The following is a 72,089-nucleotide window of genomic DNA, read 5'->3' on the forward strand; positions in this document are numbered from 1 at the left end:
AAGCTCGGAGGGAGGATGGAGTGGGGCTCGGAGTTCTTGGTGAGGATCACGAGGAATGTCCCCCAAGACCGTGGACAACCTCTCCTTACGTCAGCAATGCCAACTCATTGTCTCCTTGCCACCTTTTCGTTGTCTTTTTCTCCCTTTTAATGCCAAAACCTGGAATCACAATGCATTAGCTACGTAGATAAAGTGCCTATCCTTTCTCCTACAAACAACATGAATAAACTAAGAAGTGTATGCATAAAAAATAAAAATGAATGGTTTGAGCAAGCAAAATAGGCCAAAAATGAGCCCAAATTGTACCAAAATTGGGGGCTCATCACTACACTACAAGGGTCATATGTAATTAGAGGCAATTGTCAACAATCAAGAAGCAAATAGGATGAGACTGTACGGGATTGTGAGTTTGATTAATGGAGCACGACATTCTTTGTGAAAGAATGTAAATGAACATATGTATTGGATTATAGCACTCTTTGAGTAAGATTCAATTACAGAGATAAATGGGCATATGGTTAACGACGGGTATAGTAATTTTTACCTATTGTATTTTCAAAAGTATTCAACCTCAAAATGTAGATGAGAAACCAAAAATGATTTGACTTTGTTATATCAGTCAAGAAGAAAAAGTATTCAGCCTCTAAATGTATATTAGAAAAGGAGAATGCTTTGACACTATTATATCAGTCGAGAATCCAAACCAAGTTTGTACCGTGGTAAAGTATTATTCTAAACCATTAATGCATCTCTATAAATGAATATATCTCTTTTCTATTCTAATTCTGCCATTTTATTCTTTTTCTTTTCTTTTTATAATTTGATTTCTTGTTTTTATGGTTTAAATTTCCCCGTTCACTTATTGTTATCATTTCAAGGATAGGGAAATTCATTTTACTGTTGTTCACCTTACAAATGGTAAAGTAGACTTCAAAAGTGACTCTATAGTTGCTTTGGGTGGCAAATAAGTCCAAGTCTGATTCTCATAATGCCATAACAAGTGGTCTTCATGAAACAATTGCATGTATATGCTTCTTTTAGTCAAGCCTAGCTATGGAGTTCGGTACATTTACAAGTAAATGTAAGTGTCATATTTTTAAGTTGATTTACAAGTAAATGTAAGTGTCATATTTTTAAGTTGATGGACTACAATCATGAAACGACTATGGAGGTCCCTTTTTCCTCTTTTCTTACTAATATTTATTTAGTCAACTAAATGGTTTACAGTTAATAAGGGATTCCCATCATGTGACCCTTTCATTCCACTAAGGAGTAACTAATTATGTAGGACTAATTCTATAAAAAAGGCAAGTATTGTAACCATATCTACATACTAGTTTTGAGTTTGACTATTTGCCATATGCTACTAATCTTCATTGCTTGATGTGTGGTTTGGACATTATTATGGGAAATTTTATTTTTTACATAAATCTTAGTTTTTTATTTATATCTTATATTTTAATGGTTTTGGTTCTTTTTCTTATAGAAATTAAGTTATATAAACATTGCGAATAATTTAATTATTCACAAGTTCTATAAAAAAAAATTTAATTTCATCATTTTAAACATTGAAATCAATTATATCTTTAGTTTTCTGTTACTATTATTATTACTTATTTGAGTGGCCCCATGGTGGATCCCATAATGCCTGTTAGCCCATACCATTACCTTTTTTAGTGGCCCAAGGGTAGATCTTAGAGTGGCGGTTAGTCCATACCATGTTGAGTTTTCCAGGGTGGATCCTAGAGTGGCGGTTAGTCCGTACCATTACCTTTTTGAGTGGCCCCAAGGTAGATCTTAGAGTAGTGGTTAGTCCATACCATGTTGAGTTTTCCATTACACAAAAACGCAACCAAGAGGGTTTAGTAAACTTCCAAACCATTATCATTATTTTTTTGAGAGGCCCCAAAGTAGATTCCAAAATGATGATTAGTCAATCAATTTCCAACAAAATAAGTGTGAAAATTCAACACTATAATCTCCATATTATATCATGATCTTGAAAAGATTCACTCAAATCAACCTAAAGCATGATGTGGAAAAGGTTCACTCAAATTAACCTAAAGCATATTCAAAAAAATATTAGTAAGTGATCGATTAACATTTCAAATTGATTACCGTCCAGTTTGAAAAATTAAAATATTTTTTGATTATCAAATACCCATTTATATATACGAAAACGATTTCATATACATGTTTTACTGCAAGTTTCAAATATCATATCGAGCTTAAGCACTTTCCATACCCCATAAAATTAACATGTTTGTTAAAAGAATGCGCACTCAGAGCAACAAAATATTTATGGTAACAAAACAATGATAAGCCAACTTGCTAGACGGCTTCTTCCTAGTGTGATCTAATAGAGGCTACAGGCTGAATCCTCGAGTTCATGTTTTTGCAAACTGCCACGCTAGTGTAAAGGCGCGCGTTTCTTGCACTGGATATGCTCTATTTATATGTGCCTTAGTCTTCCCGGAATTGAGGTAGCACAATTCTCCAATAATTTTTCTGAGAGAAGGATCCACGAAGTGCGAGACAAACAAGGACACTTCATATATTTTTCTGAGAGAAGGAACACTATATTTGCCCACCGAAGTAATGGCTCACCCTGCAATCAATAGGACACAGGCTCAAGGCTCTGATTCAATCGCGCCTCTCTAAACTAGTTCAATAAAAACTAAGCGCGAACAAACTAGTTCAATAAAAACTAAGCGCTTCGCGCATAAAATGTCAGTGTAAAGAGAGGAAAATTAACCTGCGTGGCAAGTAAGGATACATAACAAAACTCCCTACATCTCAACGCACAAGCCGGGAATCGAACCCGGGTCTGTACCGTGGCAGGGTACTATTCTACCACTAGACCACTGGTGCGAATATGTAAGGACGTTTCTCTCTTTTCTTCCTAGTTTACGAATAGCGTTTTTTGCGTTAATATCTGATCTGAGTCGTTTATATCTGCACTGCACCATGCTGGATTCCAGTCATGCCTGTCATATATGTAATGCCAGCACCGAGGAGTTGGTGTTTGGTGCAGAAGGTCTCCAGTCACAAATTTTGTGATGCCCTTTGCTGTCAACCGACTTCCGACGAGTTTCTAGATATAAATTTGAGCCCACATTTGTCCCGTGAACTTGTTCAGAGGTCCCTTCTCTCGAATTTCCCTGTCCGGTAATCTATAGGCTCGAAAATCTCATCAATTTAATGTGAAAATTTTCTATTAAGAGTCTTCTGCGAATCACCATGGCAAAGAATTTAACGACATTAACACAACATGTCAAAATTTCATAGAACTTAAAAGTGGATTTGAACCAAACCACATCCTTTGAATTGCTTTGAACGATAATGCCGCTTTCCCCGAAAAACTTGCCGCTTTGCATTTCAAAGAGAATTACAGCGGACTTGCCGCTTTGCATTTGAAAGAGAATTACAGCGGACTTTACACGCATAATGCGCTACCGGCTCGTATTTTAAACAATGAAAGACCACAATTTAAAAGATTTCCTACGAAATTGGGTTTTTTTCTTATGTAGTCGGCCATACCTAGCTAGAGTTGGTTTTTTTTCTTATTTAGTCGGCCATACCTAGCTAGAGTTGGAGTTTGTACAGATTGTTTTGGGAGTTTGTAAAGATTCTAGATCTATTGGTATTCTCTTTCAATTTTCTTATATTCAGCATCATTTTCATAGAGTAGTTAGGTGAAGTGGGGTTTGTGGTTTCTCAAAGAAACCTCCTCTAGGTGAGTCTTGGCAACCTAGAAATCCAAGTTGTTTTTTGCCAAAAGAGATCCAAGGTCCAAAATATGAGATTAAATCCAACAAGATCAGAGAATATATTCAATATATGCAGGATCATGCTTTGATTTTCAAATTCATTAGATTATGTCCGTCTGAGAAATATCTGATTGGATGGATCCAAAATAAAGGGAACATCTAGTGTCAAATATAACTAAAGTTAGGGGAAAAAGCATTTTTCATAGTCATTTTCTCTAGCTTGGAAGACAGATCAAGGGTTTTTGAAGGAGGGTTGTTATTTTCAATAATGCAGGGCTCTTCGTCCACATGGGGTAGCTCAAGCGGCAAGGGTCGTGGAAATGAAGTCTCACCGAACCGGAAGTCTTGGGTTCAAATCTTGGGCTACCCCTCCCCCGTAGAGGGGTACATAATGGACATGTAAATCAAAGAGTCCCGCCCCAGCTTACAAAAAAAAAAAAATAATGCAGGGCTCTTCATGCAATTTTGGAAGGAGAAATATAGGCCCGAGAAAGAAGACCTCCTTGCTACCCCAGTGTGGATTCAATTTTTTTTTTCTTCCAAAGGAATATTGGGAGGAGGAACTTATTGAAGGCATAGGGAATGCCATTGGCAACGTTGTCAAGGTATCAGAGGCTACTAAAAGAGGGGAGGTATACATCGTATGCTCATATCTATGTCTATATAAATACTTCCAAGTCTTTTCTAGCCTCAATTAATATTTATTATTAGGATAGTCTTTGGAAGCAACCTCTAGATTATGAGCATGTCCCTTTTGGATGCAGACATTGACATGAATACAAACATCTTATTAAGGATTGTCACGTGAATTCAAAGGAATAGTCCAAAGAACACCCCTCTCAAAAAGAGCAAGATAATTTGGGAAAATTCTCCCAAAGAAGAAGAAATTTGAATCCTCATGGTGCCTCAAATCTTGACCAAATCCCTAGATTTAGAAACAGGTTCGAGTCTCTCACCTCTTCAAAGGAATCTCCAGAGAAAAATAATATGTAGGCACAATGCAACTTGTAGTTGTGCCTACATAGGAAGACTCACATGGCTATTGTGCTCCACCTAGCACCTCAGGCTCTATACTACCATGTGCCACCTATTTTGGTTAGATAAACATGCATAAATTGTGTATTACAACTATCATGTTTACATGTTTTGTAGTGGCATATCATCACTTTGCACACTATGCTTGCCATAATTGCTACTGCCAACTCAGATTAATTAAAAGCTACAAACATAAATTTTCATGTTATTTGGCACACATATTTTCCTGTTTTGCAGCAACGTTTTTGCCAAATGTAACATAAGCTCAATCAAACTCCCATGACGCAAATTAACACATTAAAAGATTCATTAAAGCTTAATCCTATGATTAACAAAAGCTCCCCTACAGTAAATATAAGTGTTATCGACATTTATTCAGTGAATTAACGTGCAATCAAGACATTCTTGGAGAGCTTAATAGCATTTACTATGAAGCATTGTGTAAACTAGTGTGGGTAAACAAATAAAGATGGTGCATAGGGCTAGAGAACCAATATTCATCACAACAAATTGAAGAAATTGGAAGTGTCGCCACATGCAAAAAAAAACCTTGAGGGAGAGACTATGCTACTATGCAACTATCCCACTTGTTTTATTAACTAATCTTAATTTTAAATAAATCCTTAAAATAAGTGCACTATAAAATTACAAATAATAGTAAACATGCAAACTTATAATAAATTTCTTTCCAAATGAAACTTTATTGCTATTATGAACAATTTTGAACATAAATTATAAATTAAATAATGATGATGATGATTAACGTCCACTGAGACCAATGTGGTCTATTAGACCTCAACAAAAGAGAGTCTAATTATCATTCTTCAAAATCTTGTTTCTGTGATAAAAAAGAAGGAAAAGAAGCATTCCAAAATCGCTATAATTAGATTTGCTTAATAAATCAAGAAAATTGGAGGTGTGATTGATGATAAAAAATTGAGAGCAAATTATTTCTTATATATAATCTAGTTATATATAATAATTTAAAAATACCTATTTAATTAATTTAAAATAAAATAATTTTTTTTTAATTAATAAAAGTTTTATTTTCAAAAAAATTAATGGCTTAAAAAATTGTTTGTATATCCTATCTACATAAATTGGGATATGATTTTTTTTAATAATAGTGAAAAGTCCAATTATATTCATCCACAACACTTCGTATAATTGCTTTTATCATCCATGAATAGTTAAATTATGATCATTTTAATTTTAATTTTAATTTTAACGGATTTTAATTATTTAAATATAATTTAAATAAATTTAATGATTAACGATTCCATAAAAAATAAGGAAATTTTATAAACCAAATTGATGTTTAACCTAATTATGATTTACAATTACATCTTTATTATTAATTAACATTATCGTATAAAGGTATTTGGAAAGAAAATGTAATGGGAAGCATGTGCATCATAAAAATCTTTGTATTTTAAATGAAGAGTAACATGAAGATATATAAAAGTTACTCTAATATTCGTAGAATTTGATCTCCGACTAGTTTTATTTTCATGGAGATTTTAATAATACGATATTGTTTTAGATTTGGTATAAGTTACGGTGTTTGATTTTTAAAAATTATTTCCTTTTCCCTTTAAAAAAAATTGAACATTTTCATGGAGATTTTAATAATACGATATTCGTTTTATATTTGGTATAAGTTACGGTGTTTGATTTTTAAAAATTATTTCCTTTTCCTTTAAAAAAATAAACATCGGTATTTTATATTAAATTAGTTTTTAGTATAATACGATATTGTTTTATATTTGGTATAAGTTAGGGTGTTTGATTTAAAAAAAAAAAAACATGAGTATTTTATATTTAATTGGTTTTTAATTTATATTTATAAATATTTTATGTTAAATTAGTTTTAATATTACTAAATATTTTATAAATTTATTAGTGTTATGTTTGGATGGTTAGCCAATTTGTTTACAAGTGTGGTGTAGTTGTACTGAACTAACAAATTTATTGAGCTAAGAGGCTTATTTTACATTCTTAAGAAGTATTGTTTACCAATGTAGTGTAGTTTTACACTCTTAATAAGTATTGTTTACCAATGTAGTGTAGTTTTACACTCTTAATAAGTATTGTTTACGAGTGCAGTGTAGTTATACTGAATTAACACCGATTTGTTTACGAGGGTAGTGTGATTGTACTGAACTAACAAATTTATTGAGCTAAGAGGCTCATTTTACACTCTTAATAAGCATTGTTTACGAGTGTGGTGTAGTTGTACTAAACTAACAAATTCATTCAGCTAAGAGGCTCATTTTACAGTTTAGTATGAGGGGATGTGTAATTTTTAAGGGTAGGTTCCATAAAAACAAGAACTTAGTCAAATGTTTTTATTGCCAAAAACTTGGTCACACAACATTGTATTGTAAGATTCGTGCCAAAGATCTCTTAAATGGGAAATTAAAAGAATCTGCTAACTTAGCTACTGTTGAAGACTTGCCAGAAGAAAACTTTGAGGACTTCTCAGATTATGGTAGTGAAGATGAGTTCAATGCAGAACCTCTCAAACTTTTTTAAGCTATCAGTGATGTATGTTGTATCTAAGTTATATTTGGTGTAGAACCAATTATTGTACAATGTTGCATAATTCAAATTAGTGGTTCTTGGCGCTCGGAAACCCTTGAACACATCACTAGTTAGATTATGTTTATACTGTTATGGTTTTTTTGTCTTGTTGCATAATTCAAATTAGTGGTTCTTAGCGCTCAGAAACCCTTGAACACATCACTAGTTAGACTATGTTTATACTGTTACGGTTTATTGTTCTGTTGACATGGCGAATTTTCGCTATACCAACAAGGGGAACTAACTCGATCACAAACCCCAATTAAGCATGTTTTCGTTTGGAATGGCTAGTTCCAACGGGTTTTAAGGGACCTCGTGAACTGTAATAGGTGTTGAAAGATTGCTTCTGGGAAGAAGACTTCAATTAAATCAACAGAATAAAACAGCTAACCACTATGTATTAAATCCTATCTACACTACTTCTAGCTACTCTAATCTAGTCCTAACTATCCTAATCTATCCTACGGGAGCAAAACAAAGGAGGTTAAATATCATGTATAAATCATGAATCCATATGAATCAATTACTGGTCCACATAAGAACAAGGTTGTATTAAATCCTAATCGCAATGCAATTACTTATATAGGAATATACATTCCTTTCCATACAAATAACACCTGCAACTGATGTTTAACAAAGTCTGGAATCAACAACCTTTCATGAATTATCAATGCTATTGAATTACATTCAAATAACCAAGAACAACCATGAACTGCTAGTTATCAATATGCATGAAACAAATCACATTTGTTTTTATACAAGCAACAACACACTGGTTCCAAACATATTAGAGAAAAGGAAAAATAAATCTGAAACATCGGCTCCTTCTTGAACCAAACAGTCCTCTTTATTCACAATAAATCAAAGTTGTTTTTCTCCAAACAAAAGGCCCTTGTCTCCTATCCGAAGGGAATATTTATGCAATTAGAAATGACTCTCGGTCTTCCTTTTCACCTCTTCACCTTCCCTTTGTCCTCTTTCATTATACAAATCAGACTATACAGATGAAGATAATCAATGTCACCGCTGACACATAGAGGGCGTTTCCTGTCATTGGAGTGCTTCATTTCTTAGGGAAATGAATGGTTATTGATTAGAGGGGATGACTGTGTGTCATCTCTTCATGATGAAATTTGTGGCAGTTTCGCTTTTGGAATACATAGGCAACACCTATAAATATGACCGCCAATGCCTAAAGCCCAATCTTCAAAATAAACATATATGCATGGATAAAATCTTCTGATCCGTTCCTGCATCTTTTATTTGGAGTCAAACTTGAAGCTTACGCATCCATTCTTCGGCCTCGCTTGCCTTGTCTCGATCCTCGCCTATAGAGATAGCCAACATTAGTCACACTTATACAGATATGATAAAAATGCTTAAAAAACACGAATCTTGCATTCATGAAGCATTTATAACATCAAGAGCAACAATCGTGAAAGAATCGGCCCCTAGTCTTTAATCTACACATTGATTTGGTCTCGTAGGCCAAAATCCGATTTACACTGAAAATCCTCGCAAAACACAGAGCTGAATCCAAAACCCAGACTTGAAAAACTATAGGCGGAAACCTATACCTTATCGGGTTCGCCATATCACATCACATCATGCCATGTACTTGGGCTTAAAGCTATGCCGATTGTGCCTTTCGGTTGGCCGGACCCGACATGCATATATGTTTTGGTTCATAATTCCTTCGGGTCTGCCACATAAGGCTTCCCTTTATAAAGCCTGAACTCCAACGTATTATCGTAAATACAAGGGAAAACACGGAAAAACCCATGGTCGGCCATAAGGTCAGACTTCAAATGTTATGTAATCGGTCATATAATTATTGTCGAGTCCGGGTGGTAGCGTTATGTATTATATAAAAACCCTGGACCCCACCGATTGTGATATGCAATGGGGAAGTGGACCCGAAACCCACATATGTATTATGCTTGATAAAGCCATCGGGTCCGATTATCGCATTGGCGTTATGTATGGGTTCCGGACCCGAAATGTATATGAAACATGGTTAATAACGCCATCAGGTTCGGAGTATAGTGGCGCGCCCTATATATAAAAGCCCGGGACCCCGCCGATAGCAATATGTGATGGGGCTCCAGACCCGAAATATATGCATTTGGGTTAATAAAACCGTCGGGTCCGGAAGCCATGTATGCGTTGTGTTTTAGTGTTGATTGCGGTTAAGCGGAAAAAGGGTAAGTTGGGCATTTTTTGAGTATTTCTTTTATAAAGAGTTACAATGGAGATGAGGTGCGATAGAGGGTTTTGGAGGGTTAGGAAGGGTTACGATGGAGGAAATGAATGGAGGGTTGGGAAGGGCTAGAAATGAATCATATGGCAGATTTTTAAAGAGGGGGGCTCAACCATTAGGAATTGAAGGTTTGACTCGGCAACGAGTTAAAGTCTTTAGGCTAAAACAGATCATTCAGAGAGGTGAAAATCAACTTTTAGGGGACCCATTCAAAATTGCTGCCAAGGCAAGTTTTGATAGGGTGGTGGTTGTGGCCACAACAAATGGCAAACCGCTGGTTGAACCAATTATCTCTATTTCCAAATAAACCTTGGATCAATAGAACATCAGGGTATTAGATAAACTTGAAATGCAAACTATATAGATGGACAAGCATGGGTTCCACTTCAACATTAATTGCTTCAGGTGGGATAAAGACAAATAGCTTCTACTTACTGATAGGATTTTGACATGCATTCTCCAATGGCAGTGTTATGGGGTTTATTGACCTTCCTTTACCTGTTTCCCACTTTTAAAAATCCTCTTGGGGCCATCACTGGTCTGTCCATACCTGTTTAGGTGTGTACCTCATCTCTTTATTGCTCATCAAACTTGATGTCGATATGTTTATTTGCACTTTATATAAGAATTGCAGTGTTATAGTTTCATATGATTGAATGGGGTGCAGTCATGGATTTTTCCATATTTTTAAACCGCTTAAGCAAGGTTGGACTTGCTGTATCAACCGGTACTCTGAGCCCAGCAATAGTCCCTACTCTAACCAACTTCCCAAACAACGTGTCCTTCCAGATTGGCACAAGGACTTGACACTTCATTGTCTTTTAAATAAGTCCTTCCAGTTTCAAGCACAAGGACTAGAGCACAATTAGATTTTCCATAGGGTATATGATAGTGAGCTTAGCCCATGAAAGGAGGTTTACTTGTAGATAACAAGTATTGGACAATTTAGTGTGCTAGATGGGGACCAATGGAGAATGACTGTAAACCTTACAAGCAAGTGTAGGCTAGGTCTGAGTGGGATTTACTTAAAATGCAGCGTTCTTCCATGCCAGTACAGTTGTAGTGTGGTCTGAAAAGGTAAGAACGAGACTAGAGGACCGAAGTCAGTTCGCTGAAAAGGACTGTAATTCAAGACAGAAGGAAAATGAACTTTGCAGAAAAACGAGAAAGGAAAAGGTGGAAATGTGATTAAACTAACAACAAAATAAAATAAATCCTAACCTACTTAGGAAGTAACCACCATGTGGTGGCTACTAGAAGTATCTTTTGAGATGTTGGCCATTAACAGGGAGTTTTCCAGTTTCTCCCTATAAAGTTTTCAATATGTAGATTCCTTGACCAATTTTTTCCACAACTTGGGATGGGCCTAGCCATAAATGTTGGAATTTCGCTTGCCTACCCTTTGGGGTGACCCTATCAGACTAGAGGACATTTGTTATAGTGTTGTGCCAATTACTTGGGTTATCAGTGACAGATGCAAGGATTACGCGGATGAAGTTTTGATTTGAGGATTCTGCGACTCCGCTTCCATGGGCGTAATAGCTTGATCCACATTTTATGCGAATTGATTTATCAATAGCGAATTCAGTCATCTTTAGTGATGAAAAATACGAAGCCTTATCAAACATGAGAGAATTAGGGATGCCAAACCAGTTGATAATAGGTTTCTCAATGAAAGATATTACCTCGCTTCTACTCTCATTCATAAGGCTATCATGCTCCCTTTTATCAACGAGTTCATTTTTAAATGTCTTCTCGCAATGCAAGAGCTCAAGGATCTGCTCGTCGCCTTTGAATGCCTGCCAAATTGAGATGTTATCAGGTACGGATGGCCTGAAAATCAATTCAACATAATATTTATTCTTGTTTAATCTAAGATTAGGCAAAGTTTTTGCAGCCATACCAGTCATCAGATCTGCATCTTGGTTTTTCCATCGAGGTATGCATATGATATTAAAAGAATCAAGACTGTTAATTAAGCTCTGTACCTCTTGTTGGTATCTCAACGGGTGTGGAAAATTGCAACATACCCTTTTCCTTACCCGGTCCATGATTATCTGTGAGTCACCAAAAACTTTAAGATTTTTTACCTTCATATCAATGGATTTCTTCAGGCCCTTCAGCAAGCCTTCATATTCTGTTGTATTGTTGGTGCATGCAAACTCCAACTGGCTAGCCATCGAATTTTGGTTCCCTTACAGGTCAATGAGAATGCTCCCAGCACCTGCACCTTCTAGGCAGTTAGAGCTATCATAATAGAGTGTAAAAAATATAGAGTCTAATGTTACATTAACTGAATTTCTCTCTACGGAATTAGTCCTATCATCTACTATATTACAGGGTGGTTCATCAGTTGGACTACAGGGGAGGGCTTCCAACTACGTGTTTATTGCGGTTTCTTCAATTGTTTCTGCATGGAATTCTTCAAAACAGGTTTTCGTGGTATAAACATTGAAACTATAATTCCCAAGGATAGAGTTGGTAAACATTACAAGTTCATTGGGGCCATTTAGTTTCGTCACCACATGTTTCATGTATCTCTCTCGATCAACTCTCAGCATATCACCTTTTCCCTTTTGAGGCAGCAAGAGGTGGGACCAATCAGTCGAGAAATATCCATTCAGTTTTGCTGACTAGTCCCTACTAAGCAGCATTCCATAAGCCTCAGGTATATCGACTACCACTATATCAATGACTTGTGTATATTGTGGTTTAGCAGCCATCTGAATTAACACATCTTTCAATTCTCTGATTACCTTCACATTGGTCCTGTCCAATTGCATAATTCGAGTCCCAGTTTTCTCAAGCATAACATGCAGTCTTTTAGCAACAACATAAGGCATCACAGTGGATGAGGCACCAGAATCTACCAAGCAATTGTGTACGTTCATGTTGAGGATTTAAAATGTGATAAGGAAAGGTGGGGTCATGGATTTTGATTTTCTCCCTATCATGGTTGCACTGACATCTTGGGGGTTTCGATTTATTTTGGACAGAGTGGCTTCCATAGTTGATGGCATTTGGGCTGTAATGGAAGTGTTGACAGGTCTAGACTGACTTCTTGGTTTGGCTGCTTGGGATGGTGGGACTTTTGGAATTCTGCTCATTCATAGCTTTTAGGAGCAAATCTCTTTGTTGCGTTAATTTTATCAAATCAAAGCATGTGATATTGGCCCTAGATTTCTTAAGATCATCCACAATATTGTAATCAATGTTATAAACAGGATAGGGTAGAGTAAACATACCAGTTTTGCTGTTCTTAGGTGGAAGTTTACCATTTGGAGTCACCTTCATTGCAGTGGGAGCTGTGTTCTCTTTCTCTAGATGGTTTGCCATTGGGGTATTCTTGGACTGACTACTTGGTCTACCCTTCTCAACAGGAACTTTGGGAGCGGGTGCCTTCAAAGGGTGAACATCTTTCTTTGTCTGGTCTATAGGCTTCATCACACCTGCAAGTGGCCCCTTACTTCGTGTGTGGATTTCATTAGTGTGGATTTCTGCCACACTATCTCCTTCATCATCATCATTTTCATTTGTATAGAAATCCCACAGTACATTGACTTGAGACTCCTCGTCCATGGGCTCTTCCACTTGGTATTCTTCCTCATTTTCTTGTTCAGGTTCCAGCTCCACTACAGGTTCTTCTCTGTTAAGGAGCGACCCGATAAGAGCCAGCTCTTCCATATTTAGGTTCCCTTCATTGGGTGGAGCAGGCAACGCAAGTTGACCATGACCACCTTCTGTCTTCTTGCGAAAGAAATGTTTGAAAGGTTTTATGTTGTTATACTCTCCTCCACTCCCGCTTGAACTCTCTTCGGAATTTCTTTTCATATTGATGACTGTATTTGTCAATTTCTTAATGATCCGATGCAAACCTTCTACATCTATGGTATCCTTTTCTTTGGTTTCAGCCCCTTTGTTATCACTCCCATTATTCTTCTTGGATGCTTGAGAGGCTTTCTTTTCTCCGGTTGTATGATGGCATGTTGTGAGACTAAGCATTTCATTCTTGACTTTTACTGCTTCATCGATAGCACCCTGTAAGGTTTGTGCGTTACTCCTTTTGACCCACATCACAGTAGGAACAGGGAGAGCAGTGATGTAGAATTCAATGAGCACCTCCTTAGTAGGTCTAGCGATGGTCGGGATTCTGTTGAACAAGGTGTTGAACCGGATGTTAAAATCCTTAACATTTTCTTTGATTTCCATTTTCAAATGGGATAGTTCTAAAACTAAGGCCGTAGGGGTTTTGGCATCACCATACTTGTCTAAAAAGGCCCGTTGAAAGGTAGCCCATGAGGTGATCGATCCTGTTCTCAAGCTAAAGTACCATGTGGAAGCTGCGCCAATCAGGGTAAAAGGGAATAAGTGACACACTATATCTTCATCAACCACCCCGAGCATGCGCACGACCAGGAAGAAGGAGTGAATATGGTTATTAGCGGTGTCTCCCTTCCCAGGGTCGAATTTAGGCAGTACTCTTTCTGCATTCTTGGGTAAGGGATGCTGCTGCCCAGGTATCGCTACGACATCCTGAGCGAGCCAGGGAGGAAGTGCTCCCGGAGGAGGTGGGAGTTGGTTTCCACTCGGTTGAGGAATATTAGCCATATCAAGGATAGGGATGTTCTGGTTGAGGGTTTCTTCATTAGGATTTTCCAAATCGGACTAGGGATTGCCTTTAGAAGGGGAATCCTCAGGAATTTCTTCCCAAGGAGAGTTGATACTCTACAAAGAATCAAGCACAATATCTTTAAGAGAAAGGGTTGCAAATGTCTCTTCGTTTATGTGATAGACCCTTGGATTTCTTTTTGTTGACAGAGGTAAAGACTGAAAGTTAGGGAGCTGTGATAGGGAACGAGTGTAAGCCCGAGTAAGTCTTCTAACTGGTTGTTCCTGAGTGACAAGATACTCCCACAATGTCTCTTCTTCGAAATGAGGCTTTTCCGAATGAGAGGAAGGGTCTTTTCAACCTTCACAATCCATGCATTAATCTTTTTGAATCCACGCGTGGCACTTATAGATGAAATCTTGAAAATCTGTGGACGGCAGTTCAACCCTCCTTCTATCGCCAATTTGTTGACATGGCGAATTTTTGCTATACCAACAAGGGGAACAAACCTGATCACAAACCCTAATTAGGCATTTTTTCGTTTCGAATGGCTAGTTCCAACGGGTTTTAAGGGACCCCTTGAACTGTAATAGGTGTTAAAAGATTGCTTCTGGGAAGAAAACTATAATTAAATCAATAGAATAAAAAAACTAACCACTATGTATTAAATCCCGTCTACACTACTTCTAGCTACTCTAATCTAGTCCTAACTATCCTAATCTATCTTGCGGGAGCAAAACAAAGGAGTTTAAACATCACGTATAAATCCCGAGTCCATATGAATCAATTATTGGTCCACATAAGAACAACGTTGTATTAATTCCTAATCGCAATGCAATTAATGATATAGGAATATACATTCCTTTCCATACAAATAACACCTGCAATTGATGTTTAACAAAGTCTGGAATCAGCAACCTTTCATGAATTATCAATGCTATTGAATTACATTCAAAGAACCAAGAACAACCATGAACTGCTAGTTATCAATATGCAAGAAACAAATCACATTTGTTTTTATACAAGCAACAACATACCGGTTCCTGTTATCACTCAGGTTGTCCTTAAGCTCTGGAAAAGGATACGGTCGAGGTAACCACAGACCAACTTTGGACTGCAGGTTCTAGCCAACCTGCAATCAGAGAGGGCTCTCTCTTTATGATTTAGCTTTGTTTGAAAAGGATATTAGGCTAGGTCTTGGGTTCAGAGGGTTTTGTTTTGTTTTTGGTGGGAAAATTGATGTTTTCAGACAGAGAGGCAAGGCATAGTCTGGAAGTTTCAAACCATTAGGCGTGGAGTCGAGGAGGAAAACTGCTGGTGCACTTCTTCGGTCACAAGAGAGGGAAAATGGAGCAAGATAGCTGAGCATGAAACAATATTTCAGGTTTAAATGATGGAAAGAATGCTAAGTAATGAGAGGCAATTAAGAATCTCTCAATCAGCTTAACAGAGAAGGCAACAGAGCGCTACCTAGGGGCAGTAAAGAATCCCTAGATAATTGGCAAACACAGGTGAATCGGGGTAAACATGAGCTAGGAGGAATTCATATTCATAACCAATTCAATCAGAGGAAAAACATAAAGAAATAGCAGAAATTGAGCATAGAGAGTATTTAAACTAATTCTAGGCTATTCTTTCTTTCTGCTATTTAGATAGTGGAAAACAATAAAACAGAGGTAAGATGCACTTATTGTTTCAGGCTGCAGCACAAGAATTCCATCTTCATATCTCCTAAAACATTCATTTACAACAATCAGTTTGCTCTCCAAGATTTCGGCAATTTTTGATTATAGAAAAAACTCAGGTATACAATGCGAGTCTCTAGTGAAAATTCTCAATCAACCAACCCTTGAAACAATGTAGAGGGCGGTATATATAGGGCAAAACTATCTACAGAGTTCCTTTATTACATCTTGACCTAATCAGGTCAGAAAGAAAGATGATTACTTAACCTAATTCTATCCAGAAATAAATGCAAAAAATATCTCGGGCTGCGCTCAGGGCCGCCGTATCAAAACTGAGTAAATGATGTTGTCCTTGGTGGCTTGCTGCAGTGTTTTCTGAAATAAATGTGTATGGGTTTCTGCATCTCTGCTGTCTGTCTGTATTTAAAGCTTTAACTGTGATTTGAGGGCAAGGATGGGCTTACGCCTCATGATTTGACTTTCTGGGGGGGCTCATCAATGTTGAGGTGCTTCGAGCCCCTAAAAAATCTTCGGCTGATACTCTTTGGCTTTTCTTATTCCTCTGATACTCTTTGGCAAAAAACCGATGCTGTTCTGACGTGCTATGGGTCTTAATCATCATTTAATGGCTGATGTTCGGCCTCTGCTTCCTTCAAAATTGTTTTCTGCTCCTCTCGATAAGCTTCGCGAAGAAAAATGGATCTTTTGGCGCCGTTCGGGCTTCCTGGGGGCTGTAAAATGAAAAGATTCCCTGAAGATTCCCCATTTTGGACCAAAAAATCTAGCGATGAGCGATTTGCACAAATTGCTCATAAAAAACTGCCTCAGAATCTGATTCTGGGGCTCCGAAGTGCGATTTTTGCCCTTCGCGCCAAAAAAGTGTTGATGACGTCAGCATGATGACATGGCGGGATGACGTCAGCATGACATCATCATGTACGAACGGTGACGTGGCATGACACGTGGTAAGGGGCCACGCAGGCAGATGACTCGACATGTGACTGGGCAGAGGGGGGTGACGTAAGCGGTGACATCACCGGGCAGGAGGCGGTAAGTGGTTTTGTGGCGCACCACCTTTGGGGGGGGAGCGATTTTGTCAGAGGGAGCTCCGCCACAGCCTAGGAGCTGACGCGTGGCGGGAGGTACGGCGGTAATACCGCCCATCTCCCGGACGCTAAAGCTCGGGCGTTTTGGAGATGGGACGGCCCGCCCACCGTCGATCTGCGGGGCGGATGATCGGACGGCTGGCGGGAAGGACGAGGCGACGGCTGGTTAGGGCGGGGAATATGCGCAGAATATTCCCTTTTAAATATAGCGCGCGGTGGGTTTAAAACTTAGGTTTATGTGGGTTATGGGGGTTATATGGGTTTAATACGCGCGGGTCAATGTATTTGTGCACAAAACTTTGGTTTAGGGGCGAAAAAGGGGGTTTTTGAGGGTTTAGGGCTAAGGGAGAGGTTATTAATCTGGCCAGGTGTCAGATTAATCCCTTTTAAGACACGGATGGGCTAAAAACAGCCCCGGATGGACTGTTCTTTCCCTGACTTAGAAATAATATGGCTATATTGCCAGGGAGGGGATATTTACATAGGGGAATTTTATATACAAAGTTTTAGTAGGGGAAGGGGGAAGACTGATAGGGAATTATATAATACTGTTAGTAGTTAATATGACGGTGATCAGCAAGTGCTAAGGTCAGGGACCTTAGGCTATTTTGGGGAAAAGACCTTGAAAAGAAATAAAAATCCTTGAGTGAAGCAGATCTTCACCAAGGCAACTGATATGGAGTATGATGAGACTAAGAGGCTCAAGCAGATCTTGACCTCTTTGGGAAATTAGTAAGTGACTTGGGGAATTTAGAAGAAGGGGGAGTTAGTGATGTTCACCTTTGAGCTCCTTTGCCTGAAAACTGCCTGCACTGTGATCTGTAAAGATAAAGCACTTTGTAACACAAAATTGATCATAAATTATCATTCTGCAACCACACAGCTACCTACCCGGCCTACTCACCTAACATTTTTTCTTCTTTTTGGTTTGGGCGCACTTAGACTTGCAGACCCAGATTTACAATTTTTCTTTTGAATTTTTCCTATCTAAATCTACACTTATTTCTGTCAGGGCCCAGATTAAACAGTTAGGTCCCTTTGATTCTCTACCTATCTATAGATCTGCCAAGATTAAACTGTTTGGACAGATATCATTCTCTACATTCTACGACAGGAAATTGAAACCTAGGGAGACCAAGATTAGACTGTTTGGACCTCCCTTAAATGAAAACTCTTCAAAACTGGAACAACTCATCAAAAATGGAATCAGCAGTGGCATTTGGACCAGCACACTTCATGGCACCTCGTGGAAATATGGAACACTACAGCCTGCAAAGTATGACATATTTGGCATGTAAAAATGTCAATCATGAAAGATGATACCCTATTGCAACAGGAGGCTAACAGTTCCAAACATATTAGAGAAAAGGAAAAATAAATCTGAAACACCGGCTCCTTCTTGAACCAAACAGTCCTCTTTATTCAGAATAAATCAAAGTTGTTTTTCTCCAAACAAAAGGCCCTTGTCTCCTACACGGAGGGAATATTTATGCAACTGGAAATGACTCTCGGTCTTCCTTTTCGCCTCTTCGCCTTCCCTCTGTCCTCTTTCATTATACAGATTGGAATATACATATGAAGATAATTGGTGTCACTTCTGACACGTAGAGGGCGTTTCCTGTCATTGGAGCGCTTCATTTCCTAGGGAAATGAATGGTTATTGATTAGAGGGGATGACTATGTATCATTTCTTCATGATGAAATCTGCAGCAGTTTCGCTTTCGGAATACATAGGCAACACCTGGAAATATGACTGCCAACGCCTAAAGCCCAATCTTCAAAATAAACATATCCGCATGGATAAACTCTTCGGATTTGCTCCTGCATCTTTTATTTGGAGTCAAACTCAAAGCTTACGCATCCATTCTTTGGCCTCGCTTGCCTTGTCTTGATCCTCGCCTGCAGAGATAGCCAACATCACTCACACTTATATAGATATGATAAAAATGCTTAAAAAACACAAATCTTACCTTCATGAAGCATTTATAACATCAAGAGCAACAATCGTGAAAGAATCAGTCCCTGGTATTTAATCTACGCATTGATTCGGTCTCGTAGGTGAAAATCCAATTTACACTGAAAATCCTCGCAAAACACAGCGGTGAATCCAAAACCCGGACTTGAAAAACTATAGGCGGGAACCTATACCCTATCAGGTCCGCCATATTGCATCGCATCATGCCATGTGCTTGGGCTTAAAGCTATGCCGATTGTGCCTTTCGGTTCGCTGGACCCAACATGCATATATGTCGTGGTTCATAATTTCTTCGGGTACGCCGCATAAGGCTTCCCTTTGTAAAGCCCGACTCTAGCGTATTATCGCAAATACAAGGGAAAACATGGAAAAACTCGTGGCTGACCATAAGTCCAGACTTCAAATGTTATGTAATTGGCCATATAATTATCATCGGGTCCAGGTGGTAGCGGTATGTATTATATAAAAACCCTAGACCTCGCCGATTGCGATATGTGATGGGGAAGCGGACCCGAAACCCACATATGTATTATGCTTGATAAAGTCGTTGGGTTTGATTATCGCATTGGCCTTATGTATGGGTTCCAGACCTGAAATGTATATGAAACATGGTTAATAACGCCATCGGGTCCGGAGTATAGTGGTGCGCCCTATATATAAAAGCCTGGGACCCCGCCGATAGCGATATGCGATGGGGCTCCAGACCCAAAATATATGCATTTGGGTTAATAAAACCGTCGGGTCCGGAAGCCATGTATGCATTGTGTTTTAGTGTTGATTGCGGTTAAGCGGAAAAAGGGTAGGTTGGGAATTTTTGAGTATTTATTTTATAAAGAGTTACAATGGAGATGAGGTGCGATAAAGGGTTTTGGGGGGTTAGGAAGGGCTACGATGGAGGAAATGAATGGAGGGTTGGGAAGGGCTAGAAATGAATCATATGGCAGATTTTTAAAGAGAGGGGCTCCACCATTAGGAATTGAAGGTTTGACTCGGCGATGAGTTAAATTCTTTAGGCTAAAACATATCATTCAGAGAGGTGAAAATCAACTTTTAGGGGACCCATTCAAAACTCGCTACCAAGGAAAGTTTTGATAGGGCGGTGGTTGTGGCCACAACAACAACTACAGGTCACAATATGTTGACACCTAATCATAGGGATTGGGTGAACAACTGTAAATAGTGTAAATAAATAATAGAGAAAATGGAGAGTCATCGGGAGATGAAACTCAACAGTCACTCCCTCTTGTATATAATAATGAACAACCTAAATGAATAATACAATCTCATTTTTTAGGAGTTACCTCCTGGCCTGACATGGTATCAGAGCCAGCTCTATTTTTAGCATTCCTTCCCTTGTAACTCCCTTTCTGCCTATGTTCTACCCATATTGCAGAACTGACATCACTGACATGGTACTGTGGTGCGATGAGTGCATATTTGGTGATATCGCATAAGTTAATGTTGCTCCAATTATTTCGAAAATCGCCCTCTCCAATTATTTCGAAAAGCGTTCAAGACTGGACTGTCTTGCTATTCTCCGAGCGTTCAAAACTAGACTGTTGCGTTCCTTTACATAGCATTTCTCACATGGTAGCAGCACGCTCCCAAATACACTTGTTTGCAGCACGCTCCATACGTTGCTCTCTCCCTTCCCCATAACGTTGGCCTCTGGCATAATGTATGGCCTACGTTGAACGTTGAATAACTGCCACACTGTGTGAACGTTGTCATACAACGCTCCCTCTCACCTCTGTTCTCATACGCTACCATAGGCACTGTTTGAACATTGCCATACATCATACAACACTCCCTCTCACCATCGATGCTACAGTCGACTTCCCTCCATATGTTGCTCCCTCCCTCCAATACGTAGCTCTCCCTCCATACGCTGCTCCCTTGCCTTTCGTCGGCTGACTACACACACCGGTCGATGGCAAATGCCATTGTTGGAAAAACGATTCCCTTGAAGAGAACACATTGTTGGGTGAAAATATTATCGTTTAACTATGTTGTTGTACTTACCCAACTATTTAATTTGTCAATCCGAGGTTCGTAGACTTACGAGACACATACACTATATATGCAGGACTGAAGTGGAACTAATCTAATCTAATCTAAATTACTGAAATCAAATTAATCTAAGAAGGCATTGAAACATTAACTATGAAAGCAAGAAATTGCATAAAGGAAAAGCAATACAACATGTGAAGAATTGAATGACAAACAACATATGTGAGCTCACAACAATAAAACTATGTCAAATTATATTACAAGAACCAAATTACAAATCATGAAAGCATAACAATAAAAGATGAAAAACTAAGAATTCCTTTCCATTATTCATTATCCTTATTAAAATGAAGAGAGAGCACTCTCTTATATACATGAGGAAGATAACCTTCTCATAATTACATATCCAATATTCTCTCAAGCACTCTCAACTAATTTCCCATTATTACAAGATATGATCCCACAAATCTCTCAAGCATTTTTAACTACTTTCCCATTATTACAAAATATGATCCCTTTGAATCCTCCATAAATCTCTCACATATCTTGGATAAGATATGCCAACCAAATCCTCCATGATCTTCTCCTTAGGAATTGGATAAGATATGCCAACCAAATCCTCCATGATTTTCTCCTTAGGAATAGGCTTGCATAATTATCTCCTTAATATGGTGGAGGAGATATGGATAAGTCTCTTGGAATTAATTCTTCACATATTTCCTACACATCACAAAACTCACATATTCTTGAGATATATATATAAAAATATGTATATTTTCTAATATTTAATCATAAATTCATTTGTAATACAAAAATGAATAAAATGGAAAATAAGAAGGTGAAACCCAAATGTATGTATGAAAGTGATATGATAAAAGGTTAATGGGATGATGAAATTTAAGGAATAGTGAAGAAAAAGGTGGATGAAAATATGACATTTTTGAGTCCCAACATCCTCCCCAACTGAACTTGTTGCATGTCCTCATGCAACCATGCATGGGTCTCTTTAAGAACATTTGGCATTTTGAACTTTGGCTTTACATGATGATGTCTTTTAATAATGAATGTTTCCAGGATATGTGAAAGACATGAGTAACAATTTACATTTTCTTATAGTTGGTTCTTGTGTGACAACCATGAATACAAAGAATGTTGGTTCTTGTGTTAACAACATTCATTTCATTTTCTGTTCTCTTTTCTTCAATAATAATGTAAACACTCACTGGAAATCATAATGTGCATAAGAAAGCCCTTTTGTAATATTAATGAAGCATGCCAATATTGCGTATGAAGCAAAGTGCAACAAAGTATTATTGGAAAATAAATGTTGGTGAATGGTAAATGGAGTGATAGTGGTGAAGAAATGGAATCATGGAAGTGAATATGTAGTGAATATAGTTCTCCCCCCCTCAACTGAATTGGTTGCATGTCCTCATGCAACTTGACATGGCTCATGAAAAGAAATGTAGCATGGTGAAGGAATTTTCCAAAATATTCAAGTTAGCATATAAGGAATTGCATGATTAAAGATTAGAAAACAACATACCTCTTCTTACCCAAGAATGATGAATTATGCAATAGGAATGTAACTGCTGCTGCTGCTGGATCAGGAAAATGTGACTGATGTTGTTGTAACTAGATCCTGGGAAATGAAGGAATCTGAACTGCTGATGCTGAATCATGGAAAAGATAAATGCTGAAAGTGGAACTGTGGTACTCTCATAGATCATAATTCATGCTGCTGTAACTGCTGAGGGAGTCGTGAAAAAGTGTAGAGTCTTCACCTGCTACAAACCCGATGGTACAATTCTAAACATGCGAATGAATGTGTCGATGTCGAGCATGAATAGAAATAATTGGATTACCAGCCATTGATGTATGCCATTAACCAATGCGAGACAACTCACCATTGATGTCAATGAGTGCCAAGGTACCGGAGTACATCTTGCAAAGTGCGAATGGATGTGTCGAGGTTAAGCCACTTGCAAGATCTGAAGATCAAGGGACATTGATGTATTCCCATGATCATTAGCGAGAGAACTTGCCATTAAGGCATGCAAGCCTCTAGGTACTCAAAAGGAACTCTAGTCTATTTCCCAGATAAGGTGCTGATGTCGATGGGGCAAGACTTGTTGAAAGGTGGGCCTTAAGGAATCCCACATCAGTCAACACGAGGTTGTACAAAAAGATGTAGTAGGACTATAGATGGAAAGAACTCACGGACAAGCAGTGTGGATCAGCATGGCTAGGAAATCAAGGCAATGTAATCATGGAAAGGGAACGAGTTTTATTCAGAAGGCAAACTAGAAGGCAAAAATAAACTGAAAAGGATAAAGGGATGTATGTGATTCAGAAAAATAGGCGTGCATGAAGTCGTGAAAGATAAGGAAATGGAAGATGGGCTGCAACACAAGGATGGTCTAGGCGTTTGGAAGGAAAAAGGGGAGTAATCATGACGCAAAAAGATTTTTGTGTAGTGGAAAATGTCATGATATGTTCAGTGAAGAATTAGTTCCTTCAAGCATCCAATGATGCATGTTTCATTGTGATTTCGAAAAATCACTTTTGCATTAGATTGTCTTCAACGCTTAGCACCATTCCTGCATAAAAATTGTCACCTTTGTGTGCCATCTCCATCGATCATTCCTGTATGAAGTGACTCAAAAACAAATTAGCTCATTTTCAATAATTTATGAAATGTCCATTTTTTTTAGTTATTTTTCGAAGTTACACTAATCATGGATGAAAAGGGTGTCGTATTGTAATGTTGAGCTTTCTGCATAAGCTTCTCGTTGACCTACACATAACACCAATCTCATTTCACTTGTTAGTATATGCATCCTAACTTTTGCCCACAAATTCACAAAAAAACTCCAACGTACTTTTATTTCCCCCCAACTAGAAATATTGCATGTCCCCGTGCAATGTACACATTGATTGTGCAAGAATTTTTCAAAATGTATTTATTGGTTTGCAGGAAAATTCATTTAAAACAGTTGAAAAGGCTTTTGTATTTCTTAGGGAACAAGTAGTGAGTTTATGAATGAATGAGGGCAATTTTACTGTATTTTGTTATATTTTATTGTTTATTGTTTATTTTTTTTATTTTTATTTTTATTTTTTATTTTTTATTTTTATTTTTATTTTTAAATCTCAATCCCTTTTTTCAATGGAAAATTTTATAACTTCTTATTTTTTTGTACAGATGAGCTATTATACAAAAAAAAGGTTACTAGACACAATACACGAGTTAAAATCAACAATGCATAAGTTGCAGATAATCTTGTGATAACTTGATTACCACTTTAGGTGGTCCAAACTTACCTGAATAGTACAGGATACACAAAAACCCGATTATTTGACAAGAAAACCATAAGCCACAGAACACTAGATTTTTCAAATTCAAGACAACTTATTGTTGCAGCATATCATGCTAGTAGTTTAACCTCAAGGATCAAAATAGGCTCATGACCAACTAGTACCTCGTAGCAAAGCCCACTTTTCGCCAGCTTCATTGCATTCATTAGTGGTTTGGTTGGTCTATAATCTACTTTCTTGATTGCAAGCCAAACGTTGGTTTTTAGTATTTACAACAAGAACATAAGTGAAATTCTTTTTTTTTTGTCTGCATTATAATGAGCTGGAATTGCTAGGTTTTACAATTTTACTGTATGCGATGTTGCATTCGAACGACTTGAAGCCACCGCAAAAGAGACCTCCGAACATGCATGGGCATTGGTGCCACATGTACCAGACGTGAAACCAATCCAGACATTATATATGCGAAATCCTCCATCAGACGTACAAACAATGCTACCAAAATCATGATTATACAGAGGTATCAACACTAGTGATCAAGTTGAAGCAGATGTCTAAATGTGTCTGCAAGACAGACTGTCAAACAGTGCAGCAAATTCTCGAAATTGTTGAAAAGTGGACTTCAAAGACTATAACAGTTGACAATTCATTGTTCTGGTATTCTAAGTATAAACAAGATGCCGCTCAACCTAGATCTAGTGATGTCGGGGATGAAACTCAAGGTGAAGAAGTAGTTCCATTACAAAATTAGAAAAATGCAACAAACAAGAGTGAATTATCAGAGTGCAAACCCAATTACTCCCACCGCCTCATAGTGGATGCCAACATCTTCAGAACGCAACCCCTTAAAAATGTCAGTTTTGAAAAGCCATTTGTGATCAAACCAAGACAAATCTAGACAAACGAAGACATGGGTTTTTTCCACAACAGAATAAATTACATAACCCAAAAATCGTTTGCCTAAATTCCTAATGGTCTAAGAGGGAATCATGGTTCTTCGAGACCCTGTTTAGATGACTGCGTGAAGAAAAAAACGATTTTGACAATTAATGTGCAGAGAATTACAGGTTTTGCTGGCCGTGAAGCAGATTTTGAGTGATTTTGTGTTCATTGACCATGGTCACTTGCCACGTATCAAGTGAACTGCACCTGTACATGTGGAAATTGGTGTGCAGATAAATAAAAGCGAGTCACCTGCTGGTATATCGAATTGCAACGAAGGGATTGGTGTGAAGACAAATAAAAGCAAGTCAAAAGGTGGGAAGGGGTGTTACAGAAGAGAAAGGACTCCATCAATGGCGGATTTGAGTGGGGTGGGTTAAATCACCACCAGGGTTAAGTGCGCTGTCCTCTTCGGGGATGCATTACAAAAACAATTTTTTTTTTTTTTAGAAAGAAACGAAACTTTCTCTTAATGTTTTTTTTTTGTTTTTTTGTTTTTTGTTTTTTGTTTTTTTTTTTAACAATTGGACATAATGAGATGCATATTGAAAGATGTTTGTGATGAAGCATATTGCAAAACATGAATTTATTCTTGAAATTAGTCTAAATCATCCCTATTTTCTGATCCTCGGGATCGCACTAAGCACGAAGGAGAGCATTCTTATTCTAAGCAAAACTGAAAATGAAAGCAAAAACTACAAATGAAAGCCTACCTACTCTATGCTAATTAGAAAAAAAATTAGTTACGTGTAATTAAACTTCCAATGAAGCCATTCACGTAGAAGTAACAACAATATATCCAGTAGCAATTTTTTACATGATAGATGAAAATATTCGAAAGTGAATGAGTCTAGTTGCTGTAATTGCAAATCAACTAAAAAAAATAAAGAGACGAATCTAATCTAATACTTACCTGGGACCATTGTTCGATAAAGCTTTGATAAGCATAATTTCTCTCACTTAGATCATGTTGTAACTCCTATTCTTTTACTCCAATCTGTTGTTCTTCTTTCTCGATCTCCTGTTCGAATGGTTGTTCGCCATCAGATATGCAAGATTCTTCATATGTTGAATCTTCGTTTATTTCTTGGGGAGTAGTTGAACTGTCAATTCTTGTCAAAATCTCTTTTTCCAGGGAAGAAGAGATTCCGACTTTTGCAAGGATCTGAGTGAGTAGTTCCAAGCTGACACTCATTATAAAACCATGTGGAAAGAGATTCTAAAAACAAAAAAATCAGCACACTAAAAGAAAAATGAATTAAAAACAAAAGGACCACATAAATAATCTTGAATTCAATACTCAATTAAACCCTCTTACAAGGATTGCTCATTAATTGAGTAATCGAATACTTCAATTACAACCATGAACCATGAATTCATCAAACACTCTTCACAGTTGCGAAAATCAAACACACCTGCAGAAATTGAAATTCACACTTGCATAAATGTAAAGACACCCTACATGCCCTGATCCATAAGAGGTCGAGCCCATTACGGTATCTCGAATTCGATGCGTAGGTTGTTCCCCACGTCTTACCGCCTTAACACCTCAGAGTTAGGAACATGTCTAAACACACTTGCATGAAAAATCAAACTAAACTTCAATCCATCGTGCCTCCCCAACAACGGTGCCAAAATGTTGGGTGAAAATATTATCGTTTAATTCTGTTGTAGTACTTACCCAACTATTTAACTTGTCAATCTGAGGTTCGTAGACTTACGAGACACATGCACTATATATGTAGGACTGAAGTGGAACTAATCTAATCTAATCTAAATTACTGAAATCAAATTAATCTAAGAAGGCATTGAAACATTAACTATGAAAGCAGGAAATTGCATAAAGGAAAAGCAATACAACATGTGAATAATTGAATGACAAACAACATATGTGAGCTCACAACAATAAAACTATGTCAAATTATATTACAAGAACCAAATTACAAATCATGAAAGCATAACAATAAAAGATGAAAAACTAAGAATTCCTTTCCATTATTCATTATCCTTATTAAAATGAAGAGAGAGCACTCTCTCATATATATGAGAAAGATAACCTTCTCATAATTACATATCCAATATTCTCTCAAGCACTCTCAACTAATTTCCCATTATTACAAGATATGATCCCACAAATCTCTTAAGCATTTTTAACTACTTTCCCATTATTACAAAATATGATCCCTTTGAATCCTCCATAAATCTCTCACATATCTTGGATAAGATATGCCAACCAAATCCTCCATGATCTTCTCCTTAGGAATTGGATAAGATATGTTATGCTAGTGGAAAAACCTGTGAACCATTTATGAAACCAACGTTTCGGACTAGCTAGGTGAGTCCATCATCAGGGCAATGAGATCTGTCAACCAAATCCTCCATGATTTTCTCCTTAGGAATAGGCTTGCATAATTATCTCCTTATTATGGTGGAGGAGATATGGATAAGTCTCTTGGAATTAATTCTTCACATATTTCCTACACATCACAAAACTCACATATTCTTGAGATATATATAAAAATATGTATATTTTCTAATATTTAATCATAAATTCACTTGTAATACAAAAATGAATAAAATGGAAAATAAGAAGGTGAAACCCAAATGTATGTATGAAAATGATATGATAAAAGTTTAATGGGATGATGAAATGTAAGGAATAGTGAAGAAAAAGGTGGATGAAAATATGACATTTTTGAGTCCCAACACACATCAAATTTTTCTTCAGGATTATTGTGAATCTGAAGCTTGGCCTTCTTCAATTGGAGTAATTAGGAAATTGTATTCCTGGAATAGTAGGAGGGATAAGGACCAAAAACCACATTGTCAAATGGGGTCGCCTAGCTCTTCTTCTGCCAAAAAGCCATTAGGCGAGCTCCAATATGCTGCGCTGCCAATATTCTTCTCTCCAGTATCGCAGTAGACTGCGTTGGATGCCCAGTATTGGTCCTGCGAGAGGTTCGAGGAGGAAAACGCACTCAGGCATCTCCATTATGGTTTTATGGGGTTTTGAACAGAACCTCTAAGCTACTTCTTCTTTGTTTTTGAATAGAGCAGATGGAGTCCTTTAAAGCCACAGAAGATGGAGTCCTTTAAAGCCATGCTGGAAGATAGTTTTTTTTTACCAGAACTGCATTTTTATCAGTAATGCATTTTTTACCAGAACTGCATTCTTGATCAGAATTGCATTTTTCTTAAGAATATTGCTATTACAATGTAGTTTTTCTTTAACACCAGAAGTGAAAATATTTTATATATTGGCAGCAAAAGTATATTTTTTTACAGTTCACAGTTTTTTTAAAATGCACTCATTAATATCTATTGTGGGAGTGGTCCTCAATGGGAAGGAAAATTATCCTGAGTGGTCTGGAAAATCAAACATACTCTCATTTTTAATGAGCCGTGGAAAGGAGTGTGTGTTGGAGATGAAGACAAAGAGCCAGAACAACCTACCTCAGACAAGGAATTTGCTATTTGGGAAAATAAGATCAGCAAGGCTTATGCATTGATTGCAGAATCAGTAAATAAAGAGGCGAGTTGCCATATTTTTCCATTTTCAAATGCTTTCGAAGCCTTACAAAAACTGAAGGAACTCTTTAACTCACACTTTGCACTTGAAGTTGTTCAAATCATGATTAAATTGTTCAAACTTGAATTACAAAATGATGATCCTCTTGCTCTTGCATCAGAAGTAAAATCTATTATGCATGATATCAAAGTCACTAATGTTGAATTGGACATTCCTCTAATAGCTTTTCTCGAGGCACTTTATCCCACTTACTCAAATTATCTTGAGTCATTGCAAGCAAATGGAAACCTCAAAGATATTACCTTTAACTCCCTTGTGAAAAAAATTGTTGAAAGAGAGAAAGCTTTTGGGAAGAAGACAACTCCTTAGTGTTCTAAAGAGGCTATGTGTCTTGCACATAGAGAGAAGAATCTTGCTCAAGATTCTTCCAGAGGAAGAGGTGGTCGAAGAGGAAGAGGAAGAAATTTCAGAGGGAGGGGGGGCAGACACTCTCAAGGAGAAAAGTCAGATTTGCATTGCATATATTGCAAAAGAGATGGATCACATGATGCATCCACATGCAAGTTTCCTTGGGACAAAATTGAGCAGGAAAGAAACCAACCCAAAGGTAAAACTAATGACAAAGAGAAAGGTAAAGTACCTGAATCCGCTCACTATGTTGTGGCACACTGTAATATTGGAGTAAATGAAGACTTATTTAATGCTTTACTTGCTTCTTGGAAAAATGATTGGTTGCTTGATTCAGGAGAAACTTGCCACATGAATTTTAGAAGATATTTTTTTGAAGAATTCACTGACAATGTTGATGGAGCAGTATACTTTGCAGACAAATCAAAACTCAAGCCATCAGGGCTTGGCACAATCATGCTTAAATTTCCTGGTCTTCCAGACTTTTGTCTGCCTCATATTTAATATCTCCCATAGCTGAGGAGAAACTTGTTGTCCTTGGTCCACATCAGCCAGCAAGGACACTCCATTCACATGTTTGATGGCAAGGTTGAGGTGAGAAAAGCGTCAGACCAATCACTTGTCATGACGGGGATAGAAGAAGAAAGGTTTTTCAAGTTGCAAGGTACATCTGCTTGTGCACAAAATTTCCCATACAATTATCATTATGATGAAGGTACATTTCCATCAAATTTATTATGGCATGCTAGATTTGGACACTTGAACTATGACAACCTCCGCTTGTTGAAAAAAATGGTGTTACTAGTTTGCCTACAATTCCTAGGAAACTTAAGCAATGTGATGCTTGCATTCTAGGAAAGCATAGCAAACAGTATTTTCATGATTCACATTCCAGAGCACAAAAAAAACTTGAACTCATTCATTCAGATTTATATGGTCCAATTCTTGTTCCTTCTACAAATGGAAATAAATATATGATGACATTTATTGATGACTACACCAGAATGTGTTGGGTTTATTTATTGAAGAACAAATCTGATGTTTTTCAAACATTCAAGAACTTTCATACATGGATTGAAAATGATGCACAATCTCATATTGAATCTATTCGCATTGATAATGGAAAAGAATACACTTCAAATGAATTTGAAAACTATCTTCGCCAACATGGGATCAAACATCAAACAATTGTGCCTTATAGTCCCCAATAGAACGGAGTAGCTGAAAGAATGAATAGGACAATCTTAAATATGGTGTACTCCATGATGTTTTTCAAAAATGTAAAATTGATGTTTTGGGTTGATGCAGTTCTATGTGTTGTATACGTAAAGAATAGATGTCCATCTAATGCTATTAGAAACAAGACTCCTTATGAAATGTGGTATGGACACATTCCTTCAATAAAGCATCTAAAGGTCTTTGGTTCCACATGTTATGCCTTGATACCAAAGGTACATAGAAACAAACTTGGTGCAAGGAGTCGTAAGTGTATCTTCTTGGGGTATTCAAACACCTCCAAAGTATACCGTCTCTATGATAAAGTCAATAAAAAGTTTATTGTATCTAGAGATGCAATCTTTCTTGAATCATCCAAAACTGACAATGTTGTTGAGCGGCAACTTGATCGCTTGGATAGATTCGCAAATGCAAAATCATTTCAAGAATTTGATAATCAGACTCCACATCTTGAAGGGGGAATTCCTATACTAGATCAACCTGTGGAATCTTCTTCTGAATCACTCTCTCCCTCGCATGAAACTCCAACAACGGATGATACTTTGAGTGATGTGATTGACAGAATTGGGAGACTCAATCTTGATTCAGTCCCAACTCAATCAATGTTGCAGCCTGGACCATCTTAGAAAGGTCCCCCAAAGTGGCTAACAAAGACACTTTAAAGTGTTCATCCTAATGAGGTTGGAAAGACAGGAACTAGAAATTCAACCCGACAAAATGGAGGTGATGTAGATGACTCTGATTCACCTGTAAATATGGATGTTTCTTATGATTGTGAATTGAATTTGTCTACAGATTTTGAACCAACTTCCTTCAAAGAAGTTGCTTCTCATGCTGAATGGAAAGAAGCGATGCAAAAGGAGTATGATGCCTTGATAAAGAATGGCACTTGGAAGCTGGTTGTTCCTCCATTTATAACCAAACCAATTGGTTGCAAGTGGGTCTACAAGAACAAGTATAAAGTTGATGGCTCACTTGACAAGCACAAAGCCATGCTTGTGGCAAAAGGTTTTGCACAGAAGGAAGGGGTCGATTATGAGGATACTTTTTCCCCCACAACAAAATGGGCTACCATCCAGACACTCTTTGCTCTAGCAGCTCAGAACGGTTGGAAAATCCATCAAATGGATGTAAAAACTACTTTCTTGAATGGAGATCTAAAAGAGAATGTTTTTATGTCCTAGCTTAAAGGATTTGCTGTGAAAGGACATGAACATAAAGTATGCAAATTTGTGAAATCCTTGTATGGCCTCAAACAAGCACCGCGAGCCTAGTATGAAAAACTAATTGAGCATATTTTGAAACTCAATTTCAAACATTATGATCTTGATGATGCAACTTTGTTTGTCAAGAAAGTTGGCAAAACAGTTGTATATCGTGTGGTATATGTAGATGATCTTTTGATGACAGGGAACAATGAGAGCTACATTGCATCCATAAAGAAGGAATCGAGGACAGGTTTTGAAATGACTGATTTGGGCTATGTTCATTACTATCTTGGTATTGAAGTAACTCAACATCCAAAGTTCATATTCCTTTCTCAAAAGAATTACATTGGAGATCTGTTGAATAGGTTTGGCATGGCTGAATGCAATCCTCTGACTACTCCAATGGAATAAAACTTAACGCCCACATCCATTGAACGAAAAGAATTTGAGGATGCAACAAAGTATAGACAGCGTGTAGGAAGTCTCAACTACCTAACTACTACCAAACCAGACATTTCGTTTGTTGTTGGAATCCTCTCCAAGTTTATGCAAAAGCCTTGTGAGGGACATTGGTTTGCTGCAAAAAGAGTTCTAAAGTACTTGAAGGGAACTCAAGTATACACAGGTGGGCAACTTCAGCTTGATTGGATACTTTGATTCAGACTTTGATGGAGATAAAGAAACTGGGGTATCTACTTTGGATTATGCTATGAGTATTGGATCAGGAGCTATCTCCTGGAGATCACGCAAACAATCAGTTCCAGCAGATTCCACAACATAGGCAGAATATGTGGCAACAGTTGAGGCAACAAAAGAAATTGTGTGACTCAAGAAAATTCAGGAAGATTTGTAGGTAAAACAAGTACATTCGACTCCACTCATGATTAACAATACCTCGGCAATAAAGTCGGCCAAGAACCCAAAGTTCCATGATCGAATGAAGCAAATCAATACAAAATATCATTTGATTTAACATCATGTTGAGGCAAAACAATCCATCTTCGCCATTGTTCCACTAATGAGCAGATTGCAGACATCTTCACCAAAGCGCTTGGAAGAGAAAAGCTTGAAAGATTCAAAACGATTCTTGGACTCACCAACATCCCTTCAGATTAAGGGGGGAATGTTGATACCTAATCATAGGGATTGGGTGAACAACTGTAAATAATTTAAATAAATAATAAAGAAAATGGAGAGTCATCGGGAGATGAAACTCAAGAGTCACTCCCTCTTGTATATAATAATGAACAACCTAAATGAATAATACAATCTCATTTCTGAGGAGTTACCTCCTGGCCTGGCACAGTATGAGATCCATGTGTGTGAAACAGGTCAAGTTGTTAGATCAGCTCTTGAACACATTCAATATTCAAACCATTTGCCTAGCCACTGATGGATAACCGAAAGTGAAATATCCAACAGATGGTGATTAGTTCATAGGATGGTTCATCACTTGACAACTCTTATCATGTAAGCCCGACGAGCCGAGTCGTCCATCATCGATGGTCAGAAGCAGGTGTACTTTAAATGAGTTGTAAGGTAAGCTCAAAGATGTGGAGAAAGGGGGTAGAGTCATTGAGACAAAGATTATTTTTATTGTTATAATATTTGTTGTAATTGTGCATGTAAGAATTAAGGGGGAGTGTTGAAAGATAATTCTTCCATTTATAATTTAAAATTAGTTGCAAATTTGTAGGTGGATGTTGAAAGAATATCTCAACCTCCCTATTTATATTTGGAATTGGTTTGATCTCACAAACACCATAAATATGTGTTGTATCTGTATGTTTTAAGTAATATAATAAAAATGTTTTTTTGTGTGTATACCTTTGTTTTTAAATTGTTAATCTATATGCACCCATCTAAAATTAAAAATTAAAAATTATATTCTAAATAAATAAAAATAGGTCCTATAATTAAAAAAAAATGAATTGCGCGTTTCACTGTGTAGTGAGTTGCTCCTATAATTTAGCAACCCACTCTCAACCATTTGATTTCTTTTATGACCCAACAGACTGAAGTTCTATTCCTCAAATTATTAAACTCCGCCTTTAGAATTTTGTTTGGGTTACGGTTTCCAGGGAAAATTTTCTAATGTTTTCAGTTACTCCTGTACTCATGTGCTAGGGCATTTAGTTCGATTCTTGGAATGCCCCTCATATAGACAATCTCTCATTTCTCTGGCTTATAAAAACCGAAAGGATCTCCTTACCGAAAGCTTATATACGCTGTCATACTCTTAAGGTTGACTCAGCTTGCTCATGTTTTAAGTTACGGCTTACATGAAAATTTTCTATTAACTTGAAAGCTATGTTGCACGGGAACCGTTCCTGAGAGCTGGGAAACCCGTTCCGGTGGTTCCCACGTTCCTTGGAACTTTGGAGCTGCAGAGGAACGTTCCGTTTTCTGTGGGAACGGTAAAAGAAACTTTGGACGGTTTCCGGAACTGCTCAGACTTAAATTTGTAAAGCTCCAGCGTTCCCATGTGGACCCATGTGGAAATTCGAATTGGCAGCGGTCTTTTAGCTATGACAGCGAGTTTCAAACCAAACATTCCAGTATGATTTCGATGAAAACTGCCAGCCTGATATGAAAATTGGCTACTTTGAATTCACTAATTTAATAATTTTCACTTTGAATTCACCCACGAAATTGCAGAATTTAGTAATTAAATTCACCCATAAAATTTTATAGTGGATTACCAACAATATGGTAAGTCAAAAATACAGTAAATCCCAAAGAAAAGGACCTGGGTAGAGAAAGACGCACTTGCTGTTACACACTGTATGATCAGAGAGGGAAATACGCACTTGTTATTAATAGACATGCACTATTCTTCTTTCCACGAGTTTCTGTGGATATGAATGGGTGGGAATGTTTTTGGCGCCAAAAAAAACCCTTCAGTGTTTCCATAAATGCTGGTTGCTATACTTCTTTTCACTGAGAGCTTTAGTTGTTGTTTGGCGTTGAGAGCAGAGAGGTAAGTGTGTTGAGAGCGGAGCGCTGAGTGTGTTGAGAGAGGTAAGTGTGTTGATAAGTTCACGAAAAAAACAAATCAAGCATATTTTATTTTTATTTTTGTTTCTGTATATATTCAAGTTGTTTAGGAATGCAGCGTTTAAAAATTTAGGCGGAGAGCTCATGGCTTAAACATTTACATGTACGATCCAACATTTTACTCAAACATGTTCATGGATACAACTATCTAACGCAATGATTAATTCAAAAGAAAATAATAAGATATGGCTTCAAACTTAAAATTGGTATCTACACTATATTAGTAAAAAAGTGTCTTTAAATTTGTTACGGATCACTAAATTTTTTAAAGAAATATCTGCAAATTCTTTTTCTTACCTCTGTAACTTATATTAATATAATTTTAGTAAAGGTTCACTCTATTGGTAAATATTATATTTTTTTGGTAAAATAGGAGACATATGTCGTAACATATGTCAACATATATATCTTTTTGCTATGGCAGTTGTTTTTTTGATTATATATATTATTTTTTTATTATATAATATTGCCGCTCCCAATTAGCCGTTTCCTGGAAAATTTGGGGAAACCTCTAGCCGTTCCAGACACCCGTACCCAAGTTCCCAACGTTCCCAAGTTCCAGAAACTCGTGCAACATAGCTTGAAAGTATTTTCAGTGGTTTTGCATTGTGCCACGGCATGTGGTCTAGTGGTATGATTTTCGCTCAAGGGGCGAGGGGTCACGAGTTCAATTCTGAGGTAAAGAGACCTTAGGAAGATGCATATAAAAAGCTCGTTTGAGGTGCGAGAAGCCCAGGTTCAATCCTGTGAATACACTGTATTTATCGTAGGCACACATAAAAAGCTGGTTTGCAAGAAGTGGTCCCCAGTTCGATCCTGTCAGTGCCCCGAGGTGCGAGAAGTCCCAGGTTCAATCCTGTGAATACACTGTATTTATCGTAGGCACACATAAAAAGCTGGTTTGCAAGAAGTGGTCCCCAGTTCGATCCTGTCAGTGCCCCGTATTTCTTAAAACCTCTATAGACTGTTATATTTCCTAAAAAACTTTTATAGGCAATCTCCAGAAAGGAAAAACATAAAAAAATCACGTCCTAGAAAACATCTCTCGGCAATCTCCGGCAAGGAAAAACAGATTGGCAATCTCCTGGAAGGAAAACAAATTAACAAATTGAACCTGACGTGAATCGAACACGCAACCTTCTGATCTGGAGTCAGACGCGCTACCATTGCGCCACAGATCCCTGTCTGCTGAATCCTTTTGTTCATTTATAGTTCTAATATATTGACAATCACGCTACCATTGCGACAAGGATCCCTGTCTGTTAAAGTGGTGTGTTAAAGCTTTTGGTTCATTTATACTGCTAATATATTGACAATCTTTGGATCCCTGTCTGTTAAAGTGGTGTGTTAAAGCTTTTGGTTCATTTATACTGCTAATATATTGACAATCTTTGAGAGCGTAAGTATTCACCAAAAATGTCCAGCGGCTGTTAAGACTTTTATGATTCACCGATACAGCTAATGTATTTTGGTAGGCACATAAAAAGCTGATGCGAAAAGTCCCAAGTTCAATCCTGTGAATACACCGTATTTATCACATAAACTAGGCACAATCCTGTGAATGCCCCGTATTTCGAAAAGCTTATGTAGGCTGTTATATTTCCTAGAAAACTTCTATAGGCGGCCTCCCTATATACAGTCTCTCATGGAAAACATTCTTTTCGAAAAAGCTGCTATAGGCTGTGATACCTTTAGGGTTTACTGGTACTGTTACAATCTCTCATAGAAAACATTTTTTCCGAAAAGTGTCTACAGGCTGTAATACATTTAGGGTTTACTGGTACTGTCACAGTGCCTCATGGAAAACGTTTTTTTCGAAAAGCTTCTATAGGCTGTGATACCTTTAGGGTTTACTGGTACTGTTACAGCGTCTCATGGGCCGTGATACCTTTCAGGTTTACTGGTACTGTTACAGTGTATCGTGGAAAACACTTTTTCGAAAAGCTTCTATAAGATGTGATAACTTTTACGGTTTACTGGTACTCTATTTTGGTAGAGGGTTCACTGGTACTGATAATATATTTGTTAATTGTAGGGGGGGTTCACTGATACTGCTAATATATTTTGTTATTGGTAGGTTTGACTGTCACTACGTGATAACTTTTACGGTTTACTGGTACTCTATTTTTGTAGAGGGTTCACTGGTACTGATAATATATTTGTTAATTGTAGGGGGGGTTCACTGATACTGCTAATATATTTTGTTATTGGTAGGTTTGACTGGTACTACGAGGATACTCATATATATTTCCTGGAAAACGTAAAACCAGGGGCATTCCGAGAATCGAACTCGAGGATACTCATATACATTTCCTGGAAAACGTAAAACGAGGGGCATTCCGAGAATCGAACTCGGGACCTCTCGCACCCAAAGCGAGAATCATACCACTAGACCAAATGCCCTGTACAAAAAATAGAGCCGTTTATGTATACTAACAAAGATAAAAATGAGGTTTAAATCCGCGTGCTCTACAAGAATTTAAATATGCCCGTTCCACTCCACGCGCAGTTTAAATTTGCTGGCGCTGTCGAAGGATACGCTGTTTAGAGACAAATGGCTTTTGATACCTTTTATAAGAACACCAAACCTCTCTTTCACTCAGATTGCAAAGTTTTTGACACAGCCCTTTTCTACTTCAAACTATTCTCAAATGAAGAACTAGAGTGACAGAGATAGTAAATCCAAAGAGGATGGAGCTATGACACACTTTATATCCGCGCCTTTGAAAGCTAATTACATTATTGGTATTGCGGTTGAAGAAGGTTTTATTTGCGTTGCAATTTTTTCAGAAAACTCGATTTATCATAGTTACATCTTTTGTGAACATCACATACTAGTCTCACATAATTGATTAGTGCTTTACTCCTTATTCGTTTATTTTTATTGCAAATTTTAATAGATGTTTATCTTTATTTTTTATTAAGATTAGTTTAGGGTAGTTACTCACTAATGTGATAGCTACATTGTAAAAGTAAAAATAATAATAATGTTTGTAATATTATTTTATTATAAAAGAGAGATTTCATATGTATAAATATATAAAGAGATAAATTTAAATATGATGAATATAATAGAAATTTGTTATTTTTATTTTTATCGTGATATAAATTTATACTAAATGATTAAGTAATTTGTAATTTTTGAATTTGATAGATTCTGATTTAAGATAGATCTTTTATATAAATATATTGCAAATGTCTCTTTTCAAATCTACTAACACCAAAATCTCATAAGCATGGGAAATGAAATGTCAAAGTGAATCAAAGGTAAAAGGTAATAACATACTCAAGATTGAATGTTTTTTTTTTTTTAATCGATGATCCATGATAAACCAATAGAGAATCCATTCAACTCACTCCATGTGCTTCACATACATTTCTATGCATGTGATAGTCATGCGTCTATACTTACATTCTACATTGTAATATATTTATGTGCAATTTTTATACTTACATTCTACATTGTAATATATTTATGTGCAATTTTTATACTCAAGTGTGTGGTGGCAAATCTACTACAAGAATTGGAAATGTCAAGGTAAGGTTCTCAAGGTCATAAATCTCTCCTTGTCCCAATCCAAGAAAAAAATAAAGAGATGGTAAAAAGCAACAAGGACATCTTCTTTTCACTGCCTCTTTTTGTGACATTTGTTGTTGTCTTTTCATAATTTTTTTACATTTAACCTACTTTGCACCATACATATACCACATCTTATAACTAATGTTAACCCAAATCAAGATGTTAATGTACAATTGTCAAATGATGAGCTATCATGGATGTTAATACTTTAATTTTTACAAAATAAAAACCAATAATAATAGGAAACCACCAATATGGAATAAGTATGTAAATCGATCATAATCTGGTTAGAAGGTTATGTTGTATTTTAGACATATAATTAATTCCATGAAATCAAGTCAATACCCAACTTAGACAATTAATGCCAAGTTAGTGAAATAGTTTCAATATTCTCAACCATACAAATTAAATATAATTTTTTATTATGGGAAACTTGAGATATGAAATAATAAGGAAAATAATAATTAATATAATTAAATTAGAAATGAATTTTAAAGAGAAAAATAAAACTAATTTTTAAAATAACATTTTCAACTTATTTTTTTATAGGTTTACTCAAAGTATGCACTCATTCGATGAAAATAAAAAATTATACATATATACAATTTATTATGTAGTTTTAGTTAATTTCATTATGGTTTATCAAAAGTACGCAAAATCAATACACATTGAATACACAATTTACTTTTTCATTCAATGAGAAATTTGAGTTAACTTAGATGCGAAAATAAGTCAAATGAATGATTAAAAAAATATTTATCTTTATTTTGACATAATCATTTTGAATCCTATTGGTTCTTTTAGAACTAATTTTGATAGTACAAAATATCTCCATCAATTATAGCAGCACACTAAAGTTATGCATACCGCACAATCAAATCATTACCCAATATATCAAATAAAGGCAAAATTTCCATAACAAAAATGAATTCAAATGATTATTAATACTTCATTGCATAAATTATAGAAATATAGGCCGCACAAATGGTCGAGGGAGAAAATAAAATAAATATTTTCTTTATATAATATTGTAACTTTACATTCTTTATTCAATGAATAATCATATAAGTAATAGTAGACAGTTTAATTACTTAACATTAAACCACTCAATCCCTAACATCAGTCTTTAACATTATACTGTCATAAGTCAATAATATATTATATTCATAAATATAAAATGACAACCCTTTAATATAAAATAACAAATTTTTTTTTTATCCACTTAAATATAAACTTCTATAATTATATAACTCAAAAGTTAAAAAAAAATAGTAATTTATGAATACCACTCCACACATGACATATCTTTAAAAAAACAAACCCATAATAATGCTCCTTTAGGTTCCCATCATCTTCATTTTGATGTTCGAAATAGAAATCACCTGAACAATAATGCATATTGAGCAACCATTCAAAGAATACACCTTCCGCTTTGTACTGAAGAAAACATTTTATTTTCTGCCATCCAGAGTGAAATGGTTATATCAACTAATCAAAATATCTCAATGTCCACTAAACAGACCAACTGCCAAGTTATTTTAGAAGCTGTTTTTTGGGTATCAAAATGCATATTCGAAGGAAAATTGTTCAACAAATTTGACATGCCAAAGCAGTTTTGCTAAAATTATTAAAGCCTCTATTTCTTAGAGAACTTTAAAATAAATACAAGTCTCGCCAAATGCTTCCTCTGACATCGTCAATATCTAGCATCTGACATCCATCCTCAAGGTAAGATGGCATTTTAGCACTCCACGAAAAACGCCAGGCCTAGCCTGACTTGATGGCCATGATAGACCTACTCGTCCATGTGATAAACTTTTTCGGTATAATATTGACTTAGATTATTATCACTATGGGAATTGGTTAGCTGGGCAAGTTGGGAATGGTGAATAAATAAGGAATGGTGTTGAATCTTAGATAGGGGTAAAATCTTGATTAGATTCTTAGGTGAAATGACAAAGATTATTCATGATCAATGGCATCTCTAAGAAAAGATCACCCAAATCTGGAGATCACTCACTCCTGTGACCTGCAATGGTATCAGAGATCACTCCGTTTAACCTACAATACACTAACAAATCTGGAGGGCTTCAAGCTGCCCTGAACCTTGCAATAGAACGCTGCAAACTAACTTTATCCTCCCAGGGGCCAAGACCACAATTTTCAACATTAATTCCAACACTGCTGATTATGTTCAGGAATGAGTAGATGATATGTATAAGAAATAACAGAATGCTACAGTACTGACACATAGAGGAGCAAAAACAGAGGAGGTAGCCAAAACGATTTTAACATATTCAATTCTCTCACACGCTGCTTTACATATATAAAAACTCAATTCATACACTGAGCAACTGAGGCATCTAAAACCTCCTAAGAAAAATATCAAAATACATACAATTTCAAAGAGAACTTTTGCTAGAGATTTCTGGGCATTTAATACCTGCGTGATAGGCAACATTATTCAACACTACATGGATAATATGTAATCAGAGGCAATTCTCTACAATCAAGAAGAAAATAAGATGAGATAAGATGAGACTGCAGGGGATTGTGAGTTTGATTAAGGGAGGGCAGCATTGTTTGCGAAAGCAAGTAAATTAACATATGTATTGGACTACAATACTCTTTGAGTAAGATTAAACTACAGATAGAAATGGGCATACCTTTAATGTTGGGTATATCAATCTTCACCTATTTTATTTTCAGAAATACCTTTAAGGATAAATTCATTTTACATTCACTCTACAAATGGTAAAGTGGACTCCAGAAGTGACTCTGTAGATGCTTTGGGTGGCAGAGAAGTCCAAGTCCGATCATCATAATGCCGTAACAAGTTGCGTTAATGAAATAATTACATGTAAATGCTTTTTTCAGCCAAGCTCCGCTATGGAGTTTGGTACATTTACAAGTAAATGTAAGTGTAATATTTTTAAGTTGATGGACTGCGAACACGAAAGACTATGGAGGTCTTTTTTTCACTTTTCTTACTAATATTTATTTAATTGAATGGACTGCGAACACGAAAGACTATGGAGGTCTTTTTTTCACTTATCTTACTAATATTTATTGGTTGAAATTTAATAAGGGATTCCAATCATGTGGCCTTTTCATTTCACTAAGGAGTACCTAATTCTGTGTGACTAAGTTTATAAAAGGGAAACCATATCTATACAGGGATTCTGAGTTTGACTACTTGCCAGATGCTACTAATCTTCATTGCTTGATGTGTGGTTTGGTCATTGTTTTCAGAGAATTTGCCAGATGCTACTAATCTTCATTGCTTGATGTGTGGTTTGGTCATTGTTTTCAGAGAATTTTTTTAAGAAATCTCAACTTTTTATGTGTTTTCAACTCTTTCCTTTATAGAAATAAAATATATATAAACATTGCAAATAGTTTAATTATTCACAAGTTCTATAAAGAAAATTCCCATTTTCATCGTCTCAAACATTAGAACCAACTATTTTCTCCACATTATATCAGGACATGATCTTGCAAAGGTTCACTCAAATCAACCTGAAACATATTTAAAAGCATACAGTAGCAAGCGATGATTAACATTTCGAATTGATTACAGTCCATTTTGAAAATTTAAATAAATTTTTGATTATCAACCAACCATTATACATACGAAAACGATTTCATTACTGCAATTTTCAAATATGATATCGACCTTAAACACTCTAAATACCAGAATCAAAAGTAATATTATTTCTGGAAGGAATGAGTACTCAGAGCAACAAAATCTCTCTCGTAACAAAACAATGATAAGCTAACTTGCTAGACTTTTCCCTTTGAAGTCTAATAGAGGCTACAGGGTGGATCCTCGAGTTCATGTTCTTGCAAACTGCCTGGCATCCTCATGTTCATGTTTAGTGCAGAGGCACCGGTTTATTGCACAGAATATGCTCTATTTAAATGTGCCTGAGTCTTCCTGGAAGTGATGTAACGTCAATTTTCTCCAATAGTTTTTTTGAGAGAAGGAACCACGAAGGGCGAGATAAACAAGGACACTTCATGGTTTTATAAATTAAGCCCATCTGGCCAGCGAAGGAATGGCCAACCCTGCAATCAATAGGACACAGGCTTCCTGCAATCAATAGGACACAGGCTTAAGGCTCTGATTCAATTGTTCCTTTCTACTGGTATCAACTAGTTCAATAAAAACTAAGCGTTTCTCACATAAAATGTTTGTGCAAAGAGCAGAAAATATACCCCCGTGACCGGTGAGAGTACTTACCACCATACTACAGCAACAGGAATTAATAAAATAATTCCACAAGAATTAGGAAAGCAGATGAAATGAAGGGAAAGCAAACAAAAATTGCTTGTTGGCTGGCAGTACTGTTTGTTTGTCTCTCAAACAAAATGCAATGAGCTACTCTAGCTTCAGATCTAGTTACTGCAGGAAACGGACGGGTATTTTCAAAAGCAGCATACATGAACCTTCGACTAAAAAACCAGAAAACCTAAATTCGAAACAAAGAAAGAAAATGAATATCTTGCTCACCAGCAATCGAAACATAAAAGCGATTTCCTATGCACCAGCCGGGAATCGAACCCGGGTCTGTACCGTGGCAGGGTACTATTCTACCACTAGACCACTGGTGCGTATTTGTTCTTTAGCCTATCTCTTTTTTTTCTATTTTATAGAAATAGTCTTTTTTTGTGTTAATCTGATCCGCGAAAACTGTGAATCTAACCGCTTATATCAACACTTCACCCCACCGTAATCTCCAGTCATGCCTGTCATATATGTAATGCAGAAGGTCTCCGGTCACAAATTTTGCTGTCAACCGACTTCCGACGAGTTTCGAGAACAGTCTCGATATAAATTTGAACTCACATTTGTCCCGTGGACTTGTTCAGAGGTCCGTTCTCTCGAATTCCCCTGTCCGGTAATCTTGAGGCTCGAAAATCTCATCAATTCAGGTGAAATTTTCTATTAGGAGTCATCTGCGAATCACCATGGCGAAGAATATAACGACATTAACCGAACTCGTCCAAATTTCTCAAACTTAAATGGATTTGCACCAAACCCTACTCTCTACTGGTATCAACTAGTTCCATAAACACTGAGCGCTTCCCACATAAAATGTCAGCGCAAAGAGCAAAAAATATACCCGCGTGACAGGTGAGAATACTTACAACCATACTACGACAACAGGAATTGATAAAATAACTCCGCAAGAATTAGGAAAGTAGATGATATGTAAGGGAAGCAAACAGAAATTGCTTGTTGGCTGGCAGTACTGTTTGTTTATCTCTCAAACAAAATGTAACGACCTAGTCTATCTTCAGATCCAGTTACTGCAAGAAACGGACGGGTATTTTCGAAAGCAGCATTTTTCCAAAAACAGAAAAACGCTTTCGTATTAATAGCAATAAGAAAGTACAATTAAAACAGGGGATTAGGATCCCGCTGTTTCGTCTTCCGTGTTGAAGCAGAACCGTTCCTATATTGAAATAAATATTTCTAAAAACCAGTAAATTTATTCTTGATTGGCATTGCTCTAAATTGCAGAGATGGATCATTCCTATTACATATTCCAATGGCAGTTTCTGAATTCATTAGCAGGTGCATTCAATTAAATCAGAATGTATCCCAATCATTGAAGAGAACCAGAGGCAAAATATTTGTAGAAGATCTTGTCAAGACCTGCTACAACCTTCTTTTGATAATAGATCTGCTGCGCCATTCTATCTTTGATAGATGTGGGTAATGGTGACAGAGTTGAAAGCCTGGAGCAGAACTTTGATTCGGCATTTCCATGTATCTAGGTTTGATGAGTTCAAGGAGCCTCTATTGTTTGCCCAATCTATGATGGATTTGGAGTCCCCAAAGACAGTGAGAGATGAGATTCCAAGCCAAGATGCACAGAATAGGACCCCCTAGAGAGCAAGGAGTTCTGCTCGTGAATTAGTTACAGAGCCACAGTTCCAGTGGAACTTGTAGTGTCTTTCAGAACTTAGATAACCATTCCGCATCCACAGGAGTCAAATGAAGAGGCCCCATCAAAAAAACCTACTGGGAAGGAAGACCAGATGTTGCTAGGAGGAGAAGGGCTTTTAGGAATCAATTGTTTGTCAGAAGAGAATTCTAGATAGAAAGTGAAAATGTTGCAGCTGGTTTGCCAGATGTTGGGAGGGATATTCTCAAAAGTGAGGGCATTTCTGGTTATCCAAATTCCCCATATGATGAAAAAAGCCAACGTTCGGTGTTGTGGGTGGTCCTCAGGCCAACAACCAAAGCAGGAAAGGATGTCACAGTGATCCCAGGATTCGGAACACGTTTTTCCAGGCAGAGGAGGCAAAGGACATAGGATGAGGAGATGATTAATGTCCTCTCCTGCAGATTTATAGAGGTCGCATCTTCCTGGCCCCTGGAAACCTCGCTTTCTGAGTGTGTCCCAAGTCAATATTCTATTATGCGCCACAAGCCAAGAGAAACATTTTATTTTGAGTGGGAAATTCCATTTCCAACTTCGGACCAGCCAAGGAAAGATAAGATTGTTTCGGTGAGGCTGATGTATTATCTCATATGCCTCAGATGCTGTTATCCGATCTTGTTGTGATCTGCAACACCAAGTAAATCTATCTTCTTTAGTGGAGAGTACAATCCTTGAAAGTCTGAGATCAATGATATCTGAATTCCAATCCTGGATGAAATGAGCAGGGATTTCCAGCTCTTCCCCGTCTTTCCAGTGTGTATAAGTGGAGGATGAGAGATTTTTGTTTGCAATGTCCTGTATCACAGATAAACCATTGTTATACAGAAAATTAATAAGTTGAAAGGATAATAGATGAGGACCTGTTAGACCAGATAAGGGATCCAAGCCGATTTTAGCAATGGAACCCTTTCCGACATCCCATTTTAAATTGCTGAATAGTCGATGCTTGTTGTGAAGAAATGTGCGCCATGAGTACGCGCAGTGTTGTGGATTTGGAGCACTAGCTCGAATCCAGACAATGAAGTCTCTGTTTTGTTGGAATTAATGGAGAAAGCTAAACTTAGATCACTGTTGTGATGATGATAGGATTGGGACTCTAATCTTAGATCTCAGATCCTACTATCTAGGAAGTGGTTGAAACCACCCTCATTGTGAGAAAGGCTACATGTACTAGGTTGTTCTCCTGATTGATGAATGTAGTATTGTGTATAGTGCTTGGGAACTCTCCAAGTATCTCACCTGGAGAGCCATTTATTTAATAGAACATCATATTTTATCATGGTATCGGAGCATAAACGTTGCATAACCCCTGTCATTGCACTTCGTGAGGTCTGCGTGGAGGCTTGCGTGGAAGCCGAGGAGGCTGGACTTGCGTTGAGAAGGAAGGCAAGATCACTTGATTTCTTCCTGGAGGCTGATCGCTTGATCGCAGGAAGACGTCGCTTAGATTACCCGGAGGCCACACAAGTCGTTGTCGCGTGCCTAAGAATTTGACATAAAAGTCAAGAATGTTACTCGACGATCGTTACAGCGAATGGCAAGTTTCCAGGCCCAACAATATATGCACGAGAAGGAGACACAGTCACTATGAAAGTAAATTGGAGATCGTTACAACGAATGCTAGCGCGTTATGGCGGATGGCAGCAAGGGCCTCTGAGGTCGTTTTCCTATAGCAGCGTGGTCATTTGAAGTTGTTCTGGCAGCGAGGGTTTAGCCTGTTGTTGCAACGCACAACTGAGGGCTTATTGAGGATTTAAATCTAGGCAGCACATTGGATTTAAGACGTGATCTGGGCACCAGATCATCACTTGTGTAGATCGGTGAGTTTCGCGTTCGTGAAGATCACTGCCATCTGTCCACTAGCTTTTCTAGAAAGAATCAGCCACTTGCTAAGGTGGCAGCACTGCCATCCTGACTTCACCCTGCCGTGGAAGGCAGACAATTCTAGCCCCTTCAAGTCTCACTCACCACACCTCACTTGCGCCGGAGCCATTGACCACCACCAATGTTCGATTCATGCACGCCCTTCTTTCACAGTAATATTGGTTGATATTTTTTTTGGGATTTTCTGCATTTTGAACTCCTTAAGAATCCTCTTACCGCTGAACACGCTGAATGGTAAAGAAATATGTGCATCAGAATTAGATACTGATAGTGTTTCCAGTTTGTGAGAGGTCGTTTAGTCGCTCATCGCCAGAGTCGAGGGCACTAAGCCCTGTGTGGCACAGAAGCCACAGTCTACAAGGTTCTATAGTTGAAGAGTTGCTAAAGGGAGAAGTTTCCTGCCTGCGTGGTAACGGGGTTGTTGGAGCTCAAGCACTGTGTGGAGTCGAAAAGAAATCTCGAAGTGAGATAAGCTGGACTTTAAAAACATGTCTATATTTTTAGATATTTTTGATTCCGATGCTGATGATTTTCTCATGTTGGCATTTGGAATTAGCATGGGTAGTATGTTCAAGTCAGAAGAAAATTTAGAAAACTGTGGTTCTGTTGATGACCACCAGAATCGAGAGGCACAATCTGTTGTGCAGAATCCTGAGATTGAAGACACGTGAGTTGATCTTCAGGAAGGGTGTGAAGAGGAACAAAGTGTTGAAGATCAATTGGAAGAGCCACATGAAGCTGATTGCAAAGATGTGGCAGAAGAAGACAAAGTTGGAGAAAATTTAAATTTAAATTTAAATTTAAATTGTGATGATCTCATTAATATTTCTGTGTGTGTAGTTGTTAAATCAATGAATGATGAAGACATCATCGCTGACTTTCAGATGATTGACACCAAAAATAGTGAGAGGGAAAATTCTCCTATCCAACCTGTCATAATCTTGAGAAGGGCGAGAATAAGAAGTCAAGCTTTCCATCACTGGGGAAGAAATGAGGTGAAGATACATCACTACCTCATGGTGAGAAAAGCAAAGATGAAGCCTCGACTCAAGATGAACAAGTATGGGCTCTGCTGCAAGAAGACAAAAATGAAAACCTTTGTTACCAAGTTGTTTCATGTTTTAATTGTAAGCCTAGTTGAGACTAGACCAGTAGGCATATGTTATTGTTCAATACCCTTTCTCCATTAAGCAGGAGTGTTGGAATTAATGGAAAAAGCTAAACTTAGATTACTGTTGTGATGATGATAGGATTGAGACTCTAATCTTAGATCTCAGATCCTACTATCTAGGGAGTGGTTGAAACCACCCTGATTGTGAGAAAGCCTATATGTACTAGGCTGTTCTCCTGATTGATGAATGTAGTATTGTGTGTAGTGCTTGGGCACTCTCCAAGAATCTCACCTGGAGAGCCATTTATTTAATAGAACATCATATTTTATCATGTTTTGAAGATATTTGATCTTTATAATTTGGTTCCAAATTCCCTTGTTTGTGATCGCTCTCCAAATTTTTTTGAGTAATAGTGCCGAGTTGAAGGAATGAGTCTCCAATAGCCCCCATCCACCCTGTTTGACCGAGCAGTTTATGATGTCCAAACTGACCATATGGAATTTTTGAGTTTGTTGAGTGTCGGCCCATATGAAACCTGTGATTATTACATTAAGCTTGCGCATAACTCCTTGAGGTAGCTTGAAGATGTGCATCCAGTATATAGGGATGCTATGCAAAACAAATTTTACCAGAATAAATACGCCCCCCCATGGATATCCACTAGTGAGACCACATATAGAGTTGCTTTCTGATTTTTTCCAACAGACAGTCCCAGTGTTTGATTTTGTATCCGTTAGGCTTTAGAAAAAAGCCCAAGTAGGTGAAGCCATCGTCCATTTGTGAGGATTTAACCCCAAAGATGTTAGCAATCTCCATTATCTCTGTGGCTTCTGGATCACTCGAGATCAATAAAGACTTTGACTGGTTCACAAGAAGGCCTGATGTGGTTCCAAAATCTGTAATTATATTGAAGATCACCCGCCATTCAGAAGGATCAGATTTGCCTATTGTGAGGAGATCTTCTGCAAACATTAAATGTGAAAGGGATACCCTGTTTCCAATTCTGCAGCCAGTGATTTGTCCACGATCTCGAGCATTTGTTAATTTTCTGGACAGTCCATCGATTGTGATGAGAAACAGAAGAGGAGACAAAGCGCAGCCTTGTCTAAGTCCTCTGGATATTTGGAAGAATTCAGTAGGAGAGTTGTTTATTAAGATAGCTAGGGAGGTCGTCTTAATGCAAGCTTTAATCCAATTTATCAATAAAGACCCCATGCTAATTTTGTGCAGAATCATCCACAATAGTTCCCAGTCAACACAGTCAAATGCCCTGGAGAGGTCAATTTTCATTAGGCAAGCATCAAGGTTGCAGGTTTTGATAGAGTGTATACTTTCCTGTGTGGATGCAACAACGTCATGGATCTACTGGTTCTCCAGGAAGCCTAACTGTTCAACTGAAATGTGTTTGGACAAAAAAGGTTTGATCCCATTCGCAATTGTTTTGGAGATCAGTTTGTATATGGTGTTACATAAAGAAATAGGGCGATAATTGGAGAACGAGACTAGTTGAGGGACCTTTGGAATAAGGGTTATGAAAATTGCGTTTGTGGCGTCGAATACCCAACCAAGACAACGTGATTCCTTCACCATCTCAGTCAACTCAGTAATCATAATATCATGGAAATGGATGAAAAGTTCCATTATCCATTCGTCTGGTCCAGGACTTTTTCCATGTGCCATTTCCTTTAAGACGTTGAGGACTTCTTCTTGTGTGATTGGGTGTTCCATATACTTGGAGTCCTCCATGCTGGGTGTGAAATTGAAGAGGTCACATATTTCCATTTGTTTGATGAAAGAGGCATCTTCCCTGGAGCAGAAACTTCTGCTGAAATGTCTTGTTGCCTCCCTTTCGATTTCCTATTGTGTGATGAGATTTTCCCTTGTTTTTGAAATAATGTTTCATATACAATTTTTTTTGTCTCATCTTGACTTATTGGTGAAAGAATTTATTGTTCTTGTCACCCTCCTCAACCAACATTTGTCTGTTGTTTTACTGGAGTTCTTCTGATTATCTTTTTAAGATCTGCGATCTTCGGATTTCCAATTTAAGAATCTCTTGCTTTCTGTGTTCAGTGAAGAATTCATGGTCAGATGGGTCTTCTAGGCTCTTGATATGTTTCTCAATCCCCAGTAATTCCCTGTTCATGTCCCTTTTTTCCCTTCTTTCCCATTCTCAGACCCTTACTTTGAGGGCTCTCAATTTGCCATTTAGCATGTCCATTTTCCGAGAACCCCGGTCCCCAAATGGCATCTTCCAGAAAGTCTGTACCAAATCAATGAAATCCGACTCTTTTAACTAGAAGTGGTTCAATTTGAAAGGTCAGGCTTTTGAATGCAGTTCCCTGTTCCATCCCAACATAATTGGGAAATAATTAGATATTTTGATAGGAAGAATCTTGGAGTTGAGTACCTTAAGGCGGTTGGCAGTGCATTCATTTACATAGAATCCATCCAGGGGTTTTGCTATACCTTGTGAACCCCAACACCCATTTTTCCATGTGGGTCCAATTGGGATTGGTTTAATGTCTCGAAGATTATTCTGGCTTAAAATATCCGTGAAGAAAGTCCCCAGCTTGTCAAGTCTACAGTGGGAGCCCCAGATCTCAGAGATGTATGTGGAGAAATTAATCCCAAGCCATGATCAGTGAATCGAGCTCCAAGAGACCAAGTTGTGCTACATTTGACCATAATTCCTTTCTGTTAGTATATGGAGCATATACATTTATTATTCTCCCGTAATTATTAAACCTGCAGATGTGTTAAAGCCTTTGAAGTTGTAATTTGTTGGATTCCACATTGTCACTAGACCGCCGGATAGACTAGAGGCACTAATTGCACATTCATTCCAGTTTGGACAGATCTTTAGAAGATAACCCCATGTCTTGTCTTTTGTAGTCATGGTTTCTTGAATCAACACAATTTTCCCCACGTCTTGTCTTTTGTAGTCATGGTTTCTTGAATCAACACAATTTCAAGATTATGAAAGTTGATTAGACTTTTCAGGGATCGTCTTTTTTGGGCTGATCCCAATCCTTTTTTTTTTTCCTCAGAAGAAAAAGCAGTATAGTATATATTATGTCCCAAAAAACAGTGTTGTATTTACAAATATATGGCGGGCATTGTCCCGGATATGATCTCCTATTCAACAGATATTTGTCATCTATATGTCTTTCGTTGCTACATATACAAAATTTTGGACAGCATATAGAAACCTTTTAAACATAGAAATATTTCAAAGGATTTTCAAAAAAAGTATATACCTGCAAGCTGGGATATTATCCAGAAAAAGGGAGCTTGTAGCATACCAGAATTTATCGACCTTATATGCCTGGCATAGTGAAAGGCTGGATGACATATGAACTGGATTCCATGGTGATGCTCAGATGCCACTTACCCACTGAAGATTGCATTCCCTTCTTTGAAAGTTCATCCGCTATCTCATTTTGATTACGTTTTATATGAGAGATAGGGAAAAAAGCAGGCTTCCATAGAGATGCAATCCTGGTCAACCATCCAGAAAGGCTGTCATTTTTATGACATGTATGCCATTCACGTGATCTATGATTATTTTAGAGTCCCCATATACATTGATAGGGCCGATGTCCATGAAAATACAGAAAAGAAGCAGCCCATGCAGGGCCATGGCCTCTGCTTTGTTATTTGTCCCATTGCCACCATTCCAATACAGGAAATATTGGAGATCATTTGATATACCAATGTAAACCCCACAAGCGCATTTTCCATCTTTTGCCGCACCGTCAAAATGGGCCCTTGGGAAGAAAAGTTGCTGAGAGTCCGAGGCTGTCACCTGTTGTTTTTCTGTAGGGGGATGTTATGGAGTATGGAGAGATAAAAAGGAATAGCCTTATCTATAATACGCCCAAAACTCTCCTTGCAATTCTGGAAGATTCTTTTGTTTCTCCACTTCCATATGAACCAGCAAACAATTAATGGAATGGGACGCCAGATAGTTTTTTGAGATCCCCACCATTCATAAGCATCCTCCATGGATGGGTGTGAGATTGTAGGAAATCCAAGGTAGTTCGCCATTTGCACCCACAAACTCTGAGATAGAGGGAATTTTAAAAAAATGTGCAGATTGTCTTCAATGTTGGCTGAGCATATAGAGCATATGGCTGGTCCCTGCCAGCCCCTTTTCTGCAAATTTGTCCAAGTGAGGTTTTTATTGTGGAAAACTAACCACGAAAATATAATGATTTTTAGTGGGCAGCTTACCTTCCATAGAGAGTATGGAAAGATTTTTTTTGAGGTCTCCCTTCTCTGTTCTATCAGAGAAATATATATGTCTCTTACTAATACAATGGATCTACCTTTTTTAACCTGCCATTCAATGCAATCTTTGTCCTCTGTTTTATAAAAACCTGCATTTTTCATATTCCAAACAATTCTATTCCATTGGGCGGCCATTTCTCCTTCTAGTCCGAGTTCTCTGTCCGATTTCCATTGAGGTATGTCATCCTGCCATCCATTCATAACCTGTGCCCAGAAGAAGAGACCTTTATGGTGGAGGAGCGATAGAAACTGTGGAGTGATTGGAGGATCCATTTCAACTCCTTTGATTTTATCAACACCAATAAGGATGTTATTTCCAGTTTGTAATTTCCATATACAGTTCCTGCAGAAAAAAGGAAGAGTCTTTTGTAGACTTCTCCAAATCGCCGATCCTTGAGCGGGCCATTTAAAATTGTTCTTGTACCAAAAGTAAATATCTTCATTCCCCATATATTTCATTCTAATGGTTTGACTCCATAAGCTATTCCCAAAGACCGCTCGCCACATTGATTTGCACAGTAGAGCCATGCCAAAGCGACGCAAATTCATGATGCCCCAGCCTCCCTTGATTTTTGGGAGGGTGATGTTTTCCAGTTTCGTAAGATGATACTTTCTCTTTTCCTTGCATCCTCCCCAAATAAAGATTGCCATTAAACTGTTCAGTTTTTTAATTATAGTCGATGGAATGTAGAACAGATGCGCCCAATATACACAGATTTGAGCAAGAACTGACTGAGTTAAGATCATTCTGCCAGCAACAGATAAACATTTAAATTCCCACCCTGATATTCTCTTATAAAATCTGTTTAAGATCCATGACCAATCAGAGGAATTGTAGCCCGTGGGTTTCAGATGATACCCCAGGTATTTTACCCCCTCTTTTATGGAAACAGCCTGGATGTTAAATAGCTGTGAGATATATTCCATCTCTTCTGCGTTAACCTTACCATAATGAAAAGTAGATTTACCTCCATTGACATATAAACCTGTGGCCTTTTGAAATAAATTTATAATCTCATGCATTTTATGCCAAGTATTTCTGCAAAGCATAGCGAACAGTAGAAAGTCGTCCACAAATAGGTTGTGCGTAAGAGTGTTACCTCTGGAGATGGAAAGGGGTCCAATATTCCCTGCAGCAACCGCATTTTTGATGTGAAGACTAAGTGTATCCATGACCAAAATGAATAAAAGAGGGGATAGTGAGCACCCCCTACTGAGACCTCTTCCCCTTACATTTAGGGACATTATGGACATTATGGAAGGTCCATGTCGGAAGCCTTTGCTCTAAGGATCCGAGTTTTTGGAGGATAAGGGGGCAATTAGCAGTGGATGGTTGACAAGAACATTTTGGAATTGATCCAATAGGTTGGATGGAGCGATGGTACAATTTGCAGTTTTTTTTTTTAATTTTGGTCCCTTCCTCTGATGAGTGGTCACATTTTTGAAGTTAGCTGGGCAAGGAGGAGGGCCATCCAGATCGAGAAAGGATTTTTTAATGGTCAAGGGTTCCATAGAAGATTTTGACTCCTTAGCTAGAGCCTCGAGTTCCAAGTCCTCTGAGAATGGAGTGAAAGTGCGTCTAGATGGAGCCCCAAATTTGATTGGGGAGGAGTATAGATGTTCAATTGAATTTTGTTGTTCAGTGGTAGGGGCCAGATCAAACCCCTTCCATGCTTTACGAGAGGGTTTAGGTTTATTGGATAGCAGTGCAGACAAGGGCAAGTGTTTTATGGAGTAGGAATATTTAATGGTCGGGTTAAGACGAAGGTTTATGTGTTTGCAGTGATTGTTTTTCGAAGTGTAATTGGGGATAGGAGAGATTGGACCAGGAATTTTGAGGACAGGCTTGTTGGGTGCTAGTTGTGTGGAGAGATATTTAGGTGGAAGTAGAGATTGAGTAATAAGGATGTTTCTCAGAGGTAGGGATTTTGAGTGGGAAGAATCATTTGATTCAGAATTTGTAGAGGGAAGGGTGCCGTGTAGAATGGTGGAATGTGCCAGGAAATCAACACGTCTCTTTGCAGCATTGGAAGAGTCTGCTCGTGCATGTCTTTCTGGGCAAACTTGCATCAGGTGTCCTGTGGCATGACATATGAGACATCGGAAAGGAATTGGCTAGTAGTCAATAATTTGCTTGCGTGAACATGGACCCCAATATGGGTCAATTTCTTCAGAAAGCCCCCTGATAGCGATCGTTCTATCAATACCCATGCAGCGTTTTTTATCATCCCTTCCAAGTTGCTTTCATCAAGGTAATAGAATTTTCCTATTTTGTTTGCAATGCTTGTGATAGGTTTCCGAGTCCATAGTTCTAGTGAGAGTCCTGGAAGTTTGGCCCAAAGAATGTTCCTCCGAGGATTGTCTATTGTAGGGTCAAAACCAAAGGTCCACTTATGGGGAGACAGGTAGCCCCGACCTTGAACCCATGGTCTGTCAGCAATAAGGTTTGCATCCTCTGCTGTGAGAAAATGGAAAGCAAACCATCCATTTTGGAGAGCAATGATTCTTGGTCAGTATTTGAGAAGTGGTTGCCACCATGTTTCAGCCCATTTCTTCATTTGGGCACCATTCATATGGCAGAAAACCCATCGACCAACCTGAGCTTGTTTTTTCAATATGATTGATTCTTCCTAGTGTCCTTCCGCTTCAATAACCAGTCAATTTTTTGCGGGGTAGACTTTGAGTGGTTTTTGTTGATGTCTTCTTGAGGATTTGAGGTTGTCCGGCTATGGCTGTGGCTGTGGGTTTTCCGACTGCGCTGTTTCTTTTGAGTTCTTGTATTGTGCCTTTACCTGTACCGCTATATCTATCAGCAGAGCCTCATCCGGAGGGAGGGAAAGTCCAAATTTTCCATTTTGGTCAATGTTTTCACCGCCAATCCCGATAGCGCATATCGCCACGTCTCCTTTCTTTTTCGAGATTTTCTCCGCCAATCCTTTTTGCATTTTCCTCCACGAAAACTGTCCAAGTTGTCCGGTTAGCAGGTCAAGGAATAAGTTATATGGCCCACCGTGACAGGTCAGCAGTATTACAGGTCATCAGCCAGCATGTATTGTTTCTGTTTCCCATCACCGTCCACTTTGCAGGATGTCAGAGGGTTGTTCACAGTTGATTGGAGGATCTCTGAAGGATCTGGCGCCAGTAGTAATATCCAGGAAAATTTGATTGGGTGATCGCAAGCAAGTGATCAGGGTCCCACCACTATCTTAGCTGATTGGTCGAGGTGATTCCGTAGTCAGTCTTGTATTTTAGCTGTCTAAAGATTGTAGTGTCCTTCTTACGGCGAAGAGAAGACCTGTCGATCGAATCCCCAGGTTTAATTTATAGGCGAATTAGGTACATCAACCGCCGCTTAAAACTTTAGTGCCTGTAATTCAAATTTTGGGGAAAACCAGAATGGTTTCACTATATCTCAGCTGAGGCATCGACCCCTGTTCGAATCTCTTGACTGTGAAGACGGTAGAACTTTTGGAGTTCCTTAAAATTGTCTCCTTTGTTTTGTTAATACCCTTCCCTTAAATTTAACCTTGAAAGGTATCCCAGAGCGCCCATTTTGTGCACCAGAGATTAACTAGGACACACCATTACTGAATCTTTTTTCCAGTTACAAACCCCAACACTATTCCGCTCACCACCAGCTTTCTTTGCCATTTTCGAAAGCAGCGTACATGAACCTTCGACTAAAAACTATGAAAACCTAGAATCGAAACAGAAAATAAAATGAGATTCTTGTTAACGCACAATTGAAGCAAAAATTTATTATCTCGCTGCACCAGCCGGGAATCGAACCCGGGTCTGTACCGTGGCAGGGTACTATTCTACCACTAGACCACTGGTGCGAATGAGCACAACAGCATCTCTCTTTTCTTTCTATTATTTAAAAACATATAATTTTTCGTTTTGCACTTCACCTTGCCGGAACCTCCAGTCACTCCTGTCATATATGTAATGCCGGGCACAGAGGTGTTCGCGTTTGATGCAGAATGTCTTCCGTCGCAAATTTTGTGATGTCCTTTGCTCTCTACCGAACTCCGACGAGTTTCCAGAACAGTCTAGATATAAAGTTGAGCCCACATTTGACCCGTGGACTTGTTCAGAGGTCCCTTCTCTCGAATTTCCCTGTCCGCTAATCTTTAGGCTCAAAATCTCATCAATTGAGGTGAAATTTTATATTAAGAGTCCTCTGCGAATCACCACGGCTAAGAATTTAACGGCATTAACAGAACCTGTCGAAATTTCTCAAACTTAAGTGGATTTGCACCAAACCCTAACCTCAGTTGAAAGAGAATTACAGCGGATTTTAAATACATACTGCGCTACCGCCTGGTTGAATTATCTGCATTTCACATCCTGATATCCTTATCCATGGCCGCTTTTCATTATCTTTTGGTCCTCCAAAGGTACAGCAGGTATCAGTTTAATTGCAGTGATGATGTTTTGAAAAATATAAACCAGTCTAAGTGAAAGAGTTAAATAACATTTATAGATTTATGTTATTACTCTCAGAAAGAAATGTAATTGTGTAAATATGATCGGCAAGAATTTAATGGTTAAAATTACGATTGAATTTAGATGATTCAACCCAATAATCATCATGTATTTCTGGGTTTTTGTCTATTACTTGTATTATGACGCGTGAGAATTTAGGCAATATCAGTTTATGTATAAATATTTTTTTATTATTAGACGCTTGAGTTTGAAAAGGTTTCAGTTACCCTTAATACTTTGAATTTAAGTTTAAGTTTATTCTTTTTTGGACGTGGCAACCGTTTTGCTTTTATTTAAAAATATATATATATTTTAATATTTTAGATTTATTTTAATTTTTTATTTATGATAGAGATTAAATCTTTTTTCATTCTAAAAGGATGAGTAAAAAAATTTGTACTTCTAGAAATTCGATCCCTCTCATGAAAATAGATAGAAAGGAAAAAACAAAGTTTAAAGTTTAAAATTTTACAAATAAATGAAAATGGTTTAGATTTGAAAAAGGATCAAATTTCTTTTGGCCGTAAAAGAGATTTTGCATCTTGAGAAATTCCATCCTCTCAGCTGACTAATTTCGTAATAATTTCTATTTCTATTCGTATATATGTATATGTATGTGATTATTATAAAAACAATGTCCAGATAAAAAAAGGGAAAAATTATAAGTTTAAAATTTTACAAATAAATGAAAATGGTTTAAAATTCAAATTTGTTTGATCTAAAGATTAAAATATTTTAAAGGTAAAGTATAAATATAAAAAAATAAAAATAAAATGTTTTTAAATAAATAAATAAAATTAAATATTTTTTAAATATATAAAAAATGCATAACATTTAATAAAATTATGTATTTATATTTTTGTAATTTAAAATTTATTAATTTATATAAACATAATTATAGATAAATAACTTTACCAAAGACATTTCTTTTTAATACCATCATCTTTATATTCGTATTCACATATTTCTCTTTAATAGTATCATCTTTATATTATTATAGTACTTTCTATTATGATTATTTTTATCGGCTATTTAATTTTAACTATTAAAAAGAAAGCTTCATTGAATCTTTAGTTGGAAAATAAATATTATATTTATTAATTTTAAAAAAATAATTATATTGTTTTTTATGATTATATATATTTTTGTATTATATAAATTTTTTTATCAAGAGGTTATGCATTAATTGCTTTTTTTATTGGGCTACAAAATCTTAAAATAACATTTATTTTAAAAACGTTTTAATTTTTAAGAAAAAAGAAATAAGGATGGATCATCATTGGCGACCATGCACTAAGCCAATCATTGGGCGATGGACTTAGTGCATGGTGTGTATGTGCATACATTACCTTTTTTTTTTTTGATATCTCCATTGTTCAGACTCATGCAGGTGGGTAGGCTCCACGAATGTTTAATGCGTAGGCGGTGACAAGGCGACGTCCACATGTTAGCAAAAATGGTGTAAGTTGAAAATTTAAATGTAGAAATGTGGTTGTTTCCTGCTGGACATTTTAAATATGAAGCAAAATAGGTTTTTGAATCACAGGGAATGCTTGGTTAGTTGAACATTTGGAGGGTTCAGGAAACAACTCCACCCAGATTGGATGCACTGCCCTGATTGTCGAAATCGACACCTATACCTAGGCATATGCGGCTGAGAATGAGCACCGCCATGTTAACGGTAGCATCATTGAGTGTAGCCCCGATAAGGAAAACCAAACCCCCGAGAAAAATCGACATCTTCCGCCCTAGAAGTTTCATGGTGGTCGATGCAAAGAAGGAGGCGATGAGACCAACTATGTACAAAGACGATGTGAAAGTCGTGAGAAAATGGTCATCAAATTTACAATAAATTTTGCGTGCACCCACTTCAATTTCTAAAAAACATTAGGGAAGAATTTCTTCAAAAAAGGATCCATGGGCGTCACTCCTCTTGCAATACATATGATAAACAACTAATTTGAGAAAGTTGTTGTACAACGCCACACAAAACCTTTATTTGAAATTTATGTCGATCAACATTTATATCAATTTCGAAACCTCAAGGAGTTCAAGAAGGAAGTCATTTGAGCCACTAACGCACCTGAAATCCTGAGGGCATACCCTAAAATAAGGCCGACACCAAGCAGATACCGACTACGAAAGTTGTAACACTTCCTGCATATTTTTTTTGAGGACAAGCGGAGGCCAAGAATCACCTTACCATGGATACTAGATGAGCAATAGTAGCAGTAAATGAGCAAGACTCTGGGAGAACAACAAAGCTTGGATCATCCCACTCAAAAGTGGATGATGGTCATGAAGGTTATAAAAGTGAAGACACAACAAAGATTGCAAAGAGAAAAGTTTAAGCCTATGAGTGTGAAGCAAAACAAGAGCATATAAATGCTAAAGGACTCCACTGTAACGTGGATAGTGCAAATGATGGTGAATCCCATTGTGATGAGACACATGTGGATGATGACTACAAATTGAGATGTGAATTAGTGAATCTAGCAGCAACAAATGGATTTGGTGAAGTTGAAATTGCCAATGAAATTGACAATGAGCACATGCATGCTTGGATATCCTACCATAGTGTGGATGAACACTATTTTGATGTTATGTGTGGTTTATTTTTTGAAACAGGGATTGATTGTGGCAATATGGTAACTGCCATGTTTGATGAAGAATTGAAGGTTGAAGCTGCCACAATAGTAGCAAGATATGAAGTAGTTGGAACAACTCATGAAGCAATACATGATATAGCAATAATTGATGATCAAGAAGAGGATAAAGTGATTGAAGGGTTTTTTTATGAGAATATCCACTAACAACATAACAATGGAAGACAACCTCCATGCAGTTGAAAATAACGCAGAGAAGGAAGAGGTAGAGAAGGAAGCTCTCATTGAAGAGCATAATAAATATGTTTTTAACATTGTTTTTGAATATGCATGTGTTGAAAATAACATGGGAGTAGAAGTTGAAAGCAAAGTTGTTAATAAGTTTGATGGAGATTTGAAAATCATTGAAGAATGGATTCATAAACCAATTGAACAAATTGATGTGAGTCTTAAAGAAGCGACTAGAATAAAAAAATTGAATGAAATGGTGAATGATGATCTTGAGTGTGCAGATTACAAGAAAAAAGTAGCAGTATATGATGATGAAAGTGAAAAGAATGATATGGATGTTTCTGAAGACAAAGATGAATGCATTGAAACAAATTTTCAGCAATGGAGTAAAGAAGAGATAAGATTTTGTTATCAAGAAATATGCCAAAAAGAAAGTCAGAAATATGAAGCGTAAGAAGCAGAGCAAAGAAGACATTTTGAAGATGCACTGTTGTGGAAACAGTCCATGGTTGAATGAATATTTGAAGAGGAAGGTGTAGAAGACAAGATCATATTATGTTTAAGCACAAATTCAAGAAAATTCAAAGAAATATTGCAGCAGCAACAAGTAAAGAAATATGGAGCCTACAACAACAAGCGTAACTAAGAATGAAGTAGTTTCGAGGATATAAAATTTGGAAGCAGAGAAAAATAAAATGCAAAATTGTCAAAGTTTCGAGTCATTGTAAGCCTAACTGAGACATAGACCAGTAGGGATGTTTGAGTGATAATTGAGTCAATTTCTATTGTAACACTAACAGACATAGTTGAGTCATGTTTCAGTTATGTTGAGTCATACGGTCATAATTAAGGAGGAGTGTTAAAGATAGTTAATTACTCTTGCATGAAGAGTTGGCTAAATTTAGAGAGTCAGTTAAGTAAGTCAAGTTGAGTCAAACTGAGTCAAGTCAAGTGAGTTTGTGTTAAGTTATAGTTTGGGAAAAGTCGAATTTATAGTTTGTGTGCATGTGAAGTTATTTTAGGCGAGTCACTAGTCAAAAAAGGTTTAAATGCCCCTCACTAGGTTCATTGTAATAATCAAGTTTGTATGATCAATAAAGAAGAGCAGTGACTCCTATGGTTCATGTGTTAATTATTGTGTTTCTCCTCTCTGCCTTTTCAACAATTTTGTTTCTTCTTCTCCTCTCGACTACCAAAACCCTAAATGCATACAAGTATATTAGAATGTGTTTATTTCAAGGTCATTTCCCTTCACTCCTCTGTAGGGAGACCCAGAAGCTCTAAAAGCACCTCACTCTGGGTGGGAAGCTCTATAACACTTCCTTACACCCGCCTTCAATAGCTCCTGCATTGCTTAAGAATCCACGCCCACACAACATTGCTCTCACTGCTTCTCCTCCTTGGAGGAGTTCATGTGATTCAATGTACATGGTTGCACATTGCAAGCACAAGCCTGTTTAGATTGTTGATGAACACCAATGACAAATTGTTGTTCAGAAGTGTGACATAGGCCCTCATTTGACAGGTGAAAGAAGAGCCAATCTATATTGGCAAATAATTGATGGGTGATTGTGGTAGAGAACTGCTAAGATATGGTGAATGGAATCTAAAATATGGATTTGGAAAGCTCAAATTGAACCATTGAACTTGTTACTGGTGAGTATCACCCACATGATAGCGCCAAATACATGGTATCGATGACTTGCTGTTTGAGTTAGAGCCACCAAGGGGATCCATTTGGTTTGCACAACCCACAAGACAATTGTGTGTTGGGCCTCATGCTACTAAAGCTCTCGAATTGTGGTTGAAGCAGTTTTAGAGTAGGTGTGGCGACTACATATGCAGGACAACAAGATTCATGCTCAACGTGCAAGAGTCATGGAATGTGGCTAAGGAAGGAGAGAACGAAAACAACACATTGAATCGTTCAATATGCATGAGGTTTGTTAATGGTTTAGTGTACTAGACTATATGGACACAATTCAACTCATAAAGAAAAATGAATTACACATCTATCGATGTTCTCCTATGGGCGATTGTGAATAGACATGGAATACAAAATTTTGAAGGAGAAATCATTAATATTTGAAATGAAGAGAATGAGATTCAGAGTGTTTATGTTCACTCTTTAGTTTGAAAAAAGGATTTTATCTTTCACATACCAAACCATTGAAGGAAAAATGTGCGAATGAAATTATCTATAGAACTGTGATAAAGGAATGGGAAAACTCATACCTAGACAACAAATATATTAAATTTCTTTCTAATGGCTCTATGAATTACATACATTTGACAGGGGAAGGTTCAATATATGTTGATCCACATATGATATTCCTGCCACGGATGCAAGACAATCGTTTAATGATGTTTTGTAATGGGTACTTATATCATTTCATTTTTGGCAACAATATGATATCCATAATAACTTGAATGTTAAAATAACATATTTTTATTTTTCAAATCACTATTTCCATTACAACTTGAATGTTAATATAACATATTTTTATTTTTCAAATCACTATTTCCATTATTTATCAGAAGGTAAAGTTTCTATTGAATTAGAATATAATTTGTAATTGAAACACGTGTTGTACTAGAATTCTTTTCAATTTTTACCAAAAAGTATCATAAAATAATAAAATAAATATTTATTTATCTTGCTTAAGAGTGGTTTCGAAACATCTCAAACAATGAAAGCAATTATCCACCTCATCTATGAACTAATGTTTGGATATTTATATTAAAGATTATAAAACTAGCATTTGCACCAAATGTTGCAAAGGAAACGTTGTAAGGCATAAATTGAAGAACAATCGTGACATGTAAATGGTCATTGAAAATAAGAATTAATAAAGAAAATTGCATGCAAAAGTGGAAGATAAAGCTAAATGATTTACATTATCTGAAATTTATAGATAGTATAGTGCTTGTAACAAAGATTGGCTCTTGATCTTCTAAGATGTTTTTTAAGTTTTAATAAAAAATTACAAATAGTAGATTATAATGGATAAAGTAAATAAAGAAAAATAACATCATGAAAAACATGATGGTTGTATTTCCACATTTAAAATTGCATCACAACTTTATAAATGATGCTTTATATATATATTGGACACTTGCATCTATATCCCATGAGTTACCTGTGAGCATTATGTATACAGTGAGTTCTAGGAAGAGTAGTCCATTAAAATTGACCAATATAGACCAGTCAATACGCATAATACATAATACTCATAAGAAAAAACATATATTCCTCTATTATGTATATTTATTTACTATGTGGTTTTGAGTGTCGTTGTTGGAAAATATAATCATTAAATTAAAAGATATATTCATCTATTATGTGTATTTATTTACAATGTGGTTTTTGGAAAATATAATCATTAAAATTTATTTTCTCTTTATTTGGATTAAGTCAAATCCAACACCAATATTATATGGAAAAACCATGTATTCACTCAGAGAATGTCGTGGCCAAAACTAAAAGGTGATTAACATTTACCATTATCTACAATTTCCATTTCATTCTTTAAAAATGCAACCAACATAATTATTTTTTTCAAATTTTAAGGTCAATATCAACTCTACGTAGGGATGCAGTGGCGCTCGCCATGGGATTGAAACTCAAAACCTTTCATTTGACTTCTCGTAATTTTTTATTTGAGCTTCAACCATAACAACAATTCAAAGTGTTTGACAATTTGACTATGATTATTCATTAATTTTTCTTGTATATGGAGATGTAACATGCAACAACGTTGAGGGGGATTGGAAATCAGAGCCTTCTCAACAATTCAAAGTGTTTGGAAATTAGAATATGATTGAAGTTCATTAGGGTTTGAGATTCATTAATTCAGTGTTTGGCAATTGGAATATGATTGAAATTCATAAGGTTTCGAGACTCATTAATTTTTCGTGTATATAGAGACGTAACATTGAAGCAGCGTTGGGGGGATTGGAAATCAGAGCTCCTCATTATGGAGATGAGTTTGTACCAAAATACCAAACAGAGATATTCACTCAAATACCGACATCATAAACCATCATTCCTCTTTTGATGTATATGGAGGTGTTACGATACAACAATGCTAAGGCTAACTTGACTACCCACTGAAATAGGCTCTAATTGAACCCCTACATAGTCTACAATTTATAATAGAGATGAGGTGTTTTGAATTTAAATTGAACCAGGGATGCTTTTCCTTGCCAAATGTGCCACTGTTAGGAAATGTCCTTGTTCAATCTCATCTGGATGAAATAGGTAAAAAGAAAGGTAGCCACTCCCACTTCCACTTCCACGGTGATGTCCACAATATTACAAGTCTTACCATTACAATGGAATCTCCCATTTGGGATTTGGATCCGAAATTCTACCAGAGGAGAAAGGTATCCAGGTTCCCAGTGGCCTCCATTTTCACCTCAGTCCAAATTCACGATCCTTTTGTACCCTCACTAATCAGACCTGTAAAATCTTCCATCTATCGCCTAGGAAAGGCATTGCCTCATTGATTTGCGAGTTTTCGACGTGCATTGTTTAGATTAGGTTCCTACTAAAAGGATATAATTTTTATTTAAGGAAATGATAGCAAACTTAGGTAAGTATTTATTGTTTACATTATTGTAAAGAGCTTGAGAATGTGGAAGGCAAAACAATGCCAAAAGTGGAATAGACTAAGAATGCGAAAGGTCATTGCACTGCCATTCCCTTGAGATTCCAAAAATGGTTTTGCAATCCTCATGCACATGTCATGTGTTAGTCTATATTGCAATGTGTTAGTGATGTGTGTTGTTACTATTGATTTTATGTTTAGTGGAAAGTTAAATTTTTGTCACAGGTTATCCTTTCTGAAAACAATGTTCTTAGTGTGTCATCTCATTAGCTTGGATATGTGAATGCAAAACATGTTAGACATGTAGCAAAATCCCCTCAATGGTTCATTGCACAAAGAAATCTACTAAGGAAGAAACTTGCAATGCTTTCTTATTCTCATAAACTTTTTCACTGCAGAAATGCCCCTCTCACATGTATAATCTAAACAATTAGTAGCAACACTTGCCAAAGCTTAACGCTTCAGAGTCGATAACAACATTCTCAGAGGTAGAAGCTCAAGGAATCTGGGGTCTATCTAATGTCAATATTGTTGATCTAAGCTTCAATGTTTTTGTGGGTGAAATCGTCACTGAGATCAGAAAAAGAATCTGTAGTGTTTGGCCATTCAAACCAACCAAGTTTCTAACAACTTGGTGCTAGTAACAAAATGTTCAATGTTAAATTGAATTATCAATGACCGAAGGCAATGGTAATATAAGGTTTTTAAAGGTGTAGATGGATTCACGTTTTTTTGTGTATGGTTATAAATTATAAGTATGCTCTTTATCATGAACATAATTACTGATCAAACGGGAACTGTTACCTCAAAACAGGTACTCGGGCCCAAAAATCCAAAAAAAAAAAAATTGAAAAAACAACCCAAAAATAAAAAGTGTTGATTCTGCATCATCATCATTTATTTATTTATTTATTTTTTTTGTCAAAAAATTTTCAATATTTTTTAAAAATAACAATAAAAAGCAATAAAAGCCATTTTGTTTGGTGCAAAAAACACCTTGAAATCGAAAAAAGTTGATGCCAGAATAACGTTGTTGTTGTTGTTGTTGTTGTTTTTTTTTTTTTTTTTTTTTTTTTTTTTTTTCAGAGTACAGTTTCAACATTTTTTAATAATGATGTTAAAATTAAAATATCATGACTCTGAAAAAACTTTAAATTTCCAATGATTTTCAAGCATGGCATTAACAATAAAATAACCTTTTTGAAAAGCCTTAAAATTCCAATGATTTGTAAGCATGACAATAAATTTAAAATATCATTTCTTTGAAAAACCTTAAAATTCCAACAATTTTCAAACATGGTGCTAAGAAAAAATATTTATAACTGTTTTCAACCATAACATTAAAGATAAAATATCATGATTTAGAAAAATATTATAATCATGACAATTTTTCAACCATGGAATTAAAACCAAAGATAATGATTACAAAACAATCTTAAGTTTTCAAAATATTTCAAGCATGACAATATGGAAAAAAAAAATTATGACTAAAAAAACTTTGAAAATGAAGACCTGAATGAAAGAGTTATTATACCAAGAGTAATTTTTTTAAATGCTAAATGTATAACGATTTTAAAATTTTAGCCTAAAACAACTTGATACATTGCAAAAAAAAATAAAAATCAACTATCAAATTGACACGCAGTATAGGTGAGCTCAACCCATTGTAATGAAAACTTAAAGACCAACCATGAAATTAACACATTGTGGGGCCCTAACCTACCAAGGGTGGCAAAGGGACGATTCATGACAAAAAATAAATTAAATATCATAAAATATTAAAAAAAAAATGTAAAAAAAAATAAATAAAAAACAGAATTAACTTGTAAAAATGAAAAATTTAAATAAATATAAAACAGAATTAACTTGTAAAAATGAAAAATTTAATTAAATAAATAAATAAATATAAAACAAAAAAGTTAAAAAATATATATAATTAAAAAACAAAAAACAAAAGCCAATTATTATTATTATTATTATTATTATTTTAAATAAAAAGATAATTTTAAAAAAGGTTAAATAATTACCAAAAAATAAATTAAATTAAAATTAAAAAACAAAAATAACAATTAAAAAAAATAATTTAAAATTAAAATAAAAAATTAAAAAGCATGATAAAAAAAATAAAATAAATTAATGTAAAATAAAATAAAACAAAACAAAATTAAAAAATTGATTTTTTTTTTTCAAGAAATATATATAATTTAAAGAAAAACAAATCAAAGCAAAACAAATCTAAAAACTACTTCTTCTTCTTTTTTAAAAATAAATAAATAAAAACCTCATTATTAAAAAAAAAAAAAAATAAAAAAAATCAACTAAAACTAAAAATTATTTAAATTAAATAATTTAAATAAACAAATAAAAAATAAAATAAAATAAAAATCTAAGAATTATTAAAAAAATAATAATAATAATAATTTTTTTTTTAATTGTTTTTCTTTATTATTATTATTATTATTTTTTAATTGTTTTTTTATGGTCTTTAATTGCTTTTATATATACATATATATTTTATTTTTATTTTTATAATTGTATTTTTTTATTATATATTATATATCTTATTTTTTAAATTGTTTATTTTTTAATATTTTTTAGTTTTGATTTTATTTATTTTAAATGTTTTGAAATTTTTATTTTTATTTTTTATTTTTTTTCCTCAATTTCATTTTCTAATTTTTTTTTAAATTTTTAAATTTTAATTTTTGTTTTTTTTTTTATGTTATTTCTTTATTTTATGTTCTTTATTTAAAAAAAAAAAAAAAACGACAACAACAACAACATTCTTAAGTATTTATTTTATTTTATTTTGTTTATTTAAATTATTATATATATATATATATATATATTTTGTTTTTTTTTTAATTAATATATATATATTTTTTTATTTTAATTATATATATTTTTCCTTTTTTTTTTTTTAAATATTTTGAGTAATTTTTTTTAAGTTTGTTTTTCTAATAAGGTTTTTATTTTTATTTTATTTTTCTTTTTTTTTGTCATGGTTTTTTTTTTTTTTTTTACTGACATGAAAATCAACAACATTTTTAAAAAAATTATCCACACTTAAACAAAAAGGGTTGATGCTCATAAACACTTTTCAAAATCAAGATGAAAATAACTAACAAAAAAAATTTGTTTGCACTTGATATATAAAATAATTTTAAGTGTAAAAAATAAGCCCTCTAAAAGAATGTGTTGATGCTACATCAACAATTTTCAAAATCAACATGAAAATCACTAACATTTAAAAAAATTGTTCATATTTGATACTTAATTTTTTTTTGGGCAAAAATATGCTAAAAAAAAATGTGTATTCTAAATTATCATTTTTCAAAATCGAGTGATTTTTTGCTACCTCAAAAAAATGGGTACTAGGTCATTTTCTCGTTTGATCAGCGACTATGTTCATGTTGAAATTAAAGAACATGTTGCTTTTTGCACAAACAAGATCCCATGTGTGTGCCAAGCTGTGCTTCTTGGGCTTCACGAGCGGGGCATAGATGCTCTAGATGTGAGGAAGGCGACAGGGATGGAATGTGCTTCTTATGCAGGAGCCATAGAAAAAGCTCTCAAAGATGTTCCCGAGATTAAAGATGAAACTGTGGTTTTTATTCAAAACAAAGTTTTAGTATTCTACAAGATCCCATGTCTGTGCCAAGTTGTGCTTCTTGGGCTTCACGAGCAAACATAAATGCTCTAGATGTGAGGAAAGTGTCATTCGAGGTGAGAGGTATGGAATGTGCTTCTTGTGTAGGAGCCATAGTAAAATCTCCCAAAGGCCTTCCTGGGATTAAAGATGCAATTGTGGTTGTTATTCAAAACAAAGTTTTAGTATTCTACAGGCCAACCTTCATTGATGTAAGATTGATTTTCCTTCTCAACCTAGCAGACAATAATTTACCCGTGCAAATAAATATTCCTTATTTTTTACTGTTAGAAGACTACAACACCCATATTGCCAAATTCAATGGTCTATTCATTCTAATTTTGTAGTAATACAGAATCAAGATCTAGTAAGGAACAAGGAACACAACAAATTTCCCCTACCATTTTCACATAATCATGTATAGGGACAACAATATTCATTCTAATTTTGTAATAATATAGAATCAAGATCTATTAAGGAACTACGAACACACCATATTTCCCCTACCATTTTCACATAATCATGTATAGGGGTAGCGGTCTTATATTGCTTCATAGTTCATCCTGCGTCTGCGCAATCGCCATGTGTAGGAAGTAAGATGTTGCCATCTCATTCCCTTAAGTCTTAAATTTGCATAGAAAGAGTTGTACTCCTATATGGCCTAATTGTTTAGTTTCAATGTTATGCAGAAAAATTCCATTAAAGAAGCAATAGAAGATGCAGGGTTTGAGGCAAAACTAATTGAGGATGGCACAAAGGATAGTATCATGTCTGTATGTCATATAAGAATCAGGGGAATGACTTGCACAAGTTGCTCATAATCTATTGAAACTGCACTTGGGAAAATCCGAGGAGTCAAGAAAGTAGTGGTTTCTCTTGCCCTAGAAGAAGCAAAGGTGCACTATGATCCCAAGCAAGGCAATATTGCTCAAATAATTCAAGAATTTAGAGATGCAGGGTTTGAGGCTGACCTAATCAATGCATGAGATGAGACCAATAAAGTGCATTTAAGATTGGCAGGAGTAAGTTCCAGCAAAGAAGCAAAGCTGATTGAGATTTCTCTATAGTCCTTAGCTGGTGTGAACTTTGTTGAAATGGAATCAAATTTAGGCAATGTGAATGTATCGTATGACCCATATCTAACAGGACCAAGGTCAATAATCCAACACCAATATTATATGGAAAAACCATGTATTCAGTCAGAAAAATCCGTGGCCAAAACTAAAAGGTGATTAACATTTACCATTATCTCCTATTTCCATTTCTTTCTTTAAAAATGAAACCATCATAATTAATTTTTACAAATTTTTAGAAAACATTAAACTCTCTACCGATCAACTTCATTCCATGTCAGTATATATCAATGAACCAGGGATGCTTTTCCTTGCCAAATGTGTCACTGTTAGGAAATGTCCCTGTTCAGTCTCATTTGAATGAAATAGGTAGAAAGAAAGGCTGCCACTCCCACTTCCACTTCCACGGTGATGTCCACAATATTGCAAGTCTTACTATTACAGTGACATCTCCCATTTGGGATTTGGATCCAAACTTCTACCAGAGGAGAAAGGTATCCAGGGTCCTAGTGGCCTCCATTTTCACCTTGGTCCAAATCCATGGTCCTTTTGTATCCTCACTAATCAGCCCAAGTTTAATAATCCAACACCAATATTATATGGAAAAACCATGTATTCACTCAGAAAAATTCGCCGCCAAAACTAAAAGATGATTAACATTCATTATCTACTATTTCCATTTCTTTATTTAAAATTGAAACCAACATAATTAAGTTTTTCAATTTTTTAGAAAACATTAAACTCTCTACCGATCAACTTCATTCCGTTTTAGCATTCATCAATGAACCAGGGATGCTTTTCCTTGCCAAATGTGCCACTGTTAGGAAATGTCCCTATTCAGTCTCATTTGAATGAAATAGGTAGAAAGAAAGGTTGCCACTCCCACTTTCACTTCCACGACGATGTCCACAATATTGCAAGTCTTACTATTATAGTGGCATCTCTCATTTGGGATTTGGATCCAAACATCTACAAAAGGAGAAAGGTATCCAGGTTCCCAGTGGCCTCTATTTTCACCTCAGTCCAAATCCACGATCCTTTTGTACCCTCACTAATCATACTTGTAAAATCTTCCATCTGTTGCATAGGAAAGGCATTGCCTCATTGATTTGCGAGTTTTTGGCGTGCATTGTTTAGATTAGGGTCCTGCTAAAAGGATATAATTTTTATTTAAGGAAATGATACCAAATCTTGGGTAAGTATTCACTGTTTACATTATTGTAAAGAGCTTGAGAATGTGGAAGGAAAAACAATGCCAAAAGTGGAATAGACTAAGAATGCAAAAGGTCATTGAACTGCCATTCCCTTGAGATTCCAAGAATGGTTTTGCAACCCTTGTGCACATGTCATGTGTTAGTCTATATTGCGATGTGTGTTGTCACTGTCGATTTTATGTTTAATGGAAAGTTAAATCTTTGTCACAGGTTATCCTTTTTGAAAGCAGTGTTCTCAGTGTGTCATCTCATTAGCTTGGATATGTGAATGCAAAACATGTTAGACATGTAGCAAAATCCCCCCAATGGTTCATTGCACAAATAAATCTACTAAGTAGGAAACTTGCAATGCTTTCTTATTCTCGGAAACTATTTCACTGGAGAAATGCCCCTCTCATATGTATAATCTAAACAGTTAGTATCAACGCTTGCCAAAACTTAACACTTCAGAGTCGATAGCAACATTCTCATAGGTATAAGCTCAAGGAATTTGGGTCTACCTAATGTCAATATTGATGATCTAAGCTTCAACATTTTTGTGGGTGAAATCATCACTGAGATCAGAAAAAGAATTTGTAGTGGGTGGCCACTCAAAACAACCAATTTTCCATGAACTTGGTGCTAGTGATAGAATGTTCAATGTGAAATTGAATTATCATTGACAAAAGGCAATGTTAATCTAAGGTTTTTAAAGGCGTAGATGGATTCTCTGTGTGTATGGTTATAAATTATAACTATGCTCTTTATCATGTTGAAATCAAAGAACATGTTGTTTTTTTGCACAAACAAGATCCCATGTGTGTGCCAAGTTTTGCTTCTTGGGCTTCACGAGTGACATAGATGCGTTGGATGTGAGGGAGACGACGTTAGAGGTGATAGGTATGGAATGTGCTTCTTGTGCAAGAGCCATAGAAAAAGCTCTCAAAAGTCTTCCCACGATTAAAGATGAAACTATGGTTATTATTAAACAAAGCTTTAATATTCTACAAGATCCCATGTGTGTGCCAAGATCTGCTTCTTGGGCTTCCCGAGCAAACAGAGATGCTCTAGATGTGAGGAAGGCGGCATTCGACGTATGGAATGTGCTTCTTTCAGTGGCTCGTGTACTTATGTGCGGGGCATTTAGTTCGATTCTCGGAATGCTCCGGATATAGACAATCTCTCATTTGTTTGGGCTTATAAAAATTTAAAGATCTCCTTTACCGAAAACTTATATAGGCGGTCATACTCTTAGGGTTGACTCGTCCAGCTCGTGTTTTAATTTAGGCACATCAAAAGATTAATGGTTGTTAAGTAATGTGCTTAGGTTTACGGCTTCCATGGAAAATTTTCTATTACGTTTAGGACCTTGGAATCGTTTTCAGCAATTTCGGTGTACCAGGGCATTTAGTCTATCGCTTAGCGTGCGAGGGGTCCCGGGGTCAATTTTCACGGAAAGAAACCTTTGGAAGACACATTAAAAACGGGTTTGCAAGAGGTCCCCAGTTCGATCCTATCATTGCCCCGTATTTCTTGACTGTTATATTTCCTAGAAAACTTTTATATGCATTCTCCAGAAAGAAAAAGCATAAAAAGAATCACGTCCTAGAAAACTTCTATCCGTAATCTCCAGAAAGAAAAAAGGGATTGAACCTGACGTGAATCGAACACGCAAACTTCGAACTTCTATCTTCTATCGGCAATCTCTCAGAAAGAAAAAAGGGATTGAACCTGACGTGAATCGAACACGGAACCTTCTATCGGCAATCTCAAGAAAGAAAAAAGGGATTGAACCTGACGTGAATCGAACACGCAAACGTCGAACTTCTATCGGCAATCTCTCAAAAAGGAAAAAAGGATTGAACCTGACGTGAATCGAACACGCAACCTTCTATCGGCAATCTCAAGAAAGAAAAAAGGGATTGAACCTGACGTGAATCGAACAGGCAAACGTCGAACTTATATCGGCAATCTCTCAGAAAGGAAAAAGGGATTTGAACCTGACGTGAATCGAACAGGCAAACGTCGAACTTCTATCGGCTATCTCTCAGAAAGGAAAAAAGGATTGAACCTGACGTGAATCGAACACGCAACCTTCTGATCTGGAGTCAGACGCGCTACCATTGCGCCACAGATCCATCTATGGAAAAGCAGTGTGTTAAATCCTTTTGTTGATTTGTACAGGTAATATATTGACAATCGCGCTACCATTGCGCCACGGATCCCTGTCTATTAAAACGGTGTGTTAAAGCGTTTGGTTCATTTATACGGCTAATATATTGACAATCTTTGAGAGAGTAAGTATTCACCCAAAATTTCTGTAGGCTGTTTAGACTTTAGGATTCACTGATACTGCCAATGTATTTTGGTAGGCTCATAAAAAGCTGGTGCGAAAAGTCCGAAGTATAGGCTGTGATACCTTTAGGGTTCACTGGTACTGTTTCGAAAAGCTTCTATGTGTGTGATACCTTTAGGGTTTACTGGTTCTGTCAATCTATTTTGGTAGAGGGTTCCCTGGTACTGATAAAATATTTTGGTAGAGAATACTCATATACATTTGCTGGAAAACTGGAAAACGTAAAATCAGGGGCATTCCGAGAATTGAACTCGGGACCTCTCGCACCCAAAGCGAGAATCATACCACTAGACCAAATGCCCTGTTTAAGAATTTAAATATGCCATTCC

At 36.4% G+C, this 72,089-nt stretch overlaps 6 non-coding genes across 6 annotated transcripts; all 6 read right to left on the reverse strand.

Moving 5' to 3' along the window:
* Nucleotides 1-35,840: 35,840 nt before the first annotated feature.
* On the reverse strand, nt 35,841-35,912 carry TRNAW-CCA (transfer RNA tryptophan (anticodon CCA)). The gene has a single exon. It is a non-coding gene; the product is annotated as a tRNA-Trp (tRNA).
* Nucleotides 35,913-37,062: 1,150 nt separating this feature from the next.
* On the reverse strand, nt 37,063-37,134 carry TRNAP-UGG (transfer RNA proline (anticodon UGG)). The gene has a single exon. It is a non-coding gene; the product is annotated as a tRNA-Pro (tRNA).
* Nucleotides 37,135-42,854: 5,720 nt separating this feature from the next.
* Nucleotides 42,855-42,925, reverse strand: TRNAG-GCC (transfer RNA glycine (anticodon GCC)). The gene has a single exon. It is a non-coding gene; the product is annotated as a tRNA-Gly (tRNA).
* A 12,397-nt stretch (nt 42,926-55,322) lies between these two features.
* TRNAG-GCC (transfer RNA glycine (anticodon GCC)) lies at nt 55,323-55,393 on the reverse strand. The gene has a single exon. It is a non-coding gene; the product is annotated as a tRNA-Gly (tRNA).
* Nucleotides 55,394-71,470: 16,077 nt separating this feature from the next.
* On the reverse strand, nt 71,471-71,542 carry TRNAW-CCA (transfer RNA tryptophan (anticodon CCA)). The gene has a single exon. It is a non-coding gene; the product is annotated as a tRNA-Trp (tRNA).
* Nucleotides 71,543-71,990: 448 nt separating this feature from the next.
* On the reverse strand, nt 71,991-72,062 carry TRNAP-UGG (transfer RNA proline (anticodon UGG)). The gene has a single exon. It is a non-coding gene; the product is annotated as a tRNA-Pro (tRNA).
* Nucleotides 72,063-72,089: the final 27 nt, after the last annotated feature.

The sequence above is a fragment of the Pinus tabuliformis genome, chromosome 6 (genome assembly GCF_031772625.1).
Source record: "Pinus tabuliformis cultivar Carrire ecotype Pingquan chromosome 6, CPIR1, whole genome shotgun sequence".
NCBI lineage: Eukaryota > Viridiplantae > Streptophyta > Pinopsida > Pinales > Pinaceae > Pinus > Pinus tabuliformis.